Source organism: Phyllobates terribilis, unplaced genomic scaffold, assembly GCF_046119375.1.
Source record: "Phyllobates terribilis strain yellow unplaced genomic scaffold, ASM4611937v1 Scaffold_12__6_contigs__length_324123572, whole genome shotgun sequence".
Taxonomy (NCBI): domain Eukaryota; kingdom Metazoa; phylum Chordata; class Amphibia; order Anura; family Dendrobatidae; genus Phyllobates; species Phyllobates terribilis.
Window position 1 is genome coordinate 153,194,457 of NW_027362772.1, and position 72,089 is coordinate 153,266,545.

A 72,089-nucleotide genomic window follows, 5' to 3' on the forward strand; every position below is an offset into this window, starting at 1 on the left:
CATTTACAATATTCATTGATTTTTGCCATTGAAAAACATCATGTTATTCATATACCAGAAATGTTTGAAGCTACTGACTGAATGAAAAGAGCTGGCATCTCACTCTCTTTGAATCTTCTTTATCATGCTAAGAGGAGCAGGAAAAAGCAAAAAATTTCAGAATTGCACCTTGCAATGTGGAGAAATTACTGTTTGTGCATTTACAATATTCATTGATTTTTGCCATTGAAAAACGTCCAGAAATGTTTGAAGCTACTGACTGAATGAAAGGAGCTGGCATCTCACTCTCTTTGAATCTTCTTTATCATGCTAAGAGGAGCAGGAAAAAGCAAAAATTTTCAGAATTGCACCTTGCAATGCGGAGAAATTACTGTTTGTGCATTTACAATATTCATTGATTTTTGCCATTGAAAAACGTCCAGAAATGTTTGAAGCTACTGACTGAATGAAAGGAGCTGGCATCTCACTCTCTTTGAATCTTCTTTATCATGCTAAGAGGAGCAGGAAAAAGCAAAAAATTTCAGAATTGCACCTTGTAATGCGGAGAAATTACTGTTTGTGCATTTACAATATTCATTGATTTTTGCCATTGAAAAACATCATGTTATTCATATACCAGAAATGTTTGAAGCTACTGACTGAATGAAAAGAGCTGGCATCTCACTCTCTTTGAATCTTCTTTATCATGCTAAGAGGAGCAAGATAAAGCAAAAAATTTCAGAATTGCACCTTGCAATGTGGAGAAATTACTGTTTGTGCATTTACAATATTCATTGATTTTTGCCATTGAAAAACGTCCAGAAATGTTTGAAGCTACTGACTGAATGAAAGGAGCTGGCATCTCACTCTCTTTGAATCTTCTTTATCATGCTAAGAGGAGCAGGAAAAAGCAAAAATTTTCAGAATTGCACCTTGCAATGCGGAGAAATTACTGTTTGTGCATTTACAATATTCATTGATTTTTGCCATTGAAAAACATCCAGAAATGTTTGAAGCTACTGACTGAATGAAAGGAGCTGGCATCTCACTCTCTTTGAATCTTCTTTATCATGCTAAGAGGAGCAGGATAAAGCAAAAAATTTCAGAATTGCACCTTGCAATGCGGAGAAATTACTGTTTGTGCATTTACAATATTCATTGATTTTTGCCATTGAAAAACATCATGTTATTCATATACCAGAAATGTTTGAAGCTACTGACTGAATGAAAAGAGCTGGCATCTCACTCTCTTTGAATCTTCTTTATCATGCTAAGAGGAGCAGGAAAAAGCAAAAAATTTCAGCATTGCACCTTGCAATGTGGAGAAATTACTGTTTGTGCATTTACAATATTCATTGATTTTTGCCATTGAAAAAGGTCCAGAAATGTTTGAAGCTACTGACTGAATGAAAGGAGCTGCCATCTCACTCTCTTTGAATCTTCTTTATCATGCTAAGAGGAGCAGGAAAAAGCAAACAATTTCAGAATTGCACCTTGCAATGCGGAGAAATTACTGTTTGTGCATTTACAATATTCATTGATTTTTGCCATTGAAAAACATCATGCTATTCATATACCAGAAATGTTTGAAGCTACTGACTGAATGAAAAGAGCTGGCATCTCACTCTCTTTGAATCTTCTTTATCATGCTAAGAGGAGCAGGAAAAAGCAAAAAATTTCAGAATTGCACCTTGCAATGTGGAGAAATTACTGTTTGTGCATTTACAATATTCATTGATTTTTGCCATTGAAAAACATCCAGAAATGTTTGAAGCTACTGACTGAATGAAAGGAGCTGGCATCTCACTCTCTTTGAATCTTCTTTATCATGCTAAGAGGAGCAGGATAAAGCAAAAAATTTCAGAATTGCACCTTGCAATGCGGAGAAATTACTGTTTGTGCATTTACAATATTCATTGATTTTTGCCATTGAAAAACATCATGTTATTCATATACCAGAAATGTTTGAAGCTACTGACTGAATGAAAAGAGCTGGCATCTCACTCTCTTTGAATCTTCTTTATCATGCTAAGAGGAGCAGGAAAAAGCAAAAAATTTCAGAATTGCACCTTGCAATGTGGAGAAATTACTGTTTGTGCATTTACAATATTCATTGATTTTTGCCATTGAAAAACGTCCAGAAATGTTTGAAGCTACTGACTGAATGAAAGGAGCTGGCATCTCACTCTCTTTGAATCTTCTTTATCATGCTAAGAGGAGCAGGAAAAAGCAAAAAATTTCAGAATTGCACCTTGCAATGCGGAGAAATTACTGTTTGTGCATTTACAATATTCATTGATTTTTGCCATTGAAAAACATCATGCTATTCATATACCAGAAATGTTTGAAGCTACTGACTGAATGAAAAGAGCTGGCATCTCACTCTCTTTGAATCTTCTTTATCATGCTAAGAGGAGCAGGAAAAAGCAAAAAATTTCAGAATTGCACCTTGCAATGTGGAGAAATTACTGTTTGTGCATTTACAATATTCATTGATTTTTGCCATTGAAAAACGTCCAGAAATGTTTGAAGCTACTGACTGAATGAAAGGAGCTGGCATCTCACTCTCTTTGAATCCTCTTTATCATGCTAAGAGGAGCAGGAAAAAGCAAAAAATTTCAGAATTGCACCTTGCAATGCGGAGAAATTACTGTTTGTGCATTTACAATATTCATTGATTTTTGCCATTGAAAAACATCATGTTATTCATATACCAGAAATGTTTGAAGCTACTGACTGAATGAAAAGAGCTGGCATCTCACTCTCTTTGAATCTTCTTTATCATGCTAAGAGGAGCAGGAAAAAGCAAAAAATTTCAGAATTGCACCTTGCAATGTGGAGAAATTACTGTTTGTGCATTTACAATATTCATTGATTTTTGCCATTGAAAAACGTCCAGAAATGTTTGAAGCTACTGACTGAATGAAAGGAGCTGGCATCTCACTCTCTTTGAATCTTCTTTATCATGCTCAGAGGAGCAGGAAAAAGCAAAAAATTTCAGAATTGCACCTTGCAATGCGGAGAAATTACTGTTTGTGCATTTACAATATTCATTGATTTTTGCCATTGAAAAACATCATGCTATTAATATACCAGAAATGTTTGAAGCTACTGACTGAATGAAAAGAGCTGGCATCTCACTCTCTTTGAATCTTCTTTATCATGCTAAGAGGAGCAGGAAAAAGCAAAAAATTTCAGAATTGCACCTTGCAATGTGGAGAAATTACTGTTTGTGCATTTACAATATTCATTGATTTTTGCCATTGAAAAACGTCCAGAAATGTTTGAAGCTACTGACTGAATGAAAGGAGCTGGCATCTCACTCTCTTTGAATCCTCTTTATCATGCTAAGAGGAGCAGGAAAAAGCAAAAAATTTCAGAATTGCACCTTGCAATGTGGAGAAATTACTGTTTGTGCATTTACAATATTCATTGATTTTTGCCATTGAAAAACATCATGTTATTCATATACCAGAAATGTTTGAAGCTACTGACTGAATGAAAAGAGCTGGCATCTCACTCTCTTTGAATCTTCTTTATCATGCTAAGAGGAGCAGGAAAAAGCAAAAAATTTCAGAATTGCACCTTGCAATGTGGAGAAATTACTGTTTGTGCATTTACAATATTCATTGATTTTTGCCATTGAAAAACGTCTAGAAATGTTTGAAGCTACTGACTGAATGAAAGGAGCTGGCATCTCACTCTCTTTGAATCTTCTTTATCATGCTAAGAGGAGCAGGAAAAAGCAAAAAATTTCAGAATTGCACCTTGCAATGCGGAGAAAGTACTGTTTGTGCATTTACAATATTCATTGATTTTTGCCATTGAAAAACATCATGTTATTCATATACCAGAAATGTTTGAAGCTACTGACTGAATGAAAAGAGCTGGCATCTCACTCTCTTTGAATCTTCTTTATCATGCTAAGAGGAGCAGGAAAAAGCAAAAAATTTCAGAATTGCACCTTGCAATGTGGAGAAATTACTGTTTGTGCATTTACAATATTCATTGATTTTTGCCATTGAAAAACATCCAGAAATGTTTGAAGCTACTGACTGAATGAAAGGAGCTGGCATCTCACTCTCTTTGAATCTTCTTTATCATGCTAAGAGGAGCAGGAAAAAGCAAAAAATTTCAGTATTGCACCTTGCAATGCGGAGAAATTACTGTTTGTGCATTTACAATATTCATTGATTTTTGCCATTGAAAAACATCATGTTATTCATATACCAGAAATGTTTGAAGCTACTGACTGAATGAAAAGAGCTGGCATCTCACTCTCTTTGAATCTTCTTTATCATGCTAAGAGGAGCAGGAAAAAGCAAAAAATTTCAGAATTGCACCTTGCAATGTGGAGAAATTACTGTTTGTGCATTTACAATATTCATTGATTTTTGCCATTGAAAAACGTCTAGAAATGTTTGAAGCTACTGACTGAATGAAAGGAGCTGGCATCTCACACTCTTTGAATCTTCTTTATCATGCTAAGAGGAGCAGGAAAAAGCAAAAAATTTCAGAATTGCACCTTGCAATGCGGAGAAATTACTGTTTGTGCATTTACAATATTCATTGATTTTTGCCATTGAAAAACATCATGTTATTCATATACCAGAAATGTTTGAAGCTACTGACTGAATGAAAAGAGCTGGCATCTCACTCTCTTTGAATCTTCTTTATCATGCTAAGAGGAGCAGGAAAAAGCAAAAAATTTCAGAATTGCACCTTGCAATGTGGAGAAATTACTGTTTGTGCATTTACAATATTCATTGATTTTTGCCATTGAAAAACGTCCAGAAATGTTTGAAGCTACTGACTGAATGAAAGGAGCTGGCATCTCACTCTCTTTGAATCTTCTTTATCATGCTAAGAGGAGCAGGAAAAAGCAAAAAATTTCAGAATTGCACCTTGCAATGCGGAGAAATTACTGTTTGTGCATTTACAATATTCATTGATTTTTGCCATTGAAAAACATCATGTTATTCATATACCAGAAATGTTTGAAGCTACTGACTGAATGAAAAGAGCTGGCATCTCACTCTCTTTGAATCTTCTTTATCATGCTAAGAGGAGCAGGAAAAAGCAAAAAATTTCAGAATTTCACCTTGCAATGTAGAGAAATTACTGTTTGTGCATTTACAATATTCATTGATTTTTGCCATTGAAAAACGTCCAGAAATGTTTGAAGCTACTGACTGATTGAAAGGAGCTGGCATCTCACTCTCTTTGAATCTTCTTTACCATGCTAAGAGGAGCAGGAAAAAGCAAAAAATTTCAGAATTGCACCTTGCAATGCGGAGAAATTACTGTTTGTGCATTTACAATATTCATTGATTTTTGCCATTGAAAAACATCATGTTATTCATATACCAGAAATATTTAAAGCTACTGACTGAATCAAAAGAGCTGGCATCTCACTCTCTTTGAATCTTCTTTATCATGCTAAGAGGAGCAGGAAAAAGCAAAAAATTTCAGAATTGCACCTTGCAATGTGGAGAAATTACTGTTTGTGCATTTACAATATTCATTGATTTTTGCCATTGAAAAACGTCTAGAAATGTTTGAAGCTACTGACTGAATGAAAGGAGCTGGCATCTCACTCTCTTTGAATCTTCTTTATCATGCTAAGAGGAGCAGGAAAAAGCAAAAAATTTCAGAATTGCACCTTGCAATGCGGAGAAATTACTGTTTGTGCATTTACAATATTCATTGATTTTTGCCATTGAAAAACATCATGTTATTCATATACCAGAAATGTTTGAAGCTACTGACTGAATGAAAAGAGCTGGCATCTCACTCTCTTTGAATCTTCTTTATCATGCTAAGAGGAGCAGGAGAAAGCAAAAAATTTCAGCATTGCACCTTGCAATGTGGAGAAATTACTGTTTGTGCATTTACAATATTCATTGATTTTTGCCATTGAAAAAGGTCCAGAAATGTTTGAAGCTACTGACTGAATGAAAGGAGCTGGCATCTCACTCTCTTTGAATCTTCTTTATCATGCTAAGAGGAGCAGGAAAAAGCAAAAAATTTCAGAATTGCACCTTGCAATGCGGAGAAATTACTGTTTGTGCATTTACAATATTCATTGATTTTTGCCATTGAAAAACATCATGCTATTCATATACCAGAAATGTTTGAAGCTACTGACTGAATGAAAAGAGCTGGCATCTCACTCTCTTTGAATCTTCTTTATCATGCTAAGAGGAGCAGGAAAAAGCAAAAAATTTCAGAATTGCATCTTGCAATGTGGAGAAATTACTGTTTGTGCATTTACAATATTCATTGATTTTTGCCATTGAAAAACATCCAGAAATGTTTGAAGCTACTGACTGAATGAAAGGAGCTGGCATCTCACTCTCTTTGAATCTTCTTTATCATGCTAAGAGGAGCAGGATAAAGCAAAAAATTTCAGAATTGCACCTTGCAATGCGGAGAAATTACTGTTTGTGCATTTACAATATTCATTGATTTTTGCCATTGAAAAACATCATGTTATTCATATACCAGAAATGTTTGAAGCTACTGACTGAATGAAAAGAGCTGGCATCTCACTCTCTTTGAATCTTCTTTATCATGCTAAGAGGAGCAGGAAAAAGCAAAAAATTTCAGAATTGCACCTTGCAATGTGGAGAAATTACTGTTTGTGCATTTACAATATTCATTGATTTTTGCCATTGAAAAACGTCCAGAAATGTTTGAAGCTACTGACTGAATGAAAGGAGCTGGCATCTCACTCTCTTTGAATCTTCTTTATCATGCTAAGAGGAGCAGGAAAAAGCAAAAAATTTCAGAATTGCACCTTGCAATGCGGAGAAATTACTGTTTGTGCATTTACAATATTCATTGATTTTTGCCATTGAAAAACATCATGCTATTCATATACCAGAAATGTTTGAAGCTACTGACTGAATGAAAAGAGCTGGCATCTCACTCTCTTTGAATCTTCTTTATCATGCTAAGAGGAGCAGGAAAAAGCAAAAAATTTCAGAATTGCACCTTGCAATGTGGAGAAATTACTGTTTGTGCATTTACAATATTCATTGATTTTTGCCATTGAAAAACGTCCAGAAATGTTTGAAGCTACTGACTGAATGAAAGGAGCTGGCATCTCACTCTCTTTGAATCCTCTTTATCATGCTAAGAGGAGCAGGAAAAAGCAAAAAATTTCAGAATTGCACCTTGCAATGCGGAGAAATTACTGTTTGTGCATTTACAATATTCATTGATTTTTGCCATTGAAAAACATCATGTTATTCATATACCAGAAATGTTTGAAGCTACTGACTGAATGAAAAGAGCTGGCATCTCACTCTCTTTGAATCTTCTTTATCATGCTAAGAGGAGCAGGAAAAAGCAAAAAATTTCAGAATTGCACCTTGCAATGTGGAGAAATTACTGTTTGTGCATTTACAATATTCATTGATTTTTGCCATTGAAAAACGTCCAGAAATGTTTGAAGCTACTGACTGAATGAAAGGAGCTGGCATCTCACTCTCTTTGAATCTTCTTTATCATGCTAAGAGGAGCAGGAAAAAGCAAAAAATTTCAGAATTGCACCTTGCAATGCGGAGAAATTACTGTTTGTGCATTTACAATATTCATTGATTTTTGCCATTGAAAAACATCATGCTATTCATATACCAGAAATCTTTGAAGCTACTGACTGAATGAAAAGAGCTGGCATCTCACTCTCTTTGAATCTTCTTTATCATGCTAAGAGGAGCAGGAAAAAGCAAAAAATTTCAGAATTGCACCTTGCAATGTGGAGAAATTACTGTTTGTGCATTTACAATATTCATTGATTTTTGCCATTGAAAAACGTCCAGAAATGTTTGAAGCTACTGACTGAATGAAAGGAGCTGGCATCTCACTCTCTTTGAATCCTCTTTATCATGCTAAGAGGAGCAGGAAAAAGCAAAAAATTTCAGAATTGCACCTTGCAATGCGGAGAAATTACTGTTTGTGCATTTACAATATTCATTGATTTTTGCCATTGAAAAACATCATGTTATTCATATACCAGAAATGTTTGAAGCTACTGACTGAATGAAAAGAGCTGGCATCTCACTCTCTTTGAATCTTCTTTATCATGCTAAGAGGAGCAGGAAAAAGCAAAAAATTTCAGAATTGCACCTTGCAATGTGGAGAAATTACTGTTTGTGCATTTACAATATTCATTGATTTTTGCCATTGAAAAACATCCAGAAATGTTTGAAGCTACTGACTGAATGAAAGGAGCTGGCATCTCACTCTCTTTGAATCTTCTTTATCATGCTAAGAGGAGCAGGAAAAAGCAAAAGATTTCAGAATTGCACCTTGCAATGCGGAGAAAGTACTGTTTGTGCATTTACAATATTCATTGATTTTTGCCATTGAAAAACATCATGTTATTCATATACCAGAAATGTTTGAAGCTACTGACTGAATGAAAAGAGCTGGCATCTCACTCTCTTTGAATCTTCTTTATCATGCTAAGAGGAGCAGGAAAAAGCAAAAAATTTCAGAATTGCACCTTGCAATGTGGAGAAATTACTGTTTGTGCATTTACAATATTCATTGATTTTTGCCATTGAAAAACATCCAGAAATGTTTGAAGCTACTGACTGAATGAAAGGAGCTGGCATCTCACTCTCTTTGAATCTTCTTTATCATGCTAAGAGGAGCAGGAAAAAGCAAAAAATTTCAGTATTGCACCTTGCAATGCGGAGAAATTACTGTTTGTGCATTTACAATATTCATTGATTTTTGCCATTGAAAAACATCATGTTATTCATATACCAGAAATGTTTGAAGCTACTGACTGAATGAAAAGAGCTGGCATCTCACTCTCTTTGAATCTTCTTTATCATGCTAAGAGGAGCAGGAAAAAGCAAAAAATTTCAGAATTGCACCTTGCAATGTGGAGAAATTACTGTTTGTGCATTTACAATATTCATTGATTTTTGCCATTGAAAAACGTCTAGAAATGTTTGAAGCTACTGACTGAATGAAAGGAGCTGGCATCTCACTCTCTTTGAATCTTCTTTATCATGCTAAGAGGAGCAGGAAAAAGCAAAAAATTTCAGAATTGCACCTTGCAATGCGGAGAAATTACTGTTTGTGCATTTACAATATTCATTGATTTTTGCCATTGAAAAACATCATGTTATTCATATACCAGAAATGTTTGAAGCTACTGACTGAATGAAAAGAGCTGGCATCTCACTCTCTTTGAATCTTCTTTATCATGCTAAGAGGAGCAGGAAAAAGCAAAAAATTTCAGAATTGCACCTTGCAATGTGGAGAAATTACTGTTTGTGCATTTACAATATTCATTGATTTTTGCCATTGAAAAAGGTCCAGAAATGTTTGAAGCTACTGACTGAATGAAAGGAGCTGGCATCTCACTCTCTTTGAATCTTCTTTATCATGCTAAGAGGAGCAGGAAAAAGCAAAAAATTTCAGAATTGCACCTTGCAATGCGGAGAAATTACTGTTTGTGCATTTACAATATTCATTGATTTTTGCCATTGAAAAACATCATGTTATTCATATACCAGAAATGTTTGAAGCTACTGACTGAATGAAAAGAGCTGGCATCTCACTCTCTTTGAATCTTCTTTATCATGCTAAGAGGAGCAGGAAAAAGCAAAAAATTTCAGAATTTCACCTTGCAATGTAGAGAAATTACTGTTTGTGCATTTACAATATTCATTGATTTTTGCCATTGAAAAACGTCCAGAAATGTTTGAAGCTACTGACTGAATGAAAGGAGCTGGCATCTCACTCTCTTTGAATCTTCTTTATCATGCTAAGAGGAGCAGGAAAAAGCAAAAAATTTCAGAATTGCACCTTGCAATGCGGAGAAATTACTGTTTGTGCATTTACAATATTCATTGATTTTTGCCATTGAAAAACATCATGTTATTCATATACCAGAAATATTTAAAGCTACTGACTGAATGAAAAGAGCTGGCATCTCACTCTCTTTGAATCTTCTTTATCATGCTAAGAGGAGCAGGAAAAAGCAAAAAATTTCAGAATTGCACCTTGCAATGTGGAGAAATTACTGTTTGTGCATTTACAATATTCATTGATTTTTGCCATTGAAAAACGTCTAGAAATGTTTGAAGCTACTGACTGAATGAAAGGAGCTGGCATCTCACTCTCTTTGAATCTTCTTTATCATGCTAAGAGGAGCAGGAAAAAGCAAAAAATTTCAGAATTGCACCTTGCAATGCGGAGAAATTACTGTTTGTGCATTTACAATATTCATTGATTTTTGCCATTGAAAAACATCATGTTATTCATATACCAGAAATGTTTGAAGCTACTGACTGAATGAAAAGAGCAGGCATCTCACTCTCTTTGAATCTTCTTTATCATGCTAAGAGGAGCAGGAAAAAGCAAAAAATTTCAGAATTGCACCTTGCAATGTGGAGAAATACTGTTTGTGCATTTACAATATTCATTGATTTTTGCCATTGAAAAACGTCCAGAAATGTTTGAAGCTACTGACTGAATGAAAGGAGCTGGCATCTCACTCTCTTTGAATCTTCTTTATCATGCTAAGAGGAGCAGGAAAAAGCAAAAAATTTCAGAATTGCACCTTGCAATGCGGAGAAATTACTGTTTGTGCATTTACAATATTCATTGATTTTTGCCATTGAAAAACATCATGTTATTCATATACCAGAAATGTTTGAAGCTACTGACTGAATGAAAAGAGCTGGCATCTCACTCTCTTTGAATCTTCTTTATCATGCTAAGAGGAGCAGGAAAAAGCAAAAAATTTCAGAATTGCACCTTGCAATGTGGAGAAATTACTGTTTGTGCATTTACAATATTCATTGATTTTTGCCATTGAAAAACGTCCAGAAATGTTTGAAGCTACTGACTGAATGAAAGGAGCTGGCATCTCACTCTCTTTGAATCTTCTTTATCATGCTAAGAGGAGCAGGAAAAAGCAAAAAATTTCAGAATTGCACCTTGCAATGCGGAGAAATTACTGTTTGTGCATTTACAATATTCATTGATTTTTGCCATTGAAAAACATCATGTTATTCATATACCAGAAATGTTTGAAGCTACTGACTGAATGAAAAGAGCTGGCATCTCACTCTCTTTGAATCTTCTTTATCATGCTAAGAGGAGCAGGAAAAAGCAAAAAATTTCAGAATTGCACCTTGCAATGTGGAGAAATTACTGTTTGTGCATTTACAATATTCATTGATTTTTGCCATTGAAAAACGTCCAGAAATGTTTGAAGCTACTGACTGAATGAAAGGAGCTGGCATCTCACTCTCTTTGAATCTTCTTTATCATGCTAAGAGGAGCAGGAAAAAGCAAAAAATTTCAGAATTGCACCTTGCAATGCGGAGAAATTACTGTTTGTGCATTTACAATATTCATTGATTTTTGCCATTGAAAAACATCATGTTATTCATATACCAGAAATGTTTGAAGCTACTGACTGAATGAAAAGAGCTGGCATCTCACTCTCTTTGAATCTTCTTTATCATGCTAAGAGGAGCAGGAAAAAGCAAAAAATTTCAGAATTGCACCTTGCAATGTGGAGAAATTACTGTTTGTGCATTTACAATATTCATTGATTTTTGCCATTGAAAAACGTCCAGAAATGTTTGAAGCTACTGACTGAATGAAAGGAGCTGGCATCTCACTCTCTTTGAATCTTCTTTATCATGCTAAGAGGAGCAGGAAAAAGCAAAAAATTTCAGAATTGCACCTTGCAATGCGGAGAAATTACTGTTTGTGCATTTACAATATTCATTGATTTTTGCCATTGAAAAACATCATGTTATTCATATACCAGAAATGTTTGAAGCTACTGACTGAATGAAAAGAGCTGGCATCTCACTCTCTTTGAATCTTCTTTATCATGCTAAGAGGAGCAGGAAAAAGCAAAAAATTTCAGAATTTCACCTTGCAATGTAGAGAAATTACTGTTTGTGCATTTACAATATTCATTGATTTTTGCCATTGAAAAACGTCCAGAAATGTTTGAAGCTACTGACTGAATGAAAGGAGCTGGCATCTCACTCTCTTTGAATCTTCTTTATCATGCTAAGAGGAGCAGGAAAAAGCAAAAAATTTCAGAATTGCACCTTGCAATGCGGAGAAATTACTGTTTGTGCATTTACAATATTCATTGATTTTTGCCATTGAAAAACATCATGTTATTCATATACCAGAAATATTTAAAGCTACTGACTGAATGAAAAGAGCTGGCATCTCACTCTCTTTGAATCTTCTTTATCATGCTAAGAGGAGCAGGAAAAAGCAAAAAATTTCAGAATTGCACCTTGCAATGTGGAGAAATTACTGTTTGTGCATTTACAATATTCATTGATTTTTGCCATTGAAAAACGTCTAGAAATGTTTGAAGCTACTGACTGAATGAAAGGAGCTGGCATCTCACTCTCTTTGAATCTTCTTTATCATGCTAAGAGGAGCAGGAAAAAGCAAAAAATTTCAGAATTGCACCTTGCAATGCGGAGAAATTACTGTTTGTGCATTTACAATATTCATTGATTTTTGCCATTGAAAAACATCATGTTATTCATATACCAGAAATGTTTGAAGCTACTGACTGAATGAAAAGAGCTGGCATCTCACTCTCTTTGAATCTTCTTTATCATGCTAAGAGGAGCAGGAAAAAGCAAAAAATTTCAGAATTGCACCTTGCAATGTGGAGAAATTACTGTTTGTGCATTTACAATATTCATTGATTTTTGCCATTGAAAAACGTCCAGAAATGTTTGAAGCTACTGACTGAATGAAAGGAGCTGGCATCTCACTCTCTTTGAATCTTCTTTATCATGCTAAGAGGAGCAGGAAAAAGCAAAAAATTTCAGAATTGCACCTTGCAATGCGGAGAAATTACTGTTTGTGCATTTACAATATTCATTGATTTTTGCCATTGAAAAACATCATGTTATTCATATACCAGAAATGTTTGAAGCTACTGACTGAATGAAAAGAGCTGGCATCTCACTCTCTTTGAATCTTCTTTATCATGCTAAGAGGAGCAGGAAAAAGCAAAAAATTTCAGAATTGCACCTTGCAATGTGGAGAAATTACTGTTTGTGCATTTACAATATTCATTGATTTTTGCCATTGAAAAACGTCCAGAAATGTTTGAAGCTACTGACTGAATGAAAGGAGCTGGCATCTCACTCTCTTTGAATCTTCTTTATCATGCTAAGAGGAGCAGGAAAAAGCAAAAAATTTCAGAATTGCACCTTGCAATGCGGAGAAATTACTGTTTGTGCATTTACAATATTCATTGATTTTTGCCATTGAAAAACATCATGTTATTCATATACCAGAAATGTTTGAAGCTACTGACTGAATGAAAAGAGCTGGCATCTCACTCTCTTTGAATCTTCTTTATCATGCTAAGAGGAGCAGGAAAAAGCAAAAAATTTCAGAATTGCACCTTGCAATGTGGAGAAATTACTGTTTGTGCATTTACAATATTCATTGATTTTTGCCATTGAAAAACGTCCAGAAATGTTTGAAGCTACTGACTGAATGAAAGGAGCTGGCATCTCACTCTCTTTGAATCTTCTTTATCATGCTAAGAGGAGCAGGAAAAAGCAAAAAAATTCAGAATTGCACCTTGCAATGCGGAGAAATTACTGTTTGTGCATTTACAATATTCATTGATTTTTGCCATTGAAAAACATCATGTTATTCATATACCAGAAATGTTTAAAGCTACTGACTGAATGAAAAGAGCTGGCATCTCACTCTCTTTGAATCTTCTTTATCATGCTAAGAGGAGCAGGAAAAAGCAAAAAATTTCAGAATTGCACCTTGCAATGTGGAGAAATTACTGTTTGTGCATTTACAATATTCATTGATTTTTGCCATTGAAAAACGTCCAGAAATGTTTGAAGCTACTGACTGAATGAAAGGAGCTGGCATCTCACTCTCTTTCAATCTTCTTTATCATGCTAAGAGGAGCAGGAAAAAGCAAAAAATTTCAGAATTGCACCTTGCAATGCGGAGAAATTACTCTTTGTGCATTTACAATATTCATTGATTTTTGCCATTGAAAAACATCATGTTATTCATATACCAGAAATGTTTGAAGCTACTGACTGAATGAAAAGAGCTGGCATCTCACTCTCTTTGAATCTTCTTTATCATGCTAAGAGGAGCAGGAAAAAGCAAAAAATTTCAGAATTGCACCTTGCAATGTGGAGAAATTACTGTTTGTGCATTTACAATATTCATTGATTTTTGCCATTGAAAAACGTCCAGAAATGTTTGAAGCTACTGACTGAATGAAAGGAGCTGGCATCTCACTCTCTTTCAATCTTCTTTATCATGCTAAGAGGAGCAGGAAAAAGCAAAAAATTTCAGAATTGCACCTTGCAATGCGGAGAAATTACTGTTTGTGCATTTACAATATTCATTGATTTTTGCCATTGAAAAACATCATGTTATTCATATACCAGAAATGTTTGAAGCTACTGACTGAATGAAAAGAGCTGGCATCTCACTCTCTTTGAATCTTCTTTATCAAGCTAAGAGGAGCAGGAAAAAGCAAAAAATTTCAGAATTGCACCTTGCAATGTGGAGAAATTACTGTTTGTGCATTTACAATATTCATTGATTTTTGCCATTGAAAAACGTCCAGAAATGTTTGAAGCTACTGACTGAATGAAAGGAGCTGGCATCTCACTCTCTTTGAATCTTCTTTATCATGCTAAGAGGAGCAGGAAAAAGCAAAAAATTTCAGAATTGCACCTTGCAATGCGGAGAAATTACTGTTTGTGCATTTACAATATTCATTGATTTTTGCCATTGAAAAACATCATGTTATTCATATACCAGAAATGTTTGAAGCTACTGACTGAATGAAAAGAGCTGGCATCTCACTCTCTTTGAATCTTATTTATCATGCTACGAGGAGCAGGAAAAAGCAAAAAATTTCAGAATTGCACCTTGCAATGTGGAGAAATTACTGTTTGTGCATTTACAATATTCATTGATTTTTGCCATTGAAAAACATCCAGAAATGTTTGAAGCTACTGACTGAATGAAAGGAGCTGGCATCTCAATCTCTTTGAATCTTCTTTATCATGCTAAGAGGAGCAGGAAAAAGCAAAAAATTTCAGAATTGCACCTTGCAATGCGGAGAAATTACTGTTTGTGCATTTACAATATTCATTGATTTTTGCCATTGAAAAACATCATGTTATTCATATACCAGAAATGTTTGAAGCTACTGACTGAATGAAAAGAGCTGGCATCTCACTCTCTTTGAATCTTCTTTATCATGCTAAGAGGAGCAGGAAAAAGCAAAAAATTTCAGAATTGCACCTTGCAATGTGGAGAAATTACTGTTTGTGCATTTACAATATTCATTGATTTTTGCCATTGAAAAATGTCCAGAAATGTTTGAAGCTACTGACTGAATGAAAGGAGCTGGCATCTCACTCTCTTTCAATCTTCTTTATCATGCTAAGAGGAGCAGGAAAAAGCAAAAAATTTCAGAATTGCACCTTGCAATGCGGAGAAATTACTGTTTGTGCATTTACAATATTCATTGATTTTTGCCATTGAAAAACATCATGTTATTCATATACCAGAAATGTTTGAAGCTACTGACTGAATGAAAAGAGCTGGCATCTCACTCTCTTTGAATCTTCTTTATCATGCTAAGAGGAGCAGGAAAAAGCAAAAAATTTCAGAATTGCACCTTGCAATGTGGAGAAATTACTGTTTGTGCATTTACAATATTCATTGATTTTTGCCATTGAAAAACGTCCAGAAATGTTTGAAGCTACTGACTGAATGAAAGGAGCTGGCATCTCACTCTCTTTCAATCTTCTTTATCATGCTAAGAGGAGCAGGAAAAAGCAAAAAATTTCAGAATTGCACCTTACAATGCGGAGAAATTACTGTTTGTGCCTTTACAATATTCATTGATTTTTGCCATTGAAAAACATCATGTTATTCATATACCAGAAATGTTTGAAGCTACTGACTGAATGAAAAGAGCTGGCATCTCACTCTCTTTGAATCTTCTTTATCATGCTAAGAGGAGCAGGAAAAAGCAAAAAATTTCAGAATTGCACCTTGCAATGTGGAGAAATTACTGTTTGTGCATTTACAATATTCATTGATTTTTGCCATTGAAAAACGTCCAGAAATGTTTGAAGCTACTGACTGAATGAAAGGAGCTGGCATCTCACTCTCTTTGAATCTTCTTTATCATGCTAAGAGGAGCAGGAAAAAGCAAAAAATTTCAGAATTGCACCTTGCAATGCGGAGAAATTACTGTTTGTGCATTTACAATATTCATTGATTTTTGCAATTGAAAAACATCATGTTATTCATATACCAGAAATATTTGAAGCTACTGACTGAATGAAAAGAGCTGGCATCTCACTCTCTTTGAATCTTCTTTATCATGCTAAGAGGAGCAGGAAAAAGCAAAAAATTTCAGAATTGCACCTTGCAATGTGGAGAAATTACTGTTTGTGCATTTACAATATTCATTGATTTTTGCCATTGAAAAACATCCAGAAATGTTTGAAGCTACTGACTGAATGAAAGGAGCTGGCATCTCACTCTCTTTGAATCTTCTTTATCATGCTAAGAGGAGCAGGAAAAAGCAAAAAATTTCAGAATTGCACCTTGCAATGCGGAGAAATTACTGTTTGTGCATTTACAATATTCATAGATTTTTGCCATTGAAAAACATCATGTTATTCATATACCAGAAATGTTTGAAGCTACTGACTGAATGAAAAGAGCTGGCATCTCACTCTCTTTGAATCTTCTTTATCATGCTAAGAGGAGCAGTAAAAAGCAAAAAATTTCAGAATTGCACCTTGCAATGTGGAGAAATTACTGTTTGTACATTTACAATATTCATTGATTTTTGCCATTGAAAAACGTCCAGAAATGTTTGAAGCTACTGACTGAATGAAAGGAGCTGGCATCTCACTCTCTTTGAATCTTCTTTATCATGCTAAGAGGAGAAGGAAAAAGCAAAAAATTTCAGAATTACACCTTGCAATGCGGAGAAATTACTGTTTGTGCATTTACAATATTCATTGATTTTTGCCATTGAAAAACATCATGTTATTCATATACCAGAAATGTTTGAAGCTACTGACTGAATGAAAACAGCTGGCATCTCACTCTCTTTGAATCTTCTTTATCATGCTAAGAGGAGCAGGAAAAAGCAAAAAATTTCAGAATTGCACCTTGCAATGTGGAGAAATTACTGTTTGTGCATTTACAATATTCATTGATTTTTGCCATTGAAAAAAGTCCAGAAATGTTTGAAGCTACTGACTGAATGAAAGGAGCTGGCATCTCACTCTCTTTCAATCTTCTTTATCATGCTAAGAGGAGCAGGAAAAAGCAAAAAATTTCAGAATTGCACCTTGCAATGCGGAGAAATTACTGTTTGTGCATTTACAATATTCATTGATTTTTGCCATTGAAAAACATCATGTTATTCATATACCAGAAATGTTTGAAGCTACTGACTGAATGAAAAGAGCTGGCATCTCACTCTCTTTGAATCTTCTTTATCATGCTAAGAGGAGCAGGAAAAAGCAAAAAATTTCAGAATTGCACCTTGCAATGTGGAGAAATTTCTGTTTGTGCATTTACAATATTCATTGATTTTTGCCATTGAAAAACGTCCAGAAATGTTTGAAGCTACTGACTGAATGAAAGGAGCTGGCATCTCACTCTCTTTGAATCTTCTTTATCATGCTAAGAGGAGCAGGAAAAAGCAAAAAATTTCAGAATTGCACCTTGCAATGCGGAGAAATTACTGTTTGTGCATTTACAATATTCATTGATTTTTGCCATTGAAAAACATCATGTTATTCATATACCAGAAATGTTTGAAGCTACTGACTGAATGAAAAGAGCTGGCATCTCACTCTCTTTGAACCTTCTTTATCATGCTAAGAGGAGCAGGAAAAAGCAAAAAAATTCAGAATTGCACCTTGCAATGTGGAGAAATTACTGTTTGTGCATTTACAATATTCATTGATTTTTGCCATTGAAAAACGTCCAGAAATGTTTGAAGCTACTGACTGAATGAAAGGAGCTGGCATCTCACTCTCTTTGAATCTTCTTTATCATGCTAAGAGGAGCAGGAAAAAGCAAAAAATTTCAGAAATGCACCTTACAATGCGGAGAAATTACAGTTTGTGCATTTACAATATTCATTGATTTTTGCCATTGAAAAACATCATGTTATTCATATACCAGAAATGTTTGAAGCTACTGACTGAATGAAAAGAGCTGGCATCTCACTCTCTTTGAATCTTCTTTATCATGCTAAGAGGAGCAGGAAAAAGCAAAAAATTTCAGAATTGCACCTTGCAATCTGGAGAAATTACTGTTTGTGCATTTACAATATTCATTGATTTTTGCCATTGAAAAACGTCCAGAAATGTTTGAAGCTACTGACTGAATGAAAGGAGCTGGCATCTCACTCTCTTTGAATCTTCTTTATCATGCTAAGAGGAGCAGGAAAAAGCAAAAAATTTCAGAATTGCACCTTGCAATGCGGAGAAATTACTGTTTGTGCATTTACAATATTCATTGATTTTTGCCATTGAAAAACATCATGTTATTCATATACCAGAAATGTTTGAAGCTACTGACTGAATGAAAAGAGCTGGCATCTCACTCTCTTTGAATCTTCTTTATCATGCTAAGAGGAGCAGGAAAAAGCAAAAAATTTCAGAATTGCACCTTGCAATGTGGAGAAATTTCTGTTTGTGCATTTACAATATTCATTGATTTTTGCCATTGAAAAACGTCCAGAAATGTTTGAAGCTACTGACTGAATGAAAGGAGCTGGCATCTCACTCTCTATGAATCTTCTTTATCATGCTAAGAGGAGCAGGAAAAAGCAAAAAATTTCAGAATTGCACCTTGCAATGCGGAGAAATTACTGTTTGTGCATTTACAATATTCATTGATTTTTGCCATTGAAAAACATCATGTTATTCATATACCAGAAATGTTTGAAGCTACTGACTGAATGAATAGAGCTGGCATCTCACTCTCTTTGAACCTTCTTTATCATGCTAAGAGGAGAAGGAAAAAGCAAAAAAATTCAGAATTGCACCTTGCAATGTGGAGAAATTACTGTTTGTGCATTTACAATATTCATTGATTTTTGCCATTGAAAAACGTCCAGAAATGTTTGAAGCTACTGACTGAATGAAAGGAGCTGGCATCTCACTCTCTTTGAATCTTCTTTATCATGCTAAGAGGAGCAGGAAAAAGCAAAAAATTTCAGAAATGCACCTTACAATGCGGAGAAATTACAGTTTGTGCATTTACAATATTCATTGATTTTTGCCATTGAAAAATATCATGTTATTCATATACCAGAAATGTTTGAAGCTACTGACTGAATGAAAAGAGCTGGCATCTCACTCTCTTTGAATCTTCTTTATCAAGCTAAGAGGAGCAGGAAAAAGCAAAAAATTTCAGAATTGCACCTTGCAATGTGGAGAAATTACTGTTTGTGCATTTACAATATTCATTGATTTTTGCCATTGAAAAACGTCCAGAAATGTTTGAAGCTACTGACTGAATGAAAGGAGCTGGCATCTCACTCTCTTTGAATCTTCTTTATCATGCTAAGAGGAGCAGGAAAAAGCAAAAAATTTCAGAATTGCACCTTGCAATGCGGAGAAATTACTGTTTGTGCATTTACAATATTCATTGATTTTTGCCATTGAAAAACATCATGTTATTCATATACCAGAAATGTTTGAAGCTACTGACTGAATGAAAAGAGCTGGCATCTCACTCTCTTTGAATCTTCTTTATCATGCTACGAGGAGCAGGAAAAAGCAAAAAATTTCAGAATTGCACCTTGCAATGTGGAGAAATTACTGTTTGTGCATTTACAATATTCATTGATTTTTGCCATTGAAAAACATCCAGAAATGTTTGAAGCTACTGACTGAATGAAAGGAGCTGGCATCTCAATCTCTTTGAATCTTCTTTATCATGCTAAGAGGAGCAGGAAAAAGCAAAAAATTTCAGAATTGCACCTTGCAATGCGGAGAAATTACTGTTTGTGCATTTACAATATTCATTGATTTTTGCCATTGAAAAACATCATGTTATTCATATACCAGAAATGTTTGAAGCTACTGACTGAATGAAAAGGGCTGGCATCTCACTCTCTTTGAATCTTCTTTATCATGCTAAGAGGAGCAGGAAAAAGCAAAAAATTTCAGAATTGCACCTTGCAATGTGGAGAAATTACTGTTTGTGCATTTACAATATTCATTGATTTTTGCCATTGAAAAACGTCCAGAAATGTTTGAAGCTACTGACTGAATGAAAGGAGCTGGCATCTCACTCTCTTTCCATCTTCTTTATCATGCTAAGAGGAGCAGGAAAAAGCAAAAAATTTCAGAATTGCACCTTGCAATGCGGAGAAATTACTGTTTGTGCATTTACAATATTCATTGATTTTTGCCATTGAAAAACATCATGTTATTCATATACCAGAAATGTTTGAAGCTACTGACTGAATGAAAAGAGCTGGCATCTCACTCTCTTTGAATCTTCTTTATCATGCTAAGAGGAGCAGGAAAAAGCAAAAAATTTCAGAATTGCACCTTGCAATGTGGAGAAATTACTGTTTGTGCATTTACAATATTCATTGATTTTTGCCATTGAAAAACGTCCAGAAATGTTTGAAGCTACTGACTGAATGAAAGGAGCTGGCATCTCACTCTCTTTCAATCTTCTTTATCATGCTAAGAGGAGCAGGAAAAAGCAAAAAATTTCAGAATTGCACCTTACAATGCGGAGAAATTACTGTTTGTGCCTTTACAATATTCATTGATTTTTGCCATTGAAAAACATCATGTTATTCATATACCAGAAATGTTTGAAGCTACTGACTGAATGAAAGGAGCTGGCATCTCACTCTCTTTCAGTCTTCTTTATCATGCTAAGAGGAGCAGGAAAAAGCAAAAAATTTCAGAATTGCACCTTGCAATGTGGAGAAATTACTGTTTGTGCATTTACAATATTCATTGATTTTTGCCATTGAAAAACGTCCAGAAATGTTTGAAGCTACTGACTGAATGAAAGGAGCTGGCATCTCACTCTCTTTCAATCTTCTTTATCATGCTAAGAGGAGCAGGAAAAAGCAAAAAATTTCAGAATTGCACCTTGCAATGCGGAGAAATTACTGTTTGTGCATTTACAATATTCATTGATTTTTGCCATTGAAAAACATCATGTTATTCATATACCAGAAATGTTTGAAGCTACTGACTGAATGAAAAGAGCTGGCATCTCACTCTCTTTGAATCTTCTTTATCATGCTAAGAGGAGCAGGAAAAAGCAAAAAATTTCAGAATTGCACCTTGCAATGTGGAGAAATTACTGTTTGTGCATTTACAATATTCATTGATTTTTGCCATTGAAAAACGTCCAGAAATGTTTGAAGCTACTGACTGAATGAAAGGAGCTGGCATCTCACACTCTTTGAATCTTCTTTATCATGCTAAGAGGAGCAGGAAAAAGCAAAAAATTTCAGAATTGCACCTTGCAATGCGGAGAAATTACTGTTTGTGCATTTACAATATTCATTGATTTTTGCCATTGAAAAACATCATGTTATTCATATACCAGAAATATTTGAAGCTACTGACTGAATGAAAAGAGCTGGCATCTCACTCTCTTTGAATCTTCTTTATCATGCTAAGAGGAGCAGGAAAAAGCAAAAAATTTCAGAATTGCACCTTGCAATGTGGAGAAATTACTGTTTGTGCATTTACAATATTCATTGATTTTTGCCATTGAAAAACGTCCAGAAATGTTTGAAGCTACTGACTGAATGAAAGGAGCTGGCATCTCACTCTCTTTGAATCTTCTTTATCATGCTAAGAGGAGCAGGAAAAAGCAAAAAATTTCAGAATTGCACCTTGCAATGCGGAGAAATTACTGTTTGTGCAATTACAATATTCATTGATTTTTGCCATTGAAAAACATCATGTTATTCATATACCAGAAATGTTTGAAGCTACTGACTGAATGAAAAGAGCTGGCATCTCACTCTCTTTGAATCTTCTTTATCATGCTAAGAGGAGCAGTAAAAAGCAAAAAATTTCAGAATTGCACCTTGCAATGTGGAGAAATTACTGTTTGTACATTTACAATATTCATCGATTTTTGCCATTGAAAAACGTCCAGAAATGTTTGAAGCTACTGACTGAATGAAAGGAGCTGGCATCTCACTCTCTTTGAATCTTCTTTATCATGCTAAGAGGAGCAGGAAAAAGCAAAAAATTTCAGAATTGCACCTTGCAATGGGGAGAAATTACTGTTTGTGCATTTACAATATTCATTGATTTTTGCCAGTGAAAAACATCATGTTATTCATATACCAGAAATGTTTGAAGCTACTGACTGAATGAAAAGAGCTGGCATCTCACTCTCTTTGAATCTTCTTTATCATGCTAAGAGGAGCAGGAAAAAGCAAAAAATTTCAGAATTGCACCTTGCAATGTGGAGAAATTACTGTTTGTGCATTTACAATATTCATTGATTTTTGCCATTGAAAAACGTCCAGAAATGTTTGAAGCTACTGACTGAATGAAAGGAGCTGGCATCTCACTCTCTTTGAATCTTCTTTATCATGCTAAGAGGAGAAGGAAAAAGCAAAAAATTTCAGAATTACACCTTGCAATGCGGAGAAATTACTGTTTGTGCATTTACAATATTCATTGATTTTTGCCATTGAAAAACATCATGTTATTCATATACCAGAAATGTTTGAAGCTACTGACTGAATGAAAAGAGCTGGCATCTCACTCTCTTTGAATCTTCTTTATCATGCTAAGAGGAGCAGGAAAAAGCAAAAAATTTCAGAATTGCACCTTGCAATGTGGAGAAATTACTGTTTGTGCATTTACAATATTCATTGATTTTTGCCATTGAAAAACGTCCAGAAATGTTTGAAGCTACTGACTGAATGAAAGGAGCTGGCATCTCACTCTCTTTCAATCTTCTTTATCATGCTAAGAGGAGCAGGAAAAAGCAAAAAATTTCAGAATTGCACCTTGCAATGCGGAGAAATTACTGTTTGTGCATTTACAATATTCATTGATTTTTGCCATTGAAAAACATCATGTTATTCATATACCAGAAATGTTTGAAGCTACTGACTGAATGAAAAGAGCTGGCATCTCACTCTCTTTGAATCTTCTTTATCATGCTAAGAGGAGCAGGAAAAAGCAAAAAATTTCAGAATTGCACCTTGCAATGTGGAGAAATTTCTGTTTGTGCATTTACAATATTCATTGATTTTTGCCATTGAAAAACGTCCAGAAATATTTGAAGCTACTGACTGAATGAAAGGAGCTGGCATCTCACTCTCTTTGAATCTTCTTTATCATGCTAAGAGGAGCAGGAAAAAGCAAAAAATTTCAGAATTGCACCTTGCAATGCGGAGAAATTACTGTTTGTGCATTTACAATATTCATTGATTTTTGCCATTGAAAAACATCATGTTATTCATATACCAGAAATGTTTGAAGCTACTGACTGAATGAAAAGAGCTGGCATCTCATTCTCTTTGAATCTTCTTTATCATGCTAAGAGGAGCAGGAAAAAGCAAAAAATTTCAGAATTGCACCTTGCAATCTGGAGAAATTACTGTTTGTGCATTTACAATATTCATTGATTTTTGCCATTGAAAAACGTCCAGAAATGTTTGAAGCTACTGACTGAATGAAAGGAGCTGGCATCTCACTCTCTTTGAATCTTCTTTATCATGCTAAGAGGAGCAGGAAAAAGCAAAAAATTTCAGAATTGCACCTTGCAATGCGGAGAAATTACTTTTTGTGCATTTACAATATTCATTGATTTTTGCCATTGAAAAACATCATGTTATTCATATACCAGAAATGTTTGAAGCTACTGACTGAATGAAAAGAGCTGGCATCTCACTCTCTTTGAATCTTCTTTATCATGCTAAGAGGAGCAGGAAAAAGCAAAAAATTTCAGAATTGCACCTTGCAATGTGGAGAAATTTCTGTTTGTGCATTTACAATATTCATTGATTTTTGCCATTGAAAAACGTTCAGAAATGTTTGAAGCTACTAACTGAATGAAAGGAGCTGGCATCTCACTCTCTTTGAATCTTCTTTATCATGCTAAGAGGAGCAGGAAAAAGCAAAAAATTTCAGAATTGCACCTTGCAATGCGGAGAAATTACTGTTTGTGCATTTACAATATTCATTGATTTTTGCCATTGAAAAACATCATGTTATTCATATACCAGAAATGTTTGAAGCTACTGACTGAATGAATAGAGCTGGCATCTCACTCTCTTTGAACCTTCTTTATCATGCTAAGAGGAGCAGGAAAAAGCAAAAAAATTCAGAATTGCACCTTGCAATGTGGAGAAATTACTGTTTGTGCATTTACAATATTCATTGATTTTTGCCATTGAAAAACGTCCAGAAATGTTTGAAGCTACTGACTGAATGAAAGGAGCTGGCATCTCACTCTCTTTGAATCTTCTTTATCATGCTAAGAGGAGCAGGAAAAAGCAAAAAATTTCAGAAATGCACCTTACAATGCGGAGAAATTACAGTTTGTGCATTTACAATATTCATTGATTTTTGCCATTGAAAAACATCATGTTATTCATATACCAGAAATGTTTGAAGCTACTGACTGAATGAAAAGAGCTGGCATCTCACTCTCTTTGAATCTTCTTTATCATGCTAAGAGGAGCAGGAAAAAGCAAAAAATTTCAGAATTGCACCTTGCAATCTGGAGAAATTACTGTTTGTGCATTTACAATATTCATTGATTTTTGCCATTGAAAAACGTCCAGAAATGTTTGAAGCTACTGACTGAATGAAAGGAGCTGGCACCTCACTCTCTTTGAATCTTCTTTATCATGCTAAGAGGAGCAGGAAAAAGCAAAAAATTTCAGAATTACACCTTGCAATGCGGAGAAATTACTGTTTGTGCATTTACAATATTCATTGATTTTTGCCATTGAAAAACATCATGTTATTCATATACCAGAAATGTTTGAAGCTACTGACTGAATGAAAAGAGCTGGCATCTCACTCTCTTTGAATCTTCTTTATCATGCTAAGAGGAGCAGGAAAAAGCAAAAAATTTCAGAATTGCACCTTGCAATGTGGAGAAATTACTGTTTGTGCATTTACAATATTCATTGATTTTTGCCATTGAAAAACATCATGTTATTCATATACCAGAAATGTTTGAAGCTACTGACTGAATGAAAAGAGCTGGCATCTCACTCTCTTTGAATCTTCTTTATCATGCTAAGAGGAGCAGGAAAAAGCAAAAAATTTCAGAATTGCACCTTGCAATCTGGAGAAATTACTGTTTGTGCATTTACAATATTCATTGATTTTTGCCATTGAAAAACGTCCAGAAATGTTTGAAGCTACTGACTGAATGAAAGGAGCTGGCACCTCACTCTCTTTGAATCTTCTTTATCATGCTAAGAGGAGCAGGAAAAAGCAAAAAATTTCAGAATTACACCTTGCAATGCGGAGAAATTACTGTTTGTGCATTTACAATATTCATTGATTTTTGCCATTGAAAAACATCATGTTATTCATATACCAGAAATGTTTGAAGCTACTGACTGAATGAAAAGAGCTGGCATCTCACTCTCTTTGAATCTTCTTTATCATGCTAAGAGGAGCAGGAAAAAGCAAAAAATTTCAGAATTGCACGTTGCAATGTGGAGAAATTACTGTTTGTGCATTTACAATATTCATTGATTTTTGCCATTGAAAAACGTCCAGAAATGTTTGAAGCTACTGACTGAATGAAAGGAGCTGGCATCTCACTCTCTTTGAATCTTCTTTATCATGCTAAGAGGAGAAGGAAAAAGCAAAAAATTTCAGAATTACACCTTGCAATGCGGAGAAATTACTGTTTGTGCATTTACAATATTCATTGATTTTTGCCATTGAAAAACATCATGTTATTCATATACCAGAAATGTTTGAAGCTACTGACTGAATGAAAAGAGCTGGCATCTCACTCTCTTTGAATCTTCTTTATCATGCTAAGAGGAGCAGGAAAAAGCAAAAAATTTCAGAATTGCACCTTGCAATGTGGAGAAATTACTGTTTGTGCATTTACAATATTCATTGATTTTTGCCATTGAAAAACGTCCAGAAATGTTTGAAGCTACTGACTGAATGAAAGGAGCTGGCATCTCACTCTCTTTGAATCTTCTTTATCATGCTAAGAGGAGCAGGAAAAAGCAAAAAATTTCAGAATTGCACCTTGCAATGCGGAGAAATTACTGTTTGTGCAATTACAATATTCATTGATTTTTGCCATTGAAAAACATCATGTTATTCATATACCAGAAATGTTTGAAGCTACTGACTGAATGAAAAGAGCTGGCATCTCACTCTCTTTGAATCTTCTTTATCATGCTAAGAGGAGCAGTAAAAAGCAAAAAATTTCAGAATTGCACCTTGCAATGTGGAGAAATTACTGTTTGTACATTTACAATATTCATCGATTTTTGCCATTGAAAAACGTCCAGAAATGTTTGAAGCTACTGACTGAATGAAAGGAGCTGGCATCTCACTCTCTTTGAATCTTCTTTATCATGCTAAGAGGAGCAGGAAAAAGCAAAAAATTTCAGAATTGCACCTTGCAATGGGGAGAAATTACTGTTTGTGCATTTACAATATTCATTGATTTTTGCCAGTGAAAAACATCATGTTATTCATATACCAGAAATGTTTGAAGCTACTGACTGAATGAAAAGAGCTGGCATCTCTCTCTCTTTGAATCTTCTTTATCATGCTAAGAGGAGCAGGAAAAAGCAAAAAATTTCAGAATTGCACCTTGCAATGTGGAGAAATTACTGTTTGTGCATTTACAATATTCATTGATTTTTGCCATTGAAAAACGTCCAGAAATGTTTGAAGCTACTGACTGAATGAAAGGAGCTGGCATCTCACTCTCTTTGAATCTTCTTTATCATGCTAAGAGGAGAAGGAAAAAGCAAAAAATTTCAGAATTACACCTTGCAATGCGGAGAAATTACTGTTTGTGCATTTACAATATTCATTGATTTTTGCCATTGAAAAACATCATGTTATTCATATACCAGAAATGTTTGAAGCTACTGACTGAATGAAAAGAGCTGGCATCTCACTCTCTTTGAATCTTCTTTATCATGCTAAGAGGAGCAGGAAAAAGCAAAAAATTTCAGAATTGCACCTTGCAATGTGGAGAAATTACTGTTTGTGCATTTACAATATTCATTGATTTTTGCCATTGAAAAACGTCCAGAAATGTTTGAAGCTACTGACTGAATGAAAGGAGCTGGCATCTCACTCTCTTTCAATCTTCTTTATCATGCTAAGAGGAGCAGGAAAAAGCAAAAAATTTCAGAATTGCACCTTGCAATGCGGAGAAATTACTGTTTGTGCATTTACAATATTCATTGATTTTTGCCATTGAAAAACATCATGTTATTCATATACCAGAAATGTTTGAAGCTACTGACTGAATGAAAAGAGCTGGCATCTCACTCTCTTTGAATCTTCTTTATCATGCTAAGAGGAGCAGGAAAAAGCAAAAAATTTCAGAATTGCACCTTGCAATGTGGAGAAATTTCTGTTTGTGCATTTACAATATTCATTGATTTTTGCCATTGAAAAACGTCCAGAAATGTTTGAAGCTACTGACTGAATGAAAGGAGCTGGCATCTCACTCTCTTTGAATCTTCTTTATCATGCTAAGAGGAGCAGGAAAAAGCAAAAAATTTCAGAATTGCACCTTGCAATGCGGAGAAATTACTGTTTGTGCATTTACAATATTCATTGATTTTTGCCATTGAAAAACATCATGTTATTCATATACCAGAAATGTTTGAAGCTACTGACTGAATGAAAAGAGCTGGCATCTCATTCTCTTTGAATCTTCTTTATCATGCTAAGAGGAGCAGGAAAAAGCAAAAAATTTCAGAATTGCACCTTGCAATCTGGAGAAATTACTGTTTGTGCATTTACAATATTCATTGATTTTTGCCATTGAAAAACGTCCAGAAATGTTTGAAGCTACTGACTGAATGAAAGGAGCTGGCATCTCACTCTCTTTGAATCTTCTTTATCATGCTAAGAGGAGCAGGAAAAAGCAAAAAATTTCAGAATTGCACCTTGCAATGCGGAGAAATTACTTTTTGTGCATTTACAATATTCATTGATTTTTGCCATTGAAAAACATCATGTTATTCATATACCAGAAATGTTTGAAGCTACTGACTGAATGAAAAGAGCTGGCATCTCACTCTCTTTGAATCTTCTTTATCATGCTAAGAGGAGCAGGAAAAAGCAAAAAATTTCAGAATTGCACCTTGCAATGTGGAGAAATTTCTGTTTGTGCATTTACAATATTCATTGATTTTTGCCATTGAAAAACGTTCAGAAATGTTTGAAGCTACTAACTGAATGAAAGGAGCTGGCATCTCACTCTCTTTGAATCTTCTTTATCATGCTAAGAGGAGCAGGAAAAAGCAAAAAATTTCAGAATTGCACCTTGCAATGCGGAGAAATTACTGTTTGTGCATTTACAATATTCATTGATTTTTGCCATTGAAAAACATCATGTTATTCATATACCAGAAATGTTTGAAGCTACTGACTGAATGAATAGAGCTGGCATCTCACTCTCTTTGAACCTTCTTTATCATGCTAAGGGGAGCAGGAAAAAGCAAAAAAATTCAGAATTGCACCTTGCAATGTGGAGAAATTACTGTTTGTGCATTTACAATATTCATTGATTTTTGCCATTGAAAAACGTCCAGAAATGTTTGAAGCTACTGACTGAATGAAAGGAGCTGGCATCTCACTCTCTTTGAATCTTCTTTATCATGCTAAGAGGAGCAGGAAAAAGCAAAAAATTTCAGAAATGCACCTTACAATGCGGAGAAATTACAGTTTGTGCATTTACAATATTCATTGATTTTTGCCATTGAAAAACATCATGTTATTCATATACCAGAAATGTTTGAAGCTACTGACTGAATGAAAAGAGCTGGCATCTCACTCTCTTTGAATCTTCTTTATCATGCTAAGAGGAGCAGGAAAAAGCAAAAAATTTCAGAATTGCACCTTGCAATCTGGAGAAATTACTGTTTGTGCATTTACAATATTCATTGATTTTTGCCATTGAAAAACGTCCAGAAATGTTTGAAGCTACTGACTGAATGAAAGGAGCTGGCACCTCACTCTCTTTGAATCTTCTTTATCATGCTAAGAGGAGCAGGAAAAAGCAAAAAATTTCAGAATTACACCTTGCAATGCGGAGAAATTACTGTTTGTGCATTTACAATATTCATTGATTTTTGCCATTGAAAAACATCATGTTATTCATATACCAGAAATGTTTGAAGCTACTGACTGAATGAAAAGAGCTGGCATCTCACTCTCTTTGAATCTTCTTTATCATGCTAAGAGGAGCAGGAAAAAGCAAAAAATTTCAGAATTGCACCTTGCAATGTGGAGAAATTACTGTTTGTGCATTTACAATATTCATTGATTTTTGCCATTGAAAAACATCATGTTATTCATATACCAGAAATGTTTGAAGCTACTGACTGAATGAAAAGAGCTGGCATCTCACTCTCTTTGAATCTTCTTTATCATGCTAAGAGGAGCAGGAAAAAGCAAAAAATTTCAGAATTGCACCTTGCAATCTGGAGAAATTACTGTTTGTGCATTTACAATATTCATTGATTTTTGCCATTGAAAAACGTCCAGAAATGTTTGAAGCTACTGACTGAATGAAAGGAGCTGGCACCTCACTCTCTTTGAATCTTCTTTATCATGCTAAGAGGAGCAGGAAAAAGCAAAAAATTTCAGAATTACACCTTGCAATGCGGAGAAATTACTGTTTGTGCATTTACAATATTCATTGATTTTTGCCATTGAAAAACATCATGTTATTCATATACCAGAAATGTTTGAAGCTACTGACTGAATGAAAAGAGCTGGCATCTCACTCTCTTTGAATCTTCTTTATCATGCTAAGAGGAGCAGGAAAAAGCAAAAAATTTCAGAATTGCACGTTGCAATGTGGAGAAATTACTGTTTGTGCATTTACAATATTCATTGATTTTTGCCATTGAAAAACGTCCAGAAATGTTTGAAGCTACTGACTGAATGAAAGGAGCTGGCATCTCACTCTCTTTGAATCTTCTTTATCATGCTAAGAGGAGAAGGAAAATGCAAAAAATTTCAGAATTACACCTTGCAATGCGGAGAAATTACTGTTTGTGCATTTACAATATTCATTGATTTTTGCCATTGAAAAACATCATGTTATTCATATACCAGAAATGTTTGAAGCTACTGACTGAATGAAAAGAGCTGGCATCTCACTCTCTTTGAATCTTCTTTATCATGCTAAGAGGAGCAGGAAAAAGCAAAAAATTTCAGAATTGCACCTTGCAATGTGGAGAAATTACTGTTTGTGCATTTACAATATTCATTGATTTTTGCCATTGAAAAACGTCCAGAAATGTTTGAAGCTACTGACTGAATGAAAGGAGCTGGCATCTCACTCTCTTTCAATCTTCTTTATCATGCTAAGAGGAGCAGGAAAAAGCAAAAAATTTCAGAATTGCACCTTGCAATGCGGAGAAATTACTGTTTGTGCATTTACAATATTCATTGATTTTTGCCATTGAAAAACATCATGTTATTCATATACCAGAAATGTTTGAAGCTACTGACTGAATGAAAAGAGCTGGCATCTCACTCTCTTTGAATCTTCTTTATCATGCTAAGAGGAGCAGGAAAAAGCAAAAAATTTCAGAATTGCACCTTGCAATGTGGAGAAATTTCTGTTTGTGCATTTACAATATTCATTGATTTTTGCCATTGAAAAACGTCCAGAAATGTTTGAAGCTACTGACTGAATGAAAGGAGCTGGCATCTCACTCTCTTTGAATCTTCTTTATCATGCTAAGAGGAGCAGGAAAAAGCAAAAAATTTCAGAATTGCACCTTGCAATGCGGAGAAATTACTGTTTGTGCATTTACAATATTCATTGATTTTTGCCATTGAAAAACATCATGTTATTCATATACCAGAAATGTTTGAAGCTACTGACTGAATGAAAAGAGCTGGCATCTCATTCTCTTTGAATCTTCTTTATCATGCTAAGAGGAGCAGGAAAAAGCAAAAAATTTCAGAATTGCACCTTGCAATCTGGAGAAATTACTGTTTGTGCATTTACAATATTCATTGATTTTTGCCATTGAAAAACGTCCAGAAATGTTTGAAGCTACTGACTGAATGAAAGGAGCTGGCATCTCACTCTCTTTGAATCTTCTTTATCATGCTAAGAGGAGCAGGAAAAAGCAAAAAATTTCAGAATTGCACCTTGCAATGCGGAGAAATTACTGTTTGTGCATTTACAATATTCATTGATTTTTGCCATTGAAAAACATCATGTTATTCATATACCAGAAATGTTTGAAGCTACTGACTGAATGAAAAGAGCTGGCATCTCACTCTCTTTGAATCTTCTTTATCATGCTAAGAGGAGCAGGAAAAAGCAAAAAATTTCAGAATTGCACCTTGCAATGTGGAGAAATTTCTGTTTGTGCATTTACAATATTCATTGATTTTTGCCATTGAAAAACGTCCAGAAATGTTTGAAGCTACTGACTGAATGAAAGGAGCTGGCATCTCACTCTCTTTGAATCTTCTTTATCATGCTAAGAGGAGCAGGAAAAAGCAAAAAATTTCAGAATTGCACCTTGCAATGCGGAGAAATTACTGTTTGTGCATTTACAATATTCATTGATTTTTGCCATTGAAAAACATCATGTTATTCATATACCAGAAATGTTTGAAGCTACTGACTGAATGAAAAGAGCTGGCATCTCATTCTCTTTGAATCTTCTTTATCATGCTAAGAGGAGCAGGAAAAAGCAAAAAATTTCAGAATTGCACCTTGCAATCTGGAGAAATTACTGTTTGTGCATTTACAATATTCATTGATTTTTGCCATTGAAAAACGTCCAGAAATGTTTGAAGCTACTGACTGAATGAAAGGAGCTGGCATCTCACTCTCTTTGAATCTTCTTTATCATGCTAAGAGGAGCAGGAAAAAGCAAAAAATTTCAGAATTGCACCTTGCAATGCGGAGAAATTACTGTTTGTGCATTTACAATATTCATTGATTTTTGCCATTGAAAAACATCATGTTATTCATATACCAGAAATGTTTGAAGCTACTGACTGAATGAAAAGAGCTGGCATCTCACTCTCTTTGAATCTTCTTTATCATGCTAAGAGGAGCAGGAAAAAGCAAAAAATTTCAGAATTGCACCTTGCAATGTGGAGAAATTTCTGTTTGTGCATTTACAATATTCATTGATTTTTGCCATTGAAAAAAGTCCAGAAATGTTTGAAGCTACTAACTGAATGAAAGGAGCTGGCATCTCACTCTCTTTGAATCTTCTTTATCATGCTAAGAGGAGCAGGAAAAAGCAAAAAATTTCAGAATTGCACCTTGCAATGCGGAGAAATTACTGTTTGTGCATTTACAATATTCATTGATTTTTGCCATTGAAAAACATCATGTTATTCATATACCAGAAATGTTTGAAGCTACTGACTGAATGAATAGAGCTGGCATCTCACTCTCTTTGAACCTTCTTTATCATGCTAAGAGGAGCAGGAAAAAGCAAAAAAATTCAGAATTGCACCTTGCAATGTGGAGAAATTACTGTTTGTGCATTTACAATATTCATTGATTTTTGCCATTGAAAAACGTCCAGAAATGTTTCAAGCTACTGACTGAATGAAAGGAGCTGGCATCTCACTCTCTTTGAATCTTCTTTATCATGCTAAGAGGAGCAGGAAAAAGCAAAAAATTTCAGAAATGCACCTTACAATGCGGAGAAATTACAGTTTGTGCATTTACAATATTCATTGATTTTTGCCATTGAAAAACATCATGTTATTCATATACCAGAAATGTTTGAAGCTACTGACTGAATGAAAAGAGCTGGCATCTCACTCTCTTTGAATCTTCTTTATCATGCTAAGAGGAGCAGGAAAAAGCAAAAAATTTCAGAATTGCACCTTGCAATCTGGAGAAATTACTGTTTGTGCATTTACAATATTCATTGATTTTTGCCATTGAAAAACGTCCAGAAATGTTTGAAGCTACTGACTGAATGAAAGGAGCTGGCACCTCACTCTCTTTGAATCTTCTTTATCATGCTAAGAGGAGCAGGAAAAAGCAAAAAATTTCAGAATTACACCTTGCAATGCGGAGAAATTACTGTTTGTGCATTTACAATATTCATTGATTTTTGCCATTGAAAAACATCATGTTATTCATATACCAGAAATGTTTGAAGCTACTGACTGAATGAAAAGAGCTGGCATCTCACTCTCTTTGAATCTTCTTTATCATGCTAAGAGGAGCAGGAAAAAGCAAAAAATTTCAGAATTGCACCTTGCAATGTGGAGAAATTACTGTTTGTGCATTTACAATATTCATTGATTTTTGCCATTGAAAAACATCATGTTATTCATATACCAGAAATGTTTGAAGCTACTGACTGAATGAAAAGAGCTGGCATCTCACTCTCTTTGAATCTTCTTTATCATGCTAAGAGGAGCAGTAAAAAGCAAAAAATTTCAGAATTGCACCTTGCAATGTGGAGAAATTACTGTTTGTACATTTACAATATTCATTGATTTTTGCCATTGAAAAACGTCCAGAAATGTTTGAAGCTACTGACTGAATGAAAGGAGCTGGCATCTCACTCTCTTTGAATCTTCTTTATCATGCTAAGAGGAGCAGGAAAAAGCAAAAAATTTCAGAATTGCACCTTGCAATGGGGAGAAATTACTATTTGTGCATTTACAATATTCATTGATTTTTGCCAGTGAAAAACATCATGTTATTCATATACCAGAAATGTTTGAAGCTACTGACTGAATGAAAAGAGCTGGCATCTCACTCTCTTTGAATCTTCTTTATCATGCTAAGAGGAGCAGGAAAAAGCAAAAAATTTCAGAATTGCACCTTGCAATGTGGAGAAATTTCTGTTTGTGCATTTACAATATTCATTGATTTTTGCCATTGAAAAACGTCCAGAAATGTTTGAAGCTACTAACTGAATGAAAGGAGCTGGCATCTCACTCTCTTTGAATCTTCTTTATCATGCTAAGAGGAGCAGGAAAAAGCAAAAAATTTCAGAATTGCACCTTGCAATGCGGAGAAATTACTGTTTGTGCATTTACAATATTCATTGATTTTTGCCATTGAAAAACATCATGTTATTCATATACCAGAAATGTTTGAAGCTACTGACTGAATGAATAGAGCTGGCATCTCACTCTCTTTGAATCTTCTTTATCATGCTAAGAGGAGCAGGAAAAAGCAAAAAAATTCAGAATTGCACCTTGCAATGTGGAGAAATTACTGTTTGTGCATTTACAATATTCATTGATTTTTGCCATTGAAAAACGTCCAGAAATGTTTCAAGCTACTGACTGAATGAAAGGAGCTGGCATCTCACTCTCTTTGAATCTTCTTTATCATGCTAAGAGGAGCAGGAAAAAACAAAAAATTTCAGAAATGCACCTTACAATGCGGAGAAATTACAGTTTGTGCATTTACAATATTCATTGATTTTTGCCATTGAAAAACATCATGTTATTCATATACCAGAAATGTTTGAAGCTACTGACTGAATGAAAAGAGCTGGCATCTCACTCTCTTTGAATCTTCTTTATCATGCTAAGAGGAGCAGGAAAAAGCAAAAAATTTCAGAATTGCACCTTGCAATCTGGAGAAATTACTGTTTGTGCATTTACAATATTCATTGATTTTTGCCATTGAAAAACGTCCAGAAATGTTTGAAGCTACTGACTGAATGAAAGGAGCTGGCACCTCACTCTCTTTGAATCTTCTTTATCATGCTAAGAGGAGCAGGAAAAAGCAAAAAATTTCAGAATTACACCTTGCAATGCGGAGAAATTACTGTTTGTGCATTTACAATATTCATTGATTTTTGCCATTGAAAAACATCATGTTATTCATATACCAGAAATGTTTGAAGCTACTGACTGAATGAAAAGAGCTGGCATCTCACTCTCTTTGAATCTTCTTTATCATGCTAAGAGGAGCAGGAAAAAGCAAAAAATTTCAGAATTGCACCTTGCAATGTGGAGAAATTACTGTTTGTGCATTTACAATATTCATTGATTTTTGCCATTGAAAAACATCATGTTATTCATATACCAGAAATGTTTGAAGCTACTGACTGAATGAAAAGAGCTGGCATCTCACTCTCTTTGAATCTTCTTTATCATGCTAAGAGGAGCAGTAAAAAGCAAAAAATTTCAGAATTGCACCTTGCAATGTGGAGAAATTACTGTTTGTACATTTACAATATTCATTGATTTTTGCCATTGAAAAACGTCCAGAAATGTTTGAAGCTACTGACTGAATGAAAGGAGCTGGCATCTCACTCTCTTTGAATCTTCTTTATCATGCTAAGAGGAGCAGGAAAAAGCAAAAAATTTCAGAATTGCACCTTGCAATGGGGAGAAATTACTATTTGTGCATTTACAATATTCATTGATTTTTGCCAGTGAAAAACATCATGTTATTCATATACCAGAAATGTTTGAAGCTACTGACTGAATGAAAAGAGCTGGCATCTCACTCTCTTTGAATCTTCTTTATCATGCTAAGAGGAGCAGGAAAAAGCAAAAAATTTCAGAATTGCACCTTGCAATGTGGAGAAATTACTGTTTGTGCATTTACAATATTCATTGATTTTTGCCATTGAAAAACGTCCAGAAATGTTTGAAGCTACTGACTGAATGAAAGGAGCTGGCATCTCACTCTCTTTGAATCTTCTTTATCATGCTAAGAGGAGAAGGAAAAAGCAAAAAATTTCAGAATTACACCTTGCAATGCGGAGAAATTACTGTTTGTGCATTTACAATATTCATTGATTTTTGCCATTGAAAAACATCATGTTATTCATATACCAGAAATGTTTGAAGCTACTGACTGAATGAAAAGAGCTGGCATCTCACTCTCTTTGAATCTTCTTTATCATGCTAAGAGGAGCAGGAAAAAGCAAAAAATTTCAGAATTGCACCTTGCAATGTGGAGAAATTACTGTTTGTGCATTTACAATATTCATTGATTTTTGCCATTGAAAAACATCCAGAAATGTTTGAAGCTACTGACTGAATGAAAGGAGCTGGCATCTCACTCTCTTTCAATCTTCTTTATCATGCTAAGAGGAGCAGGAAAAAGCAAAAAATTTCAGAATTGCACCTTGCAATGCGGAGAAATTACTGTTTGTGCATTTACAATATTCATTGATTTTTGCCATTGAAAAACATCATGTTATTCATATACCAGAAATGTTTGAAGCTACTGACTGAATGAAAAGAGCTGGCATCTCACTCTCTTTGAATCTTCTTTATCATGCTAAGAGGAGCAGGAAAAAGCAAAAAATTTCAGAATTGCACCTTGCAATGTGGAGAAATTTCTGTTTGTGCATTTACAATATTCATTGATTTTTGCCATTGAAAAACGTCCAGAAATGTTTGAAGCTACTGACTGAATGAAAGGAGCTGGCATCTCACTCTCTTTGAATGTTCTTTATCATGCTAAGAGGAGCAGGAAAAAGCAAAAAATTTCAGAATTGCACCTTGCAATGCGGAGAAATTACTGTTTGTGCATTTACAATATTCATTGATTTTTGCCATTGAAAAACATCATGTTATTCATATACCAGAAATGTTTGAAGCTACTGACTGAATGAAAAGAGCTGGCATCTCACTCTCTTTGAATCTTCTTTATCATGCTAAGAGGAGCAGGAAAAAGCAAAAAATTTCAGAATTGCACCTTGCAATCTGGAGAAATTATTGTTTGTGCATTTACAATATTCATTGATTTTTGCCATTGAAAAACGTCCAGAAATGTTTGAAGCTACTGACTGAATGAAAGGAGCTGGCATCTCACTCTCTTTGAATCTTCTTTATCATGCTAAGAGGAGCAGGAAAAAGCAAAAAATTTCAGAATTGCACCTTGCAATGCGGAGAAATTACTGTTTGTGCATTTACAATATTCATTGATTTTTGCCATTGAAAAACATCATGTTATTCATATACCAGAAATGTTTGAAGCTACTGACTGAATGAAAAGAGCTGGCATCTCACTCTCTTTGAATCTTCTTTATCATGCTAAGAGGAGCAGGAAAAAGCAAAAAATTTCAGAATTGCACCTTGCAATGTGGAGAAATTTCTGTTTGTGCATTTACAATATTCATTGATTTTTGCCATTGAAAAACGTCCAGAAATGTTTGAAGCTACTAACTGAATGAAAGGAGCTGGCATCTCACTCTCTTTGAATCTTCTTTATCATGCTAAGAGGAGCAGGAAAAAGCAAAAAATTTCAGAATTGCACCTTGCAATGCGGAGAAATTACTGTTTGTGCATTTACAATATTCATTGATTTTTGCCATTGAAAAACATCATGTTATTCATATACCAGAAATGTTTGAAGCTACTGACTGAATGAATAGAGCTGGCATCTCACTCTCTTTGAACCTTCTTTATCATGCTAAGAGGAGCAGGAAAAAGCAAAAAAATTCAGAATTGCACCTTGCAATGTGGAGAAATTACTGTTTGTGCATCTACAATATTCATTGATTTTTGCCATTGAAAAACGTCCAGAAATGTTTGAAGCTACTGACTGAATGAAAGGAGCTGGCATCTCACTCTCTTTGAATGTTCTTTATCATGCTAAGAGGAGCAGGAAAAAGCAAAAAATTTCAGAATTGCACCTTGCAATGCGGAGAAATTACTGTTTGTGCATTTACAATATTCATTGATTTTTGCCATTGAAAAACATCATGTTATTCATATACCAGAAATGTTTGAAGCTACTGACTGAATGAAAAGAGCTGGCATCTCACTCTCTTTGAATCTTCTTTATCATGCTAAGAGGAGCAGGAAAAAGCAAAAAATTTCAGAATTGCACCTTGCAATCTGGAGAAATTATTGTTTGTGCATTTACAATATTCATTGATTTTTGCCATTGAAAAACGTCCAGAAATGTTTGAAGCTACTGACTGAATGAAAGGAGCTGGCATCTCACTCTCTTTGAATCTTCTTTATCATGCTAAGAGGAGCAGGAAAAAGCAAAAAATTTCAGAATTGCACCTTGCAATGCGGAGAAATTACTGTTTGTGCATTTACAATATTCATTGATTTTTGCCATTGAAAAACATCATGTTATTCATATACCAGAAATGTTTGAAGCTACTGACTGAATGAAAAGAGCTGGCATCTCACTCTCTTTGAATCTTCTTTATCATGCTAAGAGGAGCAGGAAAAAGCAAAAAATTTCAGAATTGCACCTTGCAATGTGGAGAAATTTCTGTTTGTGCATTTACAATATTCATTGATTTTTGCCATTGAAAAACGTCCAGAAATGTTTGAAGCTACTAACTGAATGAAAGGAGCTGGCATCTCACTCTCTTTGAATCTTCTTTATCATGCTAAGAGGAGCAGGAAAAAGCAAAAAATTTCAGAATTGCACCTTGCAATGCGGAGAAATTACTGTTTGTGCATTTACAATATTCATTGATTTTTGCCATTGAAAAACATCATGTTATTCATATACCAGAAATGTTTGAAGCTACTGACTGAATGAATAGAGCTGGCATCTCACTCTCTTTGAACCTTCTTTATCATGCTAAGAGGAGCAGGAAAAAGCAAAAAAATTCAGAATTGCACCTTGCAATGTGGAGAAATTACTGTTTGTGCATCTACAATATTCATTGATTTTTGCCATTGAAAAACGTCCAGAAATGTTTGAAGCTACTGACTGAATGAAAGGAGCTGGCATCTCACTCTCTTTGAATCTTCTTTATCATGCTAAGAGGAGCAGGAAAAAGCAAAAAATTTCAGAAATGCACCTTACAATGCGGAGAAATTACAGTTTGTGCATTTACAATATTCATTGATTTTTGCCATTGAAAAACATCATGTTATTCATATACCAGAAATGTTTGAAGCTACTGACTGAATGAAAAGAGCTGGCATCTCACTCTCTTTGAATCTTCTTTATCATGCTAAGAGGAGCAGGAAAAAGCAAAAAATTTCAGAATTGCACCTTGCAATCTGGAGAAATTACTGTTTGTGCATTTACAATATTCATTGATTTTTGCCATTGAAAAACGTCCAGAAATGTTTGAAGCTACTGACTGAATGAAAGGAGCTGGCATCTCACTCTCTTTGAATCTTCTTTATCATGCTAAGAGGAGCAGGAAAAAGCAAAAAATTTCAGAATTACACCTTGCAATGCGGAGAAATTACTGTTTGTGCATTTACAATATTCATTGATTTTTGCCATTGAAAAACATCATGTTATTCATATACCAGAAATGTTTGAAGCTACTGACTGAATGAAAAGAGCTGGCATCTCACTCTCTTTGAATCTTCTTTATCATGCTAAGAGGAGCAGGAAAAAGCAAAAAATTTCAGAATTGCACCTTGCAATGTGGAGAAATTACTGTTTGTGCATTTACAATATTCATTGATTTTTGCCATTGAAAAACGTCCAGAAATGTTTGAAGCTACTGACTGAATGAAAGGAGCTGGCATCTCACTCTCTTTCAATCTTCTTTATCATGCTAAGAGGAGCAGGAAAAAGCAAAAAATTTCAGAATTGCACCTTGCAATGCGGAGAAATTACTGTTTGTGCATTTACAATATTCATTGATTTTTGCCATTGAAAAACATCATGTTATTCATATACCAGAAATGTTTGAAGCTACTGACTGAATGAAAAGAGCTGGCATCTCACGCTCTTTGAACCTTCTTTATCATGCTAAGAGGAGCAGGAAAAAGCAAAAAGTTTCAGAATTGCACCTTGCAATGTGGAGAAATTACTGTTTGTGCATTTACAATATTCATTGATTTTTGCCATTGAAAAACGTCCAGAAATGTTTGAAGCTACTGACTGAATGAAAGGAGCTGGCATCTCACTCTCTTTGAATCTTCTTTATCATGCTAAGAGGAGCAGGAAAAAGCAAAAAATTTCAGAAATGCACCTTACAATGCGGAGAAATTACAGTTTGTGCATTTACAATATTCATTGATTTTTGCCATTGAAAAACATCATGTTATTCATATACCAGAAATGTTTGAAGCTACTGGCTGAATGAAAAGAGCTGGCATCTCACTCTCTTTGAATCTTCTTTATCATGCTAAGAGGAGCAGGAAAAAGCAAAAAATTTCAGAATTGCACCTTGCAATGTGGAGAAATTACTCTTTGTGCATTTACAATATTCATTGATTTTTGCCATTGAAAAACGTCCAGAAATGTTTGAAGCTACTGACTGAATGAAAGGAGCTGGCATCTCACTCTCTTTGATCTTCTTTATCATGCTAAGAGGAGCAGGAAAAAGCAAAAAATTTCAGAATTGCACCTTGCAATGCGGAGAAATTACTGTTTGTGCATTTACAATATTCATTGATTTTTGCCATTGAAAAACATCATGTTATTCATATACCAGAAATGTTTGAAGCTACTGACTGAATGAAAAGAGCTGGCATCTCACTCTCTTTGAATCTTCTTTATCATGCTAAGAGGAGCAGGAAAAAGCAAAAAATTTCAGAATTGCACCTTGCAATGTGGAGAAATTACTGCTTGTGCATTTACAATATTCATTGATTTTTGCCATTGAAAAACGTCCAGAAATGTTTGAAGCTGCTGACTGAATGAAAGGAGCTGGCATCTCACTCTCTTTGAATCTTCTTTATCATGCTAGGAGGAGCAGGAAAAAGCAAAAAATTTCAGAATTGCACCTTGCAATGCGGAGAAATTACTGTTTGTGCATTTACAATATTCATTGATTTTTGCCATTGAAAAACATCATGTTATTCATATACCAGAAATGTTTGAAGCTACTGGCTGAATGAAAAGAGCTGGCATCTCACTCTCTTTGAATCTTCTTTATCATGCTAAGAGGAGCAGGAAAAAGCAAAAAATTTCAGAATTGCACCTTGCAATCTGGAGAAATTACTGTTTGTGCATTTACAATATTCATTGATTTTTGCCATTGAAAAACGTCCAGAAATGTTTGAAGCTACTGACTGAATGAAGGGAGCTGGCATCTCACTCTCTTTGAATCTTCTTTATCATGCTAAGAGGAGCAGGAAAAAGCAAAAAATTTCAGAATTGCACCTTGCAATGCGGAGAAATTACTGTTTGTGCATTTACAATATTCATTGATTTTTGCCATTGAAAAACATCATGTTATTCATATACCAGAAATGTTTGAAGCTACTGACTGAATGAAAAGAGCTGGCATCTCACTCTCTTTGAATCTTCTTTATCATGCTAAGAGGAGCAGGAAAAAGCAAAAAATTTCAGAATTGCACCTTGCAATGTGGAGAAATTACTGTTTGTGCATTTACAATATTCATTGATTTTTGCCATTGAAAAACATCATGTTATTCATATACCAGAAATGTTTGAAGCTACTGACTGAATGAAAAGAGCTGGCATCTCACTCTCTTTGAATCTTCTTTATCATGCTAAGAGGAGCAGTAAAAAGCAAAAAATTTCAGAATTGCACCTTGCAATGTGGAGAAATTACTGTTTGTACATTTACAATATTCATTGATTTTTGCCATTGAAAAACGTCCAGAAATGTTTGAAGCTACTGACTGAATGAAAGGAGCTGGCATCTCACTCTCTTTGAATCTTCTTTATCATGCTAAGAGGAGCAGGAAAAAGCAAAAAATTTCAGAATTGCACCTTGCAATGGGGAGAAATTACTATTTGTGCATTTACAATATTCATTGATTTTTGCCAGTGAAAAACATCATGTTATTCATATACCAGAAATGTTTGAAGCTACTGACTGAATGAAAAGAGCTGGCATCTCACTCTCTTTGAATCTTCTTTATCATGCTAAGAGGAGCAGGAAAAAGCAAAAAATTTCAGAATTGCACCTTGCAATGTGGAGAAATTACTGTTTGTGCATTTACAATATTCATTGATTTTTGCCATTGAAAAACGTCCAGAAATGTTTGAAGCTACTGACTGAATGAAAGGAGCTGGCATCTCACTCTCTTTGAATCTTCTTTATCATGCTAAGAGGAGAAGGAAAAAGCAAAAAATTTCAGAATTACACCTTGCAATGCGGAGAAATTACTGTTTGTGCATTTACAATATTCATTGATTTTTGCCATTGAAAAACATCATGTTATTCATATACCAGAAATGTTTGAAGCTACTGACTGAATGAAAAGAGCTGGCATCTCACTCTCTTTGAATCTTCTTTATCATGCTAAGAGGAGCAGGAAAAAGCAAAAAATTTCAGAATTGCACCTTGCAATGTGGAGAAATTACTGTTTGTGCATTTACAATATTCATTGATTTTTGCCATTGAAAAACATCCAGAAATGTTTGAAGCTACTGACTGAATGAAAGGAGCTGGCATCTCACTCTCTTTCAATCTTCTTTATCATGCTAAGAGGAGCAGGAAAAAGCAAAAAATTTCAGAATTGCACCTTGCAATGCGGAGAAATTACTGTTTGTGCATTTACAATATTCATTGATTTTTGCCATTGAAAAACATCATGTTATTCATATACCAGAAATGTTTGAAGCTACTGACTGAATGAAAAGAGCTGGCATCTCACTCTCTTTGAATCTTCTTTATCATGCTAAGAGGAGCAGGAAAAAGCAAAAAATTTCAGAATTGCACCTTGCAATGTGGAGAAATTTCTGTTTGTGCATTTACAATATTCATTGATTTTTGCCATTGAAAAACGTCCAGAAATGTTTGAAGCTACTGACTGAATGAAAGGAGCTGGCATCTCACTCTCTTTGAATGTTCTTTATCATGCTAAGAGGAGCAGGAAAAAGCAAAAAATTTCAGAATTGCACCTTGCAATGCGGAGAAATTACTGTTTGTGCATTTACAATATTCATTGATTTTTGCCATTGAAAAACATCATGTTATTCATATACCAGAAATGTTTGAAGCTACTGACTGAATGAAAAGAGCTGGCATCTCACTCTCTTTGAATCTTCTTTATCATGCTAAGAGGAGCAGGAAAAAGCAAAAAATTTCAGAATTGCACCTTGCAATCTGGAGAAATTATTGTTTGTGCATTTACAATATTCATTGATTTTTGCCATTGAAAAACGTCCAGAAATGTTTGAAGCTACTGACTGAATGAAAGGAGCTGGCATCTCACTCTCTTTGAATCTTCTTTATCATGCTAAGAGGAGCAGGAAAAAGCAAAAAATTTCAGAATTGCACCTTGCAATGCGGAGAAATTACTGTTTGTGCATTTACAATATTCATTGATTTTTGCCATTGAAAAACATCATGTTATTCATATACCAGAAATGTTTGAAGCTACTGACTGAATGAAAAGAGCTGGCATCTCACTCTCTTTGAATCTTCTTTATCATGCTAAGAGGAGCAGGAAAAAGCAAAAAATTTCAGAATTGCACCTTGCAATGTGGAGAAATTTCTGTTTGTGCATTTACAATATTCATTGATTTTTGCCATTGAAAAACGTCCAGAAATGTTTGAAGCTACTAACTGAATGAAAGGAGCTGGCATCTCACTCTCTTTGAATCTTCTTTATCATGCTAAGAGGAGCAGTAAAAAGCAAAAAATTTCAGAATTGCACCTTGCAATGCGGAGAAATTACTGTTTGTGCATTTACAATATTCATTGATTTTTGCCATTGAAAAACATCATGTTATTCATATACCAGAAATGTTTGAAGCTACTGACTGAATGAATAGAGCTGGCATCTCACTCTCTTTGAACCTTCTTTATCATGCTAAGAGGAGCAGGAAAAAGCAAAAAAATTCAGAATTGCACCTTGCAATGTGGAGAAATTACTGTTTGTGCATCTACAATATTCATTGATTTTTGCCATTGAAAAACGTCCAGAAATGTTTGAAGCTACTGACTGAATGAAAGGAGCTGGCATCTCACTCTCTTTGAATCTTCTTTATCATGCTAAGAGGAGCAGGAAAAAGCAAAAAATTTCAGAAATGCACCTTACAATGCGGAGAAATTACAGTTTGTGCATTTACAATATTCATTGATTTTTGCCATTGAAAAACATCATGTTATTCATATACCAGAAATGTTTGAAGCTACTGACTGAATGAAAAGAGCTGGCATCTCACTCTCTTTGAATCTTCTTTATCATGCTAAGAGGAGCAGGAAAAAGCAAAAAATTTCAGAATTGCACCTTGCAATCTGGAGAAATTACTGTTTGTGCATTTACAATATTCATTGATTTTTGCCATTGAAAAACGTCCAGAAATGTTTGAAGCTACTGACTGAATGAAAGGAGCTGGCATCTCACTCTCTTTGAATCTTCTTTATCATGCTAAGAGGAGCAGGAAAAAGCAAAAAATTTCAGAATTACACCTTGCAATGCGGAGAAATTACTGTTTGTGCATTTACAATATTCATTGATTTTTGCCATTGAAAAACATCATGTTATTCATATACCAGAAATGTTTGAAGCTACTGACTGAATGAAAAGAGCTGGCATCTCACTCTCTTTGAATCTTCTTTATCATGCTAAGAGGAGCAGGAAAAAGCAAAAAATTTCAGAATTGCACCTTGCAATGTGGAGAAATTACTGTTTGTGCATTTACAATATTCATTGATTTTTGCCATTGAAAAACGTCCAGAAATGTTTGAAGCTACTGACTGAATGAAAGGAGCTGGCATCTCACTCTCTTTCAATCTTCTTTATCATGCTAAGAGGAGCAGGAAAAAGCAAAAAATTTCAGAATTGCACCTTGCAATGCGGAGAAATTACTGTTTGTGCATTTACAATATTCATTGATTTTTGCCATTGAAAAACATCATGTTATTCATATACCAGAAATGTTTGAAGCTACTGACTGAATGAAAAGAGCTGGCATCTCACGCTCTTTGAACCTTCTTTATCATGCTAAGAGGAGCAGGAAAAAGCAAAAAGTTTCAGAATTGCACCTTGCAATGTGGAGAAATTACTGTTTGTGCATTTACAATATTCATTGATTTTTGCCATTGAAAAACGTCCAGAAATGTTTGAAGCTACTGACTGAATGAAAGGAGCTGGCATCTCACTCTCTTTGAATCTTCTTTATCATGCTAAGAGGAGCAGGAAAAAGCAAAAAATTTCAGAAATGCACCTTACAATGCGGAGAAATTACAGTTTGTGCATTTACAATATTCATTGATTTTTGCCATTGAAAAACATCATGTTATTCATATACCAGAAATGTTTGAAGCTACTGGCTGAATGAAAAGAGCTGGCATCTCACTCTCTTTGAATCTTCTTTATCATGCTAAGAGGAGCAGGAAAAAGCAAAAAATTTCAGAATTGCACCTTGCAATGTGGAGAAATTACTCTTTGTGCATTTACAATATTCATTGATTTTTGCCATTGAAAAACGTCCAGAAATGTTTGAAGCTACTGACTGAATGAAAGGAGCTGGCATCTCACTCTCTTTGATCTTCTTTATCATGCTAAGAGGAGCAGGAAAAAGCAAAAAATTTCAGAATTGCACCTTGCAATGCGGAGAAATTACTGTTTGTGCATTTACAATATTCATTGATTTTTGCCATTGAAAAACATCATGTTATTCATATACCAGAAATGTTTGAAGCTACTGACTGAATGAAAAGAGCTGGCATCTCACTCTCTTTGAATCTTCTTTATCATGCTAAGAGGAGCAGGAAAAAGCAAAAAATTTCAGAATTGCACCTTGCAATGTGGAGAAATTACTGCTTGTGCATTTACAATATTCATTGATTTTTGCCATTGAAAAACGTCCAGAAATGTTTGAAGCTGCTGACTGAATGAAAGGAGCTGGCATCTCACTCTCTTTGAATCTTCTTTATCATGCTAGGAGGAGCAGGAAAAAGCGAAAAATTTCAGAATTGCACCTTGCAATGCGGAGAAATTACTGTTTGTGCATTTACAATATTCATTGATTTTTGCCATTGAAAAACATCATGTTATTCATATACCAGAAATGTTTGAAGCTACTGGCTGAATGAAAAGAGCTGGCATCTCACTCTCTTTGAATCTTCTTTATCATGCTAAGAGGAGCAGGAAAAAGCAAAAAATTTCAGAATTGCACCTTGCAATCTGGAGAAATTACTGTTTGTGCATTTACAATATTCATTGATTTTTGCCATTGAAAAACGTCCAGAAATGTTTGAAGCTACTGACTGAATGAAGGGAGCTGGCATCTCACTCTCTTTGAATCTTCTTTATCATGCTAAGAGGAGCAGGAAAAAGCAAAAAATTTCAGAATTGCACCTTGCAATGCGGAGAAATTACTGTTTGTGCATTTACAATATTCATTGATTTTTGCCATTGAAAAACATCATGTTATTCATATACCAGAAATGTTTGAAGCTACTGACTGAATGAAAAGAGCTGGCATCTCACTCTCTTTGAATCTTCTTTATCATGCTAAGAGGAGCAGGAAAAAGCAAAAAATTTCAGAATTGCACCTTGCAATGTGGAGAAATTACTGTTTGTGCATTTACAATATTCATTGATTTTTGCCATTGAAAAACGTCCAGAAATGTTTGAAGCTGCTGACTGCATGAAAGGAGCTGGCATCTCACTCTCTTTGAATCTTCTTTATCATGCTAGGAGGAGCAGGAAAAAGCAAAAAATTTCAGAATTGCACCTTGCAATGCGGAGAAATTACTGTTTGTGCATTTACAATATTCATTGATTTTTGCCATTGAAAAACATCATGTTATTCATATACCAGAAATGTTTGAAGCTACTGACTGAATGAAAAGAGCTGGCATCTCACTCTCTTTGAATCTTCTTTATCATGCTAAGACGAGCAGGAAAAAGCAAAAAATTTCAGAATTGCACCTTGCAATCTGGAGAAATTACTGTTTGTGCATTTACAATATTCATTGATTTTTGCCATTGAAAAACGTCCAGAAATGTTTGAAGCTACTGACTGAATGAAGGGAGCTGGCATCTCACTCTCTTTGAATCTTCTTTATCATGCTAAGAGGAGCAGGAAAAAGCAAAAAATTTCAGAATTGCACCTTGCAATGCGGAGAAATTACTGTTTGTGCATTTACAATATTCATTGATTTTTGCCATTGAAAAACATCATGTTATTCATATACCAGAAATGTTTGAAGCTACTGACTGAATGAAAAGAGCTGGCATCTCACTCTCTTTGAATCTTCTTTATCATGCTAAGAGGAGCAGGAAAAAGCAAAAAATTTCAGAATTGCACCTTGCAATGTGGAGAAATTACTGTTTGTGCATTTGCAATATTCATTGATTTTTGCCATTGAAAAACGTCCAGAAATGTTTGAAGCTACTGACTGAATAAAAGGAGCTGGCATCTCACTCTCTTTGAATCTTTATCATGCTAAGAGGAGCAGGAAAAAGCAAAAAATTTCAGAATTGCACCTTGCAATGCGGAGAAATTACTGTTTGTGCATTTGCAATATTCATTGATTTTTGCCATTGAAAAACATCATGTTATTCATACACCAGAAATGTTTGAAGCTACTGAGTGAATGAAAAGAGCTGGCATCCCACTCTCTTTGAATCTTCTTTATCATGCTAAGATTAGCAGGAAAAAGCAAAAAATTTCAGAATTGCACCTTGCAATGTGGAGAAATTACTGTTTGTGCATTTACAATATTCATTGATTTTTGCCATTGAATAATGTCCAGAAATGTTTGAAGCTACTGACTGAATGAAAGGAGCTGGCATCTCACTCTCTTTGAATCTTCTTTATCATGCTAAGAGGAGCAGGAAAAAGCAAAAAATTTCAGAATTGCACCTTGCAATGCGGAGAAATTACTGTTTGTGCATTTACAATATTTATTGATTTTTGCCATTGAAAAACATCATGTTATTCATATACCAGAAATGTTTGAAGCTACTGACTGAATGAAAAGAGCTGGCATCTCACTCTCTTTGAATCTTCTTTATCATGCTAAGAGGAGCAGGAAAAAGCAAAAAATTTCAGAATTGCACCTTGCAATGTGGAGAAATTACTGTTTGTGCATTTACAATATTCATTGATTTTTGCCATTGAAAAACGTCCAGAAATGTTTGAAGCTACTGACTGAATGAAAGGAGCTGGCATCTCACTCTATTTGAATCTTCTTTATCATGCTAAGAGGAGCAGGAAAAAGCAAAAAATTTCAGAATTGCACCTTGCAATGCGGAGAAATTACTGTTTGTGCATTTACAATATTCATTGATTTTTGCCATTGAAAAACATCATGTTATTCATATACCAGAAATGTTTGAAGCTACTGACTGAATGAAAAGAGCTGGCATCTCACTCTCTTTGAATCTTCTTTATCATGCTAAGAGGAGCAGGAAAAAGCAAAAAATTTCAGAATTGCACCTTGCAATGTGGAGAAATTACTGTTTGTGCATTTACAATATTCATTGAATTTTGCCATTGAAAAACGTCCAGAAATGTTTGAAGCTACTGACTGAATGAAAGGAGCTGGCATCTCACTCTCTTTGAATCTTCTTTATCATGCTAAGAGGAGCAGGAAAAAGCAAAAAATTTCAGAATTGCACCTTGCAATGCGGAGAAATTACTGTTTGTGCATTTACAATATTCATTGATTTTTGCCATTGAAAAACATCATGTTATTCATATACCAGAAATGTTTGAAGCTACTGACTGAATGAAAAGAGCTGGCATCTCACTCTCTTTGAATCTTCTTTATCATGCTAAGAGGAGCAGGAAAAAGCAAAAAATTTCAGAATTGCACCTTGCAATGTGGAGAAATTACTGTTTGTGCATTTGCAATATTCATTGATTTTTGCCATTGAAAAACGTCCAGAAATGTTTGAAGCTACTGACTGAATAAAAGGAGCTGACATCTCACTCTCTTTGAATCTTTATCATGCTAAGAGGAGCAGGAAAAAGCAAAAAATTTCAGAATTGCACCTTGCAATGCGGAGAAATTACTGTTTGTGCATTTGCAATATTCATTGATTTTTGCCATTGAAAAACATCATGTTATTCATACACCAGAAATGTTTGAAGCTACTGACTGAATGAAAAGAGCTGGCATCTCACTCTCTTTGAATCTTCTTTATCATGCTAAGATTAGCAGGAAAAAGCAAAAAATTTCAGAATTGCACCTTGCAATGTGGAGAAATTACTGTTTGTGCATTTACAATATTCATTGATTTTTGCCATTGAATAATGTCCAGAAATGTTTGAAGCTACTGACTGAATGAAAGGAGCTGGCATCTCACTCTCTTTGAATCTTCTTTATCATGCTAAGAGGAGCAGGAAAAAGCAAAAAATTTCAGAATTGCACCTTGCAATGCGGAGAAATTACTGTTTGTGCATTTACAATATTTATTGATTTTTGCCATTGAAAAACATCATGTTATTCATATACCAGAAATGTTTGAAGCTACTGACTGAATGAAAAGAGCTGGCATCTCACTCTCTTTGAATCTTCTTTATCATGCTAAGAGGAGCAGGAAAAAGCAAAAAATTTCAGAATTGCACCTTGCAATGTGGAGAAATTACTGTTTGTGCATTTACAATATTCATTGATTTTTGCCATTGAAAAATGTCCAGAAATGTTTGAAGCTACTGACTGAATGAAAGGAGCTGGCATCTCACTCTCTTTGAATCTTCTTTATCATGCTAAGAGGAGCAGGAAAAAGCAAAAAATTTCAGAATTGCACCTTGCAATGCGGAGAAATTACTGTTTGTGCATTTACAATATTCATTGATTTTTGCCATTGAAAAACATCATGTTATTCATATACCAGAAATGTTTGAAGCTACTGACTGAATGAAAAGAGCTGGCATCTCACTCTCTTTGAATCTTCTTTATCATGCTAAGAGGAGCAGGAAAAAGCAAAAAATTTCAGAATTGCACCTTGCAATGTGGAGAAATTACTGTTTGTGCATTTACAATATTCATTGATTTTTGCCATTGAAAAACGTCCAGAAATGTTTGAAGCTACTGACTGAATGAAAGGAGCTGGCATCTCACTCTCTTTGAATCTTCTTTATCATGCTAAGAGGAGCAGGAAAAAGCAAAAAATTTCAGAATTGCACCTTGCAATGCGGAGAAATTACTGTTTGTGCATTTACAATATTCATTGATTTTTGCCATTGAAAAACATCATGTTATTCATATACCAGAAATGTTTGAAGCTACTGACTGAATGAAAAGAGTTGTCATCTCACTCTCTTTGAATCTTCTTTATCATGCTAAGAGGAGCAGGAAAAAGCAAAAAATTTCAGAATTGCAACTTGCAATGTGGAGAAATTACTGTTTGTGCATTTACAATATTCATTGATTTTTGCCATTGAAAAACGTCCAGAAATGTTTGAAGCTACTGACTGAATGAAAGGAGCTGGCATCTCACTCTCTTTGAATCTTCTTTATCATGCTAAGAGGAGCAGGAAAAAGCAAAAAATTTCACATTTGCACCTTGCAATGCGGAGAAATTACTGTTTGTGCATTTACAATATTCATTGATTTTTGCCATTGAAAAACATCATGTTATTCATATACCAGAAATGTTTGAAGCTACTGACTGAATGAAAAGAGCTGGCATCTCACACTCTTTGAATCTTCTTTATCATGCTAAGAGGAGCAGGAAAAAGCAAAAAATTTCAGAATTGCACCTTGCAATGTGGAGAAATTACTGTTTGTTCATTTACAATATTCATTGATTTTTGCCATTGAAAAATGTCCAGAAATGTTTGAAGCTACTGACTGAATGAAAGGAGCTGGCATCTCACTCTCTTTGAATCTTCTTTATCATGCTAAGAGGAGCAGGAAAAAGCAAAAAATTTCAGAATTGCACCTTGCAATGCGGAGAAATTACTGTTTGTGCATTTACAATATTCGATGATTTTTGCCATTGAAAAACATCATGTTATTCATATACCAGAAATGTTTGAAGCTACTGACTGAATGAAAAGAGCTGGCATCTCACTCTCTTTGAATCTTCTTTATCATGCTAAGAGGAGCAGGAAAAAGCAAAAAATTTCAGAATTGCACCTTGCAATGTGGAGAAATTACTGTTTGTGCATTTACAATATTCATTGATTTTTGCCATTGAAAAACGTCCAGAAATGTTTGAAGCTACTGACTGAATGAAAGGAGCTGGCATCTCACTCTCTTTGAATCTCCTTTATCATGCTAAGAGGAGCAGGAAAAAGCAAAAAATTTCAGATTTGCACCTTGCAATGCGGAGAAATTACTGTTTGTGCATTTACAATATTCATTGATTTTTGCCATTGAAAAACATCATGTTATTCATATACCAGAAATGTTTGAAGCTACTGACTGAATGAAAAGAGCTGGCATCTCACACTCTTTGAATCTTCTTTATCATGCTAAGAGGAGCAGGAAAAAGCAAAAAATTTCAGAATTGCACCTTGCAATGTGGAGAAATTACTGTTTGTGCATTTACAATATTCATTGATTTTTGCCATTGAAAAACGTCCAGAAATGTTTGAAGCTACTGAATGAAAGGAGCTGGCATCTCGATCTCTTTGAATCTTCTTTATCATGCTAAGAGGAGCAGGAAAAAGCAAAAAATTTCAGAATTGCACCTTGCAATGCGGAGAAATTACTGTTTGTGCCTTTACAATATTCATTGATTTTTGCCATTGAAAAACATCATGTTATTCATATACCAGAAATGTTTGAAGCTACTGACTGAATGAAAAGAGCTGGCATCTCACTCTCTTTGAATCTTCTTTAACATGCTAAGAGGAGCAGGAAAAAGCAAAAAATTTCAGAATTGCACCTTGCAATGTGGAGAAATTACTGTTTGTGCATTTACAATATTCATTGATTTTTGCCATTGAAAAACGTCCAGAAATGTTTGAAGCTACTGACTGAATGAAAGGAGCTGGCATCTCACTCTCTTTGAATCTTCTTTATCATGCTAAGAGGAGCAGGAAAAAGCAAAAAATTTCAGATTTGCACCTTGCAATGCGGAGAAATTACTGTTTGTGCATTTACAATATTCATTGATTTTTGCCATTGAAAAACATCATGTTATTCATATACCAGAAATGTTTGAAGCTACTGACTGAATGAAAAGAGCTGGCATCTCACTCTCTTTGAATCTTCTTTATCATGCTAAGAGGAGCAGGAAAAAGCAAAAAATTTCAGAATTGCACCTTGCAATGTGGAGAAATTACTGTTTGTGCATTTACAATATTCATTGATTTTTGCCATTGAAAAACGTCCAGAAATGTTTGAAGCTACTGACTGAATGAAAGGAGCTGGCATCTCACTCTCTTTGAATCTTCTTTATCATGCTAAGAGGAGCAGGAAAAAGCAAAAAATTTCAGAATTGCACCTTGCAATGCGGAGAAATTACTGTTTGTGCATTTACAATATTCATTGATTTCTGCCATTGAAAAACATCATGTTATTCATATACCAGAAATGTTTGAAGCTACTGACTGAATGAAAAGAGCTGGCATCTCACTCTCTTTGAATCTTCTTTATCATGCTAAGAGGAGCAGGAAAAAGCAAAAAATTTCAGAATTGCACCTTGCAATCTGGAGAAATTACTGTTTGTGCATTTACAATATTCATTGATTTTTGCCATTGAAAAACGTCCAGAAATGTTTGAAGCTACTGACTGAATGAAGGGAGCTGGCATCTCACTCTCTTTGAATCTTCTTTATCATGCTAAGAGGAGCAGGAAAAAGCAAAAAATTTCAGAATTGCACCTTGCAATGCGGAGAAATTACTGTTTGTGCATTTACAATATTCATTGATTTTTGCCATTGTAAAACATCATGTTATTCATATACCAGAAATGTTTGAAGCTACTGACTGAATGAAAAGAGCTGGCATCTCACTCTCTTTGAATCTTCTTTAACATGCTAAGAGGAGCAGGAAAAAGCAAAAAATTTCAGAATTGCACCTTGCAATGTGGAGAAATTACTGTTTGTGCATTTACAATATTCATTGATTTTTGCCATTGAAAAACGTCCAGAAATGTTTGAAGCTACTGACTGAATGAAAGGAGCTGGCATCTCACTCTCTTTGAATCTTCTTTATCATGCTAAGAGGAGCAGGAAAAAGCAAAAAATTTCAGATTTGCACCTTGCAATGCGGAGAAATTACTGTTTGTGCATTTACAATATTCATTGATTTTTGCCATTGAAAAACATCATGTTATTCATATACCAGAAATGTTTGAAGCTACTGACTGAATGAAAAGAGCTGGCATCTCACTCTCTTTGAATCTTCTTTATCATGCTAAGAGGAGCAGGAAAAAGCAAAAAATTTCAGAATTGCACCTTGCAATGTGGAGAAATTACTGTTTGTGCATTTACAATATTCATTGATTTTTGCCATTGAAAAACGTCCAGAAATGTTTGAAGCTACTGACTGAATGAAAGGAGCTGGCATCTCACTCTCTTTGAATCTTCTTTATCATGCTAAGAGGAGCAGGAAAAAGCAAAAAATTTCAGAATTGCACCTTGCAATGCGGAGAAATTACTGTTTGTGCATTTACAATATTCATTGATTTCTGCCATTGAAAAACATCATGTTATTCATATACCAGAAATGTTTGAAGCTACTGACTGAATGAAAAGAGCTGGCATCTCACTCTCTTTGAATCTTCTTTATCATGCTAAGAGGAGCAGGAAAAAGCAAAAAATTTCAGAATTGCACCTTGCAATCTGGAGAAATTACTGTTTGTGCATTTACAATATTCATTGATTTTTGCCATTGAAAAACGTCCAGAAATGTTTGAAGCTACTGACTGAATGAAGGGAGCTGGCATCTCACTCTCTTTGAATCTTCTTTATCATGCTAAGAGGAGCAGGAAAAAGCAAAAAATTTCAGAATTGCACCTTGCAATGCGGAGAAATTACTGTTTGTGCATTTACAATATTCATTGATTTTTGCCATTGTAAAACATCATGTTATTCATATACCAGAAATGTTTGAAGCTACTGACTGAATGAAAAGAGCTGGCATCTCACTCTCTTTGAATCTTCTTTATCATGCTAAGAGGAGCAGGAAAAAGCAAAAAATTTCAGAATTGCACCTTGCAATGTGGAGAAATTACTGTTTGTGCATTTGCAATATTCATTGATTTTTGCCATTGAAAAACGTCCAGAAATGTTTGAAGCTACTGACTGAATAAAAGGAGCTGGCATCTCACTCTCTTTGAATCTTTATCATGCTAAGAGGAGCAGGAAAAAGCAAAAAATTTCAGAATTGCACCTTGCAATGCGGAGAAATTACTGTTTGTGCATTTGCAATATTCATTGATTTTTGCCATTGAAAAACATCATGTTATTCATACACCAGAAATGTTTGAAGCTACTGACTGAATGAAAAGAGCTGGCATCTCACTCTCTTTGAATCTTCTTTATCATGCTAAGAGGAGCAGGAAAAAGCAAAAAATTTCAGAATTGCACCTTGCAATGTGGAGAAATTACTGTTTGTGCATTTACAATATTCATTGATTTTTGCCATTGAATAATGTCCAGAAATGTTTGAAGCTACTGACTGAATGAAAGGAGCTGGCATCTCACTCTCTTTGAATCTTCTTTATCATGCTAAGAGGAGCAGGAAAAAGCAAAAAATTTCAGAATTGCACCTTGCAATGCGGAGAAATTACTGTTTGTGCATTTACAATATTTATTGATTTTTGCCATTGAAAAACATCATGTTATTCATATACCAGAAATGTTTGAAGCTACTGACTGAATGAAAAGAGCTGGCATCTCACTCTCTTTGAATCTTCTTTATCATGCTAAGAGGAGCAGGAAAAAGCAAAAAATTTCAGAATTGCACCTTGCAATGTGGAGAAATTACTGTTTGTGCATTTACAATATTCATTGATTTTTGCCATTGAAAAACGTCCAGAAATGTTTGAAGCTACTGACTGAATGAAAGGAGCTGGCATCTCACTCTATTTGAATCTTCTTTATCATGCTAAGAGGAGCAGGAAAAAGCAAAAAATTTCAGAATTGCACCTTGCAATGCGGAGAAATTACTGTTTGTGCATTTACAATATTCATTGATTTTTGCCATTGAAAAACATCATGTTATTCATATACCAGAAATGTTTGAAGCTACTGACTGAATGAAAAGAGCTGGCATCTCACTCTCTTTGAATCTTCTTTATCATGCTAAGAGGAGCAGGAAAAAGCAAAAAATTTCAGAATTGCACCTTGCAATGTGGAGAAATTACTGTTTGTGCATTTACAATATTCATTGATTTTTGCCATTGAAAAACGTCCAGAAATGTTTGAAGCTACTGACTGAATGAAAGGAGCTGGCATCTCACTCTCTTTGAATCTTCTTTATCATGCTAAGAGGAGCAGGAAAAAGCAAAAAATTTCAGAATTGCACCTTGCAATGCGGAGAAATTACTGTTTGTGCATTTACAATATTCATTGATTTTTGCCATTGAAAAACATCATGTTATTCATATACCAGAAATGTTTGAAGCTACTGACTGAATGAAAAGAGCTGGCATCTCACTCTCTTTGAATCTTCTTTATCATGCTAAGAGGAGCAGGAAAAAGCAAAAAATTTCAGAATTGCACCTTGCAATGTGGAGAAATTACTGTTTGTGCATTTACAATATTCATTGATTTTTGCCATTGAAAAACGTCCAGAAATGTTTGAAGCTACTGACTGAATGAAAGGAGCTGGCATCTCACTCTCTTTGAATCTTCTTTATCATGCTAAGAGGAGCAGGAAAAAGCAAAAAATTTCAGAATTGCACCTTGCAATGCGGAGAAATTACTGTTTGTGCATTTACAATATTCATTGATTTTTGCCATTGAAAAACATCATGTTATTCATATACCAGAAATGTTTGAAGCTACTGACTGAATGAAAAGAGTTGGCATCTCACTCTCTTTGAATCTTCTTTATCATGCTAAGAGGAGCAGGAAAAAGCAAAAAATTTCAGAATTGCACCTTGCAATGTGGAGAAATTACTGTTTGTGCATTTACAATATTCATTGATTTTTGCCATTGAAAAACGTCCAGAAATGTTTGAAGCTACTGACTGAATGAAAGGAGCTGGCATCTCACTCTCTTTGAATCTTCTTTATCATGCTAAGAGGAGCTGGAAAAAGCAAAAAATTTCACATTTGCACCTTGCAATGCGGAGAAATTACTGTTTGTGCATTTACAATATTCATTGATTTTTGCCATTGAAAAACATCATGTTATTCATATACCAGAAATGTTTGAAGCTACTGACTGAATGAAAAGAGCTGGCATCTCACACTCTTTGAATCTTCTTTATCATGCTAAGAGGAGCAGGAAAAAGCAAAAAATTTCAGAATTGCACCTTGCAATGTGGAGAAATTACTGTTTGTTCATTTACAATATTCATTGATTTTTGCCATTGAAAAATGTCCAGAAATGTTTGAAGCTACTGACTGAATGAAAGGAGCTGGCATCTCACTCTCTTTGAATCTTCTTTATCATGCTAAGAGGAGCAGGAAAAAGCAAAAAATTTCAGAATTGCACCTTGCAATGCGGAGAAATTACTGTTTGTGCATTTACAATATTCGATGATTTTTGCCATTGAAAAACATCATGTTATTCATATACCAGAAATGTTTGAAGCTACTGACTGAATGAAAAGAGCTGGCATCTCACTCTCTTTGAATCTTCTTTATCATGCTAAGAGGAGCAGGAAAAAGCAAAAAATTTCAGAATTGCACCTTGCAATGTGGAGAAATTACTGTTTGTGCATTTACAATATTCATTGATTTTTGCCATTGAAAAACGTCCAGAAATGTTTGAAGCTACTGACTGAATGAAAGGAGCTGGCATCTCACTCTCTTTGAATCTTCTTTATCATGCTAAGAGGAGCAGGAAAAAGCAAAAAATTTCAGAATTGCACCTTGCAATGCAGAGAAATTACTGTTTGTGCATTTACAATATTCATTGATTTTTGCCATTGAAAAACATCATGTTATTCATATACCAGAAATGTTTGAAGCTACTGACTGAATGAAAAGAGTTGGCATCTCACTCTCTTTGAATCTTCTTTATCATGCTAAGAGGAGCAGGAAAAAGCAAAAAATTTCAGAATTGCACCTTGCAATGTGGAGAAATTACTGTTTGTGCATTTACAATATTCATTGATTTTTGCCATTGAAAAACGTCCAGAAATGTTTGAAGCTACTGACTGAATGAAAGGAGCTGGCATCTCACTCTCTTTGAATCTTCTTTATCATGCTAAGAGGAGCAGGAAAAAGCAAAAAATTTCAGATTTGCACCTTGCAATGCGGAGAAATTACTGTTTGTGCATTTACAATATTCATTGATTTTTGCCATTGAAAAACTTCATGTTATTCATATACCAGAAATGTTTGAAGCTACTGACTGAATGAAAAGAGCTGGCATCTCACACTCTTTGAATCTTCTTTATCATGCTAAGAGGAGCAGGAAAAAGCAAAAAATTTCAGAATTGCACCTTGCAATGTGGAGAAATTACTGTTTGTGCATTTACAATATTCATTGATTTTTGCCATTGAAAAACGTCCAGAAATGTTTGAAGCTACTGAATGAAAGGAGCTGGCATCTCGATCTCTTCGAATCTTCTTTATCATGCTAAGAGGAGCAGGAAAAAGCAAAAAATTTCAGAATTGCACCTTGCAATGCGGAGAAATTACTGTTTGTGCCTTTACAATATTCATTGATTTTTGCCATTGAAAAACATCATGTTATTCATATACCAGAAATGTTTGAAGCTACTGACTGAATGAAAAGAGCTGGCATCTCACTCTCTTTGAATCTTCTTTAACATGCTAAGAGGAGCAGGAAAAAGCAAAAAATTTCAGAATTGCACCTTGCAATGTGGAGAAATTACTGTTTGTGCATTTACAATATTCATTGATTTTTGCCATTGAAAAACGTCCAGAAATGTTTGAAGCTACTGACTGAATGAAAGGAGCTGGCATCTCACTCTCTTTGAATCTTCTTTATCATGCTAAGAGGAGCAGGAAAAAGCAAAAAATTTCAGATTTGCACCTTGCAATGCGGAGAAATTACTGTTTGTGCATTTACAATATTCATTGATTTTTGCCATTGAAAAACATCATGTTATTCATATACCAGAAATGTTTGAAGCTACTGACTGAATGAAAAGAGCTGGCATCTCACTCTCTTTGAATCTTCTTTATCATGCTAAGAGGAGCAGGAAAAAGCAAAAAATTTCAGAATTGCACCTTGCAATGTGGAGAAATTACTGTTTGTGCATTTACAATATTCATTGATTTTTGCCATTGAAAAACGTCCAGAAATGTTTGAAGCTACTGACTGAATGAAAGGAGCTGGCATCTCACTCTCTTTGAATCTTCTTTATCATGCTAAGAGGAGCAGGAAAAAGCAAAAAATTTCAGAATTGCACCTTGCAATGCGGAGAAATTACTGTTTGTGCATTTACAATATTCATTGATTTTTGCCATTGAAAAACATCATGTTATTCATATACCAGAAATGTTTGAAGCTACTGACTGAATGAAAAGAGCTGGCATCTCACTCTCTTTGAATCTTCTTTATCCTGCTAAGAGGAGCAGGAAAAAGCAAAAAATTTCAGAATTGCACCTTGCAATGTGGAGAAATTACTGTTTGTTCATTTACAATATTCATTGATTTTTGCCATTGAAAAATGTCCAGAAATGTTTGAAGCTACTGACTGAATGAAAGGAGCTGGCATCTCACTCTCTTTGAATCTTCTTTATCATGCTAAGAGGAGCAGGAAAAAGCAAAAAATTTCAGAATTGCACCTTGCAATGCGGAGAAATTACTGTTTGTGCATTTACAATATTCATTGATTTTTGCCATTGAAAAACATCATGTTATTCATATACCAGAAATGTTTGAAGCTACTGACTGAATGAAAAGAGCTGGCATCTCACTCTCTTTGAATCTTCTTTACCATGCTAAGAGGAGCAGGAAAAAGCAAAAAATTTCAGAATTGCACCTTGCAATGCGGAGAAATTACTGTTTGTGCATTTACAATATTCATTGATTTTTGCCATTGAAAAACATCATGTTATTCATATACCAGAAATGTTTGAAGCTACTGACTGAATGAAAAGAGCTGGCATCTCACTCTCTTTGAATCTTCTTTATCCTGCTAAGAGGAGCAGGAAAAAGCAAAAAATTTCAGAATTGCACCTTGCAATGTGGAGAAATTACTGTTTGTTCATTTACAATATTCATTGATTTTTGCCATTGAAAAATGTCCAGAAATGTTTGAAGCTACTGACTGAATGAAAGGAGCTGGCATCTCACTCTCTTTGAATCTTCTTTATCATGCTAAGAGGAGCAGGAAAAAGCAAAAAATTTCAGAATTGCACCTTGCAATGCGGAGAAATTACTGTTTGTGCATTTACAATATTCATTGATTTTTGCCATTGAAAAACATCATGTTATTCATATACCAGAAATGTTTGAAGCTACTGACTGAATGAAAAGAGCTGGCATCTCACTCTCTTTGAATCTTCTTTATCATGCTAAGAGGAGCAGGAAAAAGCAAAAAATTTCAGAATTGCACCTTGCAATGTGGAGAAATTACTGTTTGTGCATTTACAATATTCATTGATTTTTGCCATTGAAAAACGTCCAGAAATGTTTGAAGCTACTGACTGAATGAAAGGAGCTGGCATCTCACTCTCTTTGAATCTTCTTTATCATGCTAAGAGGAGCAGGAAAAAGCAAAAAATTTCAGAATTGCACCTTGCAATGCGGAGAAATTACTGTTTGTGCATTTACAATATTCATTGATTTTTGCCATTGTAAAACATCATGTTATTCATATACCAGAAATGTTTGAAGCTAATGACTGAAGGAAAAGAGCTGGCATCTCACTCTCTTTGAATCTTCTTTATCATGCTAAGAGGAGCAGGAAAAAGCAAAAAATTTCAGAATTGCACCTTGCAATGTGGAGAAATTACTGTTTGTGCATTTACAATATTCATTGATTTTTGCCATTGAAAAACGTCCAGAAATGTTTGAAGCTACTGACTGAATGAAAGGAGCTGGCATCTCACTCTCTTTGAATCTTCTTTATCATGCTAAGAGGAGCAGGAAAAAGCAAAAAATTTCAGAATTGCACCTTGCAATGCGGAGAAATTACTGTTTGTGCATTTACAATATTCATTGATTTTTGCCATTGAAAAACATCATGTTATTCATATACCAGAAATGTTTGAAGCTACTGACTGAATGAAAAGAGCCGGCATCTCACTCTCTTTGAATCTTCTTTATCATGCTAAGAGGAGCAGGAAAAAGCAAAAAATTTCAGAATTGCACCTTGCAATGTGGAGAAATTACTGTTTGTGCATTTACAATATTCATTGATTTTTGCCATTGAAAAACATCATGTTATTCATATACCAGAAATATTTGAAGCTACTGACTGAATGAAAAGAGCTGACATCTCACTCTCTTTGAATCTTCTTTATCAAGCTAAGAGGAGCAGGAAAAAGCAAAAAATTTCAGAATTGCACCTTGCAATGTGGAGAAATTACTGTTTGTGCATTTACAATATTCATTGATTTTTGCCATTGAAAAACGTCCAGAAATGTTTGAAGCTACTGACTGAATGAAAGGAGCTGGCATCTCACACTCTTTGAATCTTCTTTATCATGCTAAGAGGAGCAGGAAAAAGCAAAAAATTTCAGAATTGCACCTTGCAATGTGGAGAAATTACTGTTTGTTCATTTACAATATTCATTGATTTTTGCCATTGAAAAATGTCCAGAAATGTTTGAAGCTACTGACTGAATGAAAGGAGCTGGCATCTCACTCTCTTTGAATCTTCTTTATCATGCTAAGAGGAGCAGGAAATAGCAAAAAATTTCAGAATTGCACCTTGCAATGCGGAGAAATTACTGTTTGTGCATTTACAATATTCATTGATTTTTGCCATTGAAAAACATCATGTTATTCATATACCAGAAATGTTTGAAGCTACTGACTGAATGAAAATAGCTGGCATCTCACTCTCTTTGAATCTTCTTTATCATGCTAAGAGGAGCAGGAAAAAGCAAAAAATTTCAGAATTGCACCTTGCAATCTGGAGAAATTACTGTTTGTGCATTTGCAATATTCATTGATTTTTGCCATTGAAAAATGTCCAGAAATGTTTGAAGCTACTGACTGAATGAAAGGAGCTGGCATCTCACTCTCTTTGAATCTTCTTTATCATGCTAAGAGGAGCAGGAAAAAGCAAAAAATTTCAGAATTGCACCTTGCAATGCGGAGAAATTACTGTTTGTGCATTTACAATATTCATTGATTTTTGCCATTGAAAAACATCATGTTATTCATATACCAGAAATGTTTGAAGCTACTGACTGAATGAAAAGAGCTGGCATCTCACTCTCTTTGAATCTTCTTTATCATGCTAAGAGGAGCAGGAAAAAGCAAAAAATTTCAGAATTGCACCTTGCAATGTGGAGAAATTACTGTTTGTGCATTTACAATATTCATTGATTTTTGCCATTGAAAAACATCATGTTATTCATATACCAGAAATGTTTGAAGCTACTGACTGAATGAAAAGAGCTGGCATCTCACACTCTTTGAATCTTCTTTATCATGCTAAGAGGAGCAGGAAAAAGCAAAAAATTTCAGAATTGCACCTTGCAATGTGGAGAAATTACTGTTTGTTCATTTACAATATTCATTGATTTTTGCCATTGAAAAATGTCCAGAAATGTTTGAAGCTACTGACTGAATGAAAGGAGCTGGCATCTCACTCTCTTTGAATCTTCTTTATCATGCTAAGAGGAGCAGGAAATAGCAAAAAATTTCAGAATTGCACCTTGCAATGCGGAGAAATTACTGTTTGTGCATTTACAATATTCATTGATTTTTGCCATTGAAAAACATCATGTTATTCATATACCAGAAATGTTTGAAGCTACTGACTGAATGAAAAGAGCTGGCATCTCACTCTCTTTGAATCTTCTTTATCATGCTAAGAGGAGCAGGAAAAAGCAAAAAATTTCAGAATTGCACCTTGCAATGTGGAGAAATTACTTTTTGTGCATTTGCAATATTCATTGATTTTTGCCATTGAAAAATGTCCAGAAATGTTTGAAGCTACTGACTGAATGAAAGGAGCTGGCATCTCAATCTCTTTGAATCTTCTTTATCATGCTAAGAGGAGCAGGAAAAAGCAAAAAATTTCAGAATTGCACCTTGCAATGCGGAGAAATTACTGTTTGTGCATTTACAATATTCATTGATTTTTGCCATTGAAAAACATCATGTTATTCATATACCAGAAATGTTTGAAGCTACTGACTGAATGAAAAGAGCTGGCATCTCACTCTCTTTGAATCTTCTTTATCATGCTAAGAGGAGCAGGAAAAAGCAAAAAATTTCAGAATTGCACCTTGCAATGTGGAGAAATTACTGTTTGTGCATTTACAATATTCATTGATTTTTGCCATTGAAAAACGTCCAGAAATGTTTGAAGCTACTGACTGAATGAAAGGAGCTGGCATCTCACTCTCTTTGAATCTTCTTTATCATGCTAAGAGGAGCAGGAAAAAGCAAAAAATTTCAGAATTGCACCTTGCAATGCAGAGAAATTACTGTTTGTGAATTTACAATATTCATTGATTTTTGCCATTGAAAAACATCATGTTATTCATATTCCAGAAATGTTTGAAGCTACTGACTGAATGAAAAGAGCTGGCATCTCACTCTCTTTGAATCTTCCTTATCATGCTAAGAGGAGCAGGAAAAAGCAAAAAATTTCAGAATTGCACCTTGCAATGTGGAGAAATTACTGTTTGTGCATTTACAATATTCATTGATTTTTGCCATTGAAAAACGTCCAGAAATGTTTGAAGCTAGTGACTGAATGAAAGGAGCTGGCATCTCACTCTCTTTGAATCTTCTTTATCATGCTAAGAGGAGCAGGAAAAAGCAAAAAATTTCAGAATTGCACCTTGCAATGCGGAGAAATTACTGTTTGTGCATTTACAATATTCATTGATTTTTGCCATTGAAAAACATCATGTTATTCATATACCAGAAATGTTTGAAGCTACTGACTGAATGAAAAGAGCTGGCATCTCACTCTCTTTGAATCTTCTTTATCATGCTAAGAGGAGCAGGAAAAAGCAAAAAATTTCAGAATTGCACCTTGCAATGTGGAGAAATTACTGTTTGTGCATTTACAATATTCATTGATTTTTGCCATTGAAAAATGTCCAGAAATGTTTGAAGCTACTGACTGAATGAAAGGAGCTGGCATCTCACTCTCTTTGAATCTTCTTTATCATGCTAAGAGGAGCAGGAAAAAGCAAAAAATTTCAGAATTGCACCTTGCAATGTGGAGAAATTACTGTTTGTGCATTTACAATATTCATTGATTTTTGCCATTGAAAAACGTCCAGAAATGTTTGAAGCTACTGACTGAATGAAAGGAGCTGGCATCTCACTCTCTTTGAATCTTCTTTATCATGCTAAGAGGAGCAGGAAAAAGTAAAAAATTTCAGAATTGCACCTTGCAATGCGGAGAAATTACTGTTTGTGCATTTAAAATATTCATTGATTTTTGCCATTGAAAAACATCATGTTATTCATATACCAGAAATGTTTGAAGCTACTGACTGAATGAAAAGAGCTGGCATCTCACTCTCTTTGAATCTTCTTTATCATGCTAAGAGGAGCAGGATGAAGCAAAAAATTTCAGAATTGCACCTTGCAATGTGGAGAAATTACTGTTTGTGCATTTACAATATTCATTGATTTTTGCCATTGAAAAACGTCCAGAAATGTTTGAAGCTACTGACTGAATGAAAGGAGCTGGCATCTCACTCTCTTTGAATCTTCTTTATCATGCTAAGAGGAGCAGGAAAAAGCAAAAAATTTCAGAATTGCACCTTGCAATGCGGAGAAATTACTGTTTGTGCATTTACAATATTCATTGATTTTTGCCATTGAAAAACATCATGTTATTCATATACCAGAAATGTTTGAAGCTACTGACTGAATGAAAAGAGCTGGCATCTCACTCTCTTTGAATCTTCTTTATCATGCTAAGAGGAGCAGGAAAAAGCAAAAAAATTCAGAATGGCACCTTGCAATGTGGAGAAATTACTGTTTGTGCATTTACAATATTCATTGATTTTTGCCATTGAAAAACGTCCAGAAATGTTTGAAGCTACTGACTGAATGAAAGGAGCTGGCATCTCACTCTCTTTGAATCTTCTTTATCATGCTAAGAGGAGCAGGAAAAAGCAAAAAATTTCAGAATTGCACCTTGCAATGCGGAGAAATTACTGTTTGTGCATTTACAATATTCATTGATTTTTGCCATTGAAAAACATCATGTTATTCATATACCAGAAATGTTTGAAGCTACTGACTGAATGAAAAGAGCTGGCATCTCACTCTCTTTGAATCTTCTTTATCATGCTAAGAGGAGCAGGAAAAAGCAAAAAATTTCAGAATTGCACCTTGCAATGTGGAGAAATTACTGTTTGTGCATTTACAATATTCATTGATTTTTGCCATTGAAAAACGTCCAGAAATGTTTGAAGCTACTGACTGAATGAAAGGAGCTGGCATCTCACTCTCTTTGAATCTTCTTTATCATGCTAAGAGGAGCAGGAAAAAGCAAAAAATTTCAGAATTGCACCTTGCAATGCGGAGAAATTACTGTTTGTGCATTTACAATATTCATTGATTTTTGCCATTGAAAAACATCATTTTATTCATATACCAGAAATGTTTGAAGCTACTGACTGAAGGAAAAGAGCTGGCATCTCACTCTCTTTGAATCTTCTTTATCATGCTAAGAGGAGCAGGAAAAAGCAAAAAATTTCAGAATTGCACCTTGCAATGTGGAGAAATTACTGTTTGTGCATTTACAATATTCATTGATTTTTGCCATTGAAAAACGTCCAGAAATGTTTGAAGCTACTGACTGAATGAAAGGAGCTGGCATCTCACTCTCTTTGAATCTTCTTTATCATGCTAAGAGGAGCAGGAAAAAGCAAAAAATTTCAGAATTGCACCTTGCAATGCGGAGAAATTACTGTTTGTGCATTTACAATATTCATTGATTTTTGCCATTGAAAAACATCATGTTATTCATATACCAGAAATGTTTGAAGCTACTGACTGAATGAAAAGAGCTGGCATCTCACTCTCTTTGAATCTTCTTTATCATGCTAAGAGGAGCAGGAAAAAGCAAAAAATTTCAGAATTGCACCTTGCAATGTGGAGAAATTACTGTTTGTGCATTTACAATATTCATTGATTTTTGCCATTGAAAAACATCATGTTATTCATATACCAGAAATGTTTGAAGCTACTGACTGAATGAAAAGAGCTGGCATCTCACTCTCTTTGAATCTTCTTTATCAAGCTAAGAGGAGCAGGAAAAAGCAAAAAATTTCAGAATTGCACCTTGCAATGTGGAGAAATTACTGTTTGTGCATTTACAATATTCATTGATTTTTGCCATTGAAAAACGTCCAGAAATGTTTGAAGCTACTGACTGAATGAAAGGAGCTGGCATCTCACTCTCTTTGAATCTTCTTTATCATGCTAAGAGGAGCAGGAAAAAGCAAAAAATTTCAGAATTGCATCTTGCAATGTGGAGAAATTACTGTTTGTGCATTTACAATATTCATTGATTTTTGCCATTGAAAAACGTCCAGAAATGTTTGAAGCTACTGACTGAATGAAAGGAGCTGGCATCTCACTCTCTTTGAATCTTCTTTATCATGCTAAGAGGAGCAGGAAAAAGCAAAAAATTTCAGATTTGCACCTTGCAATGCGGAGAAATTACTGTTTGTGCATTTACAATATTCATTGATTTTTGCCATTGAAAAACATCATGTTATTCATAGACCAGAAATGTTTGAAGCTACTGACTGAATGAAAAGAGCTGGCATCTCACACTCTTTGAATCTTCTTTATCATGCTAAGAGGAGCAGGAAAAAGCAAAAAATTTCAGAATTGCACCTTGCAATGTGGAGAAATTACTGTTTGTTCATTTACAATATTCATTGATTTTTGCCATTGAAAAATGTCCAGAAATGTTTGAAGTTACTGACTGAATGAAAGGAGCTGGCATCTCACTCTCTTTGAATCTTCTTTATCATGCTAAGAGGAGCAGGAAATAGCAAAAAATTTCAGAATTGCACCTTGCAATGCGGAGAAATTACTGTTTGTGCATTTACAATATTCATTGATTTTTGCCATTGAAAAACATCATGTTATTCATATACCAGAAATGTTTGAAGCTACTGACTGAATGAAAAGAGCTGGCATCTCACTCTCTTTGAATCTTCTTTATCATGCTAAGAGGAGCAGGAAAAAGCAAAAAATTTCAGAATTGCACCTTGCAATGTGGAGAAATTACTGTTTGTGCATTTGCAATATTCATTGATTTTTGCCATTGAAAAATGTCCAGAAATGTTTGAAGCTACTGACTGAATGAAAGGAGCTGGCATCTCACTCTCTTTGAATCTTCTTTATCATGCTAAGAGGAGCAGGAAAAAGCAAAAAATTTCAGAATTGCACCTTGCAATGCGGAGAAATTACTGTTTGTGCATTTACAATATTCATTGATTTTTGCCATTGAAAAACATCATGTTATTCATATACCAGAAATGTTTGAAGCTACTGACTGAATGAAAAGAGCTGGCATCTCACTCTCTTTGAATCTTCTTTATCATGCTAAGAGGAGCAGGAAAAAGCAAAAAATTTCAGAATTGCACCTTGCAATGTGGAGAAATTACTGTTTGTGCATTTGCAATATTCATTGATTTTTGCCATTGAAAAATGTCCAGAAATGTTTGAAGCTACTGACTGAATGAAAGGAGCTGGCATCTCACTCTCTTTGAATCTTCTTTATCATGCTAAGAGGAGCAGGAAAAAGCAAAAAATTTCAGAATTGCACCTTGCAATGCGGAGAAATTACTGTTTGTGCATTTACAATATTCATTGATTTTTGCCATTGAAAAACATCATGTTATTCATATACCAGAAATGTTTGAAGCTACTGACTGAATGAAAAGAGCTGGCATCTCACTCTCTTTGAATCTTCTTTATCATGCTAAGAGGAGCAGGAAAAAGCAAAAAATTTCAGAATTGCACCTTGCAATGTGGAGAAATTACTGTTTGTGCATTTACAATATTCATTGATTTTTGCCATTGAAAAACGTCCAGAAATGTTTGAAGCTACTGACTGAATGAAAGGAGCTGGCATCTCACTCTCTTTGAATCTTCTTTATCATGCTAAGAGGAGCAGGAAAAAGCAAAAAATTTCAGAATTGCACCTTGCAATGTGGAGAAATTACTGTTTGTGCATTTGCAATATTCATTGATTTTTGCCATTGAAAAATGTCCAGAAATGTTTGAAGCTACTGACTGAATGAAAGGAGCTGGCATCTCACTCTCTTTGAATCTTCTTTATCATGCTAAGAGGAGCAGGAAAAAGCAAAAAATTTCAGAATTGCACCTTGCAATGCGGAGAAATTACTGTTTGTGCATTTACAATATTCATTGATTTTTGCCATTGAAAAACATCATGTTATTCATATACCAGAAATGTTTAAAGCTACTGACTGAATGAAAAGAGCTGGCATCTCACTCTCTTTGAATCTTCTTTATCATGCTAAGAGGAGCAGGAAAAAGCAAAAAATTTCAGAATTGCACCTTGCAATGTGGAGAAATTACTGTTTGTGCATTTACAATATTCATTGATTTTTGCCATTGAAAAACGTCCAGAAATGTTTGAAGCTACTGACTGAATGAAAGGAGCTGGCATCTCACTCTCTTTGAATCTTCTTTATCATGCTAAGAGGAGCAGGAAAAAGCAAAAAATTTCAGAATTGCACCTTGCAATGCAGAGAAGTTACTGTTTGTGAATTTACAATATTCATTGATTTTTGCCATTGAAAAACATCATGTTATTCATATTCCAGAAATGTTTCAAGCTACTGACTGAATGAAAAGAGCTGGCATCTCACTCTCTTTGAATCTTCTTTATCATGCTAAGAGGAGCAGGAAAAAGCAAAAAATTTCAGAATTGCACCTTGCAATGTGGAGAAATTACTGTTTGTGCATTTGCAATATTCATTGATTTTTGCCATTGAAAAATGTCCAGAAATGTTTGAAGCTACTGACTGAATGAAAGGAGCTGGCATCTCACTCTCTTTGAATCTTCTTTATCATGCTAAGAGGAGCAGGAAAAAGCAAAAAATTTCAGAATTGCACCTTGCAATGCGGAGAAATTACTGTTTGTGCATTTACAATATTCATTGATTTTTGCCATTGAAAAACATCATGTTATTCATATACCAGAAATGTTTGAAGCTACTGACTGAATGAAAAGAGCTGGCATCTCACTCTCTTTGAATCTTCTTTATCATGCTAAGAGGAGCAGGAAAAAGCAAAAAATTTCAGAATTGCACCTTGCAATGTGGAGAAATTACTGTTTGTGCATTTGCAATATTCATTGATTTTTGCCATTGAAAAATGTCCAGAAATGTTTGAAGCTACTGACTGAATGAAAGGAGCTGGCATCTCACTCTCTTTGAATCTTCTTTATCATGCTAAGAGGAGCAGGAAAAAGCAAAAAATTTCAGAATTGCACCTTGCAATGCGGAGAAATTACTGTTTGTGCATTTACAATATTCATTGATTTTTGCCATTGAAAAACATCATGTTATTCATATACCAGAAATGTTTGAAGCTACTGACTGAATGAAAAGAGCTGGCATCTCACTCTCTTTGAATCTTCTTTATCATGCTAAGAGGAGCAGGAAAAAGCAAAAAATTTCAGAATTGCACCTTGCAATGTGGAGAAATTACTGTTTGTGCATTTACAATATTCATTGATTTTTGCCATTGAAAAACGTCCAGAAATGTTTGAAGCTACTGACTGAATGAAAGGAGCTGGCATCTCACTCTCTTTGAATCTTCTTTATCATGCTAAGAGGAGCAGGAAAAAGCAAAAAATTTCAGAATTGCACCTTGCAATGTGGAGAAATTACTGTTTGTGCATTTGCAATATTCATTGATTTTTGCCATTGAAAAATGTCCAGAAATGTTTGAAGCTACTGACTGAATGAAAGGAGCTGGCATCTCACTCTCTTTGAATCTTCTTTATCATGCTAAGAGGAGCAGGAAAAAGCAAAAAATTTCAGAATTGCACCTTGCAATGCGGAGAAATTACTGTTTGTGCATTTACAATATTCATTGATTTTTGCCATTGAAAAACATCATGTTATTCATATACCAGAAATGTTTAAAGCTACTGACTGAATGAAAAGAGCTGGCATCTCACTCTCTTTGAATCTTCTTTATCATGCTAAGAGGAGCAGGAAAAAGCAAAAAATTTCAGAATTGCACCTTGCAATGTGGAGAAATTACTGTTTGTGCATTTACAATATTCATTGATTTTTGCCATTGAAAAACGTCCAGAAATGTTTGAAGCTACTGACTGAATGAAAGGAGCTGGCATCTCACTCTCTTTGAATCTTCTTTATCATGCTAAGAGGAGCAGGAAAAAGCAAAAAATTTCAGAATTGCACCTTGCAATGCAGAGAAATTACTGTTTGTGAATTTACAATATTCATTGATTTTTGCCATTGAAAAACATCATGTTATTCATATTCCAGAAATGTTTCAAGCTACTGACTGAATGAAAAGAGCTGGCATCTCACTCTCTTTGAATCTTCTTTATCATGCTAAGAGGAGCAGGAAAAAGCAAAAAATTTCAGAATTGCACCTTGCAATGTGGAGAAATTACTGTTTGTGCATTTGCAATATTCATTGATTTTTGCCATTGAAAAATGTCCAGAAATGTTTGAAGCTACTGACTGAATGAAAGGAGCTGGCATCTCACTCTCTTTGAATCTTCTTTATCATGCTAAGAGGAGCAGGAAAAAGCAAAAAATTTCAGAATTGCACCTTGCAATGCGGAGAAATTACTGTTTGTGCATTTACAATATTCATTGATTTTTGCCATTGAAAAACATCATGTTATTCATATACCAGAAATGTTTGAAGCTACTGACTGAATGAAAAGAGCTGGCATCTCACTCTCTTTGAATCTTCTTTATCATGCTAAGAGGAGCAGGAAAAAGCAAAAAATTTCAGAATTGCACCTTGCAATGTGGAGAAATTACTGTTTGTGCATTTACAATATTCATTGATTTTTGCCATTGAAAAACGTCCAGAAATGTTTGAAGCTACTGACTGAATGAAAGGAGCTGGCATCTCACTCTCTTTGAATCTTCTTTATCATGCTAAGAGGAGCAGGAAAAAGCAAAAAATTTCAGAATTGCACCTTGCAATGCAGAGAAATTACTGTTTGTGAATTTACAATATTCATTGATTTTTGCCATTGAAAAACATCATGTTATTCATATTCCAGAAATGTTTCAAGCTACTGACTGAATGAAAAGAGCTGGCATCTCACTCTCTTTGAATCTTCCTTATCATGCTAAGAGGAGCAGGAAAAAGCAAAAAATTTCAGAATTGCACCTTGCAATGTGGAGAAATTACTGTTTGTGCATTTACAATATTCATTGATTTTTGCCATTGAAAAACGTCCAGAAATGTTTGAAGCTACTGACTGAATGAAAGGAGCTGGCATCTCACTCTCTTTGAATCTTCTTTATCATGCTAAGAGGAGCAGGAAAAAGCAAAAAATTTCAGATTTGCACCTTGCAATGCGGAGAAATTACTGTTTGTGCATTTACAATATTCATTGATTTTTGCCATTGAAAAACATCATGTTATTCATAGACCAGAAATGTTTGAAGCTACTGACTGAATGAAAAGAGCTGGCATCTCACACTCTTTGAATCTTCTTTATCATGCTAAGAGGAGCAGGAAAAAGCAAAAAATTTCAGAATTGCACCTTGCAATGTGGAGAAATTACTGTTTGTTCATTTACAATATTCATTGATTTTTGCCATTGAAAAATGTCCAGAAATGTTTGAAGTTACTGACTGAATGAAAGGAGCTGGCATCTCACTCTCTTTGAATCTTCTTTATCATGCTAAGAGGAGCAGGAAATAGCAAAAAATTTCAGAATTGCACCTTGCAATGCGGAGAAATTACTGTTTGTGCATTTACAATATTCATTGATTTTTGCCATTGAAAAACATCATGTTATTCATATACCAGAAATGTTTGAAGCTACTGACTGAATGAAAAGAGCTGGCATCTCACTCTCTTTGAATCTTCTTTATCATGCTAAGAGGAGCAGGAAAAAGCAAAAAATTTCAGAATTGCACCTTGCAATGTGGAGAAATTACTGTTTGTGCATTTGCAATATTCATTGATTTTTGCCATTGAAAAATGTCCAGAAATGTTTGAAGCTACTGACTGAATGAAAGGAGCTGGCATCTCACTCTCTTTGAATCTTCTTTATCATGCTAAGAGGAGCAGGAAAAAGCAAAAAATTTCAGAATTGCACCTTGCAATGCGGAGAAATTACTGTTTGTGCATTTACAATATTCATTGATTTTTGCCATTGAAAAACATCATGTTATTCATATACCAGAAATGTTTGAAGCTACTGACTGAATGAAAAGAGCTGGCATCTCACTCTCTTTGAATCTTCTTTATCATGCTAAGAGGAGCAGGAAAAAGCAAAAAATTTCAGAATTGCACCTTGCAATGTGGAGAAATTACTGTTTGTGCATTTGCAATATTCATTGATTTTTGCCATTGAAAAATGTCCAGAAATGTTTGAAGCTACTGACTGAATGAAAGGAGCTGGCATCTCACTCTATTTGAATCTTCTTTATCATGCTAAGAGGAGCAGGAAAAAGCAAAAAATTTCAGAATTGCACCTTGCAATGCGGAGAAATTACTGTTTGTGCATTTACAATATTCATTGATTTTTGCCATTGAAAAACATCATGTTATTCATATACCAGAAATGTTTGAAGCTACTGACTGAATG